The 72,089-nt window shown below is 39.0% G+C and overlaps 1 long non-coding RNA gene across 1 annotated transcript; it reads left to right on the forward strand.

Annotated features, from left to right (window-relative positions):
- Positions 1-20,779: 20,779 nt before the first annotated feature.
- LOC139040453 (uncharacterized) lies at positions 20,780-33,192 on the forward strand. The gene is made up of 3 exons (XR_011494978.1): positions 20,780-21,734; positions 25,050-25,165; positions 32,123-33,192. It is a non-coding gene; the product is annotated as an uncharacterized lncRNA (long non-coding RNA).
- Positions 33,193-72,089: the final 38,897 nt, after the last annotated feature.

Raw genomic sequence — 72,089 nt, forward strand, 5'->3', positions numbered from 1 at the left:
GCAGCTTCTACAACAGCCACATAGGGCATAGGCCCCACCTTCCAAAGCCTGAAAATATTGCGTGCTTCCATGCCTGGGGCCAGCCCCAAACAGCTGCAACCCTGAGAATTCTGACAACAGCCTTGCAGGCCTGAAGCCTGCAGCTAGCCCCTGCACCTGAGACTAGGAGCCAGCCACGATGGGCGCCAACTCACTCAGCAGAAAATCTGCAACAGGAATGAGCCAGTAGACCTGGCAGGCAACTGTGCTGGGGTGCCCCATGCCGATAAAGTGACTGAAAGGACCATCACAGCCACAGGCAGTTGAGTCCAACAACCAGTCGGCCCGGGGCACAGCGTTGCCTCCCTGGTCACCTGTGGCAACGGCAACCATGCCTCAACAGAGGGATCCTTGTGGCCCACACAGGCGATTCCCTTGGTATTATGCTAAGTGAAATAATTCAGAGGGAGAAAGTCCAATAGCCTTGTGACTACTCTCATAAATCAGGGATGACGGCAGCAAACAATCACAGGAGATAGGCATTGGATTGGGGGTTCCAGAGGGGAAGTGGGGAGGGAAGAGGGTGAAAAGGGGTGATTAGGCAAATGTGTGTGGTGATGGATTGTCATTAGTCGTTATGTGGTGAACACGACGTCATCTACACAGAAATCGCAATATAATGATGAACCCCTGAAACTACGTAATGCTATAAATGAAGGTGACTCCCATCAGAAAAAGAATTGAAGGAAACTTGGCCCAGTTAAGAGGTAACTTGGGAATCCCCTTTCCATGGTGCCAGCCCTGTCCTGGGATGTGAAGATGGCAGCAGCACCAGGTGATCAGCTGTACACCCAGCAGTTCCCGCCAAGTGAGGATCCCCCCCACGGAAGGGAGAGGGTGGGGGCCGTTCAGTGGGGGCTCACAGAGGTGGCCTGAGCTGGATAGCCCGATGTAGGCCCCCTCGTGTTACCTTTGATGACCTCCTGGCAAACGGCCATAGGAGTGGCGTATGAGAGGTGAGCCACCCTTTAAAACGAGTAAAAAGGTTTTGGCTCCGGGTCGTCTGGGGACCATAGACGCTGTGAGGCAGGATACAGCAGGAAAACATCTTTCCGAAGCAGCTGTCTCCAGCCAAGTGAGCTGAGTGTGAGGATCTGGGTGCCTCTTTACAGGAGGCCCCTGCACTGTGGGCATTGTTGTGAAAGAGGTTACATCATTGCCTGGAAACCACGGTGATCTGAGCCCCCTCCTCGGATACCAACCATGCAAGCAGTCCTCTGGGCGGGGCACTGCTCACCCCCTTTTCCATGCAGTATCATATGTGTCCCCAGGATCCCCAAACCACCTGTCTCCACAGGCCTCCGAAAAGGTCTGGGTGCAGCCAGGGTCCCAGCTTTGAGACAGACGCAGACACAAGTGCTCCTTCTTCCCTGTTCCTCATCCTGGAGAAGCCATGGTGCCTCGCGGGGCCTTTCTGCCTCCAGTCTGCATGGGGTGGGGGTGGGGGGGTCGATTATCCTAGCCCATAGTTCTTGGAGATGCCCTCAGGCCCGAGTGGGAAAATAGCTGTGAAATTGGAGGAGCAGTGTCCCATGTAGGGAATGCCTCTAATGGCTTTTTTCTTCCTCTCCTCACCTCCCCTGTGTCTGCCTCTCTTCTGCACCGACCCCGTGGCCCGCCCTTCTGTCTAAGGTCTCTGTGTGTATGTGTGTGTCACTGCTGACGTTGTGGATACCCAGGAGGAAACAGCTTCCACAGAGGAAGGGATGGGCAAGAGCTTCCCAAGAACTGACGGTTTCTGTTGTCCACCGCAAAGCCTTTGGGAAGGGTTCGAGTCTTGCCCTAGAAGTTCAGAATACTTCCTTCCGCTTGGACTCTTGCCTGCTGTGTGCCATGGGCCAGTGTCTACCTCGCTACAGGCCTCAGTTTCCCAATTCTCCAGTGAGGGATTGAGTTCAGAAGTGCATAAGCATGAGCTCAGCAAAGGTGGCCCCTGCTCCCTCCACCCTGGGCGTGACCTGGACAGGGGGAGACTCAAGTGTTCCCCTGTCCTGGGCTCCTCCTCAGGCAAGAACTTGCCAAATGCCCGTCAAGGCTGCAGACTTCTCAGTCTCAGCCCCCTGCCCTCTCCATGTGTGTCTGCAGTTACAGCAACACTGCCTTTTCAGAGCCCCCTGAGGAAGCCCGGGAGCAGCCAGGGCCCCATCCTTGAGGATGCGGAGCTGGGTTCACTCCTGGCTGCACCTTGAACTAGACTGTGATTCTGGGCAGAGCATTGAGCCTCTGAGGTCTTCTCCTTCTCCCTCAATGGCCTCCTGTGATCCCCTCCCCTCAGTCTACACATCCTGCTGGAATCCACTCCCCTTGACTGTGGTCTGAAGTTTGTCATTGCCTGTTACTCTGTGGAAGAGGGCACAGTGATGCGCAGGCAGTTCTGAGACTGGGTCCCAAACAGTCCGGGGCTCCCCTCCTTCTGGCTCTGACCTGTGTTCTCTCTCTCCCTCATATCCCTCACTCTGGGGAACAAGACTGTGTGTTCTAGGTTGCACCCTAGAGAGGCCGACGTGGCCTGGCCTTGAAGGAGACTCACCGACAGAGGGGCCTGCAGGCCTTCAGTCGCATGGCGCCCTCCAGGACCCCAGAGTGCGCTCAGAGCAGGAGGGATGCAGATCCTGCCTCAGTTCCGAGCACAGCCCGACCCCCTGAGAGCCTCTGGCAGAAGCTCCCAGCTGAGCGCTGCTGGATTCCTGGTCCAGTGCAACCATGACATAATCAAGGTTCGTTGGTTAAGAGAGTAAAGATGGGGAAAGGTTGTCACACAGCAATAATGATAGCTGCCTAACGCTGTTGCCCTGCCCCTGGCCCTGGTCTTGCCCTCCCCTCTCCTCCCTCCCTCCCTGACTCTCCTGCCAAGTTCCTTCTCACCTCACTGCCCTGCTCTCTAACCTCCTCTCTGGCCAACCTCACTTGTGCCTCCAAGATTCTGCACTGCTGGGCTTTCCTAAAGGCTACCGAGCCCTTTATTTATGCAGGGCTGGCTCCTTCTTGTCATACTGCTGCAAATATGAATGTCACCTCATGGCAGCCTTTCCAGTCCCCTCTCCCAGTGGACCCCATGCTCTATCACAGCACCTGCTTGCCTTCCATGTGGGGTATGCACCTTTCATTCACATGGTTTTAGTCTCCTTGTTTTGTCCATCTTCCCCTGAAGACTGTGAGCCCCTAGAGAAAGGACCTTGTTTTCTTTTTAGCCCTGACACTAATGAGTCTTTTCACGGTACAGATGTTGATTGAGGTTCCATCCCCCCACTTACCTGCTGAGTCATTAGAGCCAAATAGACTCCCATCATTTGGAATGTGCTACGTTGATATGTATTGAAGTTAGTCCTGTGACTTAGACTTTTTGTTGTATATGATGAGCTGCTGAATGACTGCCCAAATTTCAGGAGCATGTCACTCTATCTTTTCCCAGATACCGGTGCCGGGTGGGTGTTCAGCTTGGAGAGATCCAGTCTTTCATGTGGTCCTTCAGAAACCCCTAGTTCTTCCACCATGTGATTTTTCCAGCTCTAGGACATCATCCTCATCTGAATCCGTCAGCATCAGGGGAAGGACTTAAAGAAATGCATGCCATTTCTGTCGTTAACTTACGTTATATGCCATGGGGAAGGGATTTTTCAGATGCAAGAACAGTCTAATCATTTGACTTTGAGTTTATCAAAAGAGAGAATACTCTGGTTGGCATTGACTTAATCCAATGAACCTTTTGAAAGAGAGTCAAAACCTTCCCTGAATGGTGATATCAAGTGAGAGAGAGTCTTTTATTATCTTTAAGGAGCAAAGTACTGTGTTGTGGAAGGAGGGGCCAAGCATTGCAGACAATGGGCTAGTGGCCACTGGGACTGAGAAAAGTTCCAAGCTGACAGCCAGCAGGGAAGTGGGGACGTAAGTCCTACAGTGGCAAAGAGTTGAATTCTGTCAACAGTGAGATTTGAAGAACAACTGAAGTTCAGATAAGATTCTTGTGTCCCAACTGACATGTTGATTTTAGCCTGGTGATTCCTTGCGCGGAAGACCTAGCTAATCCATGCCCAGACTCTTGACCCAGGAAAACTTCGAGATAATATATTAGCATTGTTTTCAGTTGCTGAGTTTATGGCAATCTGTGACATATCAATAGAAAAGGAATATGGAAATTTCACATCACTGTATTTGCTCTTAGCATAGTTTTTATAACAAAAGTTTTACTTCTTCCTTGAAGATTTAGTCAAAATTGGTATAAAATTATCATTATCTTCTGTCTTATTAAAGTAAATATCTTTTGATTGTATTTTAAATTTCTACAATGGTTATTTTCCTTATGACTTTCTGTTGCGTTTTGAGTAAACGTTGTTAAATTTTTCTTGAAGGTATCCTTTTTAGCTAGATTTTCAAATTTATTGCTATAAAGTTTTACAGAGCGTTTACTTCTAATTAAAATATTTCTGTATGTATCTGTGCTCTCCTTTGTTCTTAATGTTAGTAATATTTCTTTTCTTTTTTGTTTTTGATCAAATTTTCAAAGACATTCTATTTTTTTTAGTCTTTAAACCATCTTTTGCTTTCATTAGTTAAACATACGCTTATTTTCATCCTTAGATCTAATTCCTCCCTTTTATGTGGCTGTATGTATGTAAACAGTTATAATTTTTAGTATATTCAATTCTTTTATCAAAATATTCTTTCAAGTAAAGACTAGTATATAATATGACAAAATTAGGTTGCTCTTGTTGAATTATGCTCATAGTGGGCGGAGGAAGAGAAGAGCTTTTGCCTTTATCATTGATACCTCCAGATAAAATATCCTGCAAGGTGAAAATGAGACATTTACCAGGACTCCAATTACTGAAGATTTTACAAAAGAAAAGATATATTATATTGTGCGTTTGTTTTGATCTTTCTGTATTGATTTGACAGATGAACCTACTCTAATTTCTTGTGGTGAAACCGTAACTCTAATGATTCACCTTGTTTTGGGTTCTGTCTATAAGACAGTGAACTGTGTTACATGTCCAGGAAAAATGGAGGTCTAATCGCTGGTCTCACTTCTCTGTTCATGTCTTTCAAATGTGCGCAGTTATTGGGATGCGTGGATGCTCTCGTTCTTTTCCTTCCTTTCCAATTCTTCTCTCAGAGTATAAGTTAATGCTTAGCGTGTGTGCCATATTCACATTTTCCAACACCATTTCTTAACTCTTCTTTCATGTATTCCTTGCAGGAATCTAAGTTGGTATAAAAACTGTTCTAAGACCTGAACCAGAAAACTAATAAAATCTTTGCCTTCCCTAATGTTGGATGTTCTAAAGTAGCGGTTTTCAATTGACGGACTGGGTCATCTTGTCATTCTAGGAACTGGTCCATCCTTTCTCCTTTAATGTTTTTATACTCACAAATTTCTTAAGTCTTTGGTGTCTTCTAAGAAGCCCTAGTCAATGACAAAACGCTTATTAAGAATCAAACAACAGCAAAAAAATGGAAATGTGAAATCAACATATGATCGTCATTTCTAAATCTTGATTTTGGCTATTTTTTTATACTGTGTGTTCATGGTTATAACTTTGGATTTCATCCTGGTAAAATTGTTCTTAGTTGTGTGATAGAATTAAATCTATTCATTAATATTTGTAATTTTCCCAAGCCTCTGTTTACATATGGATTATGTAGGGATAATAATCTAAAATCCACTGGCTTCAGCCCACAACTGCTTATGTGGCATCTCCTGATCAGGAGATGGGTTACATTGTCATATCAGTCTGACAGCTTTGGCCTCCAGTTGGCATAGGATACTTACTTCTACTCTTGCTGTGATCCCCAAATTTGATCCACTCTCTCTGGGAAGTCATTTGATCATGCCTAACGCTGCCTTTGCTCATGGTATATTTATGAAAATACCAACATCTTTACAAAGGATTCTGCGTCTTAGTGCTCCATCTGATACCAAATGTCATTATTTATTTCCTAGCTCTAAGTGGAGGAATATCTCCTTTATCTCTTCTTCCACCTTCAAACATAATAATTTGTCTCTGAAGTCACGTTGAATCCCCCAGCAAAAGGTTCCTGCAGTTTTTGCTATAGGCTCAGAAATGAGTCTGCTGAGTTGGGTGGCAACAGAAGAAATGCTTTCTTCTTTATTTTTGCCTCCATGATCACATCAGCATCTCTTTCACATGGTCCTTCCTCCCTTAAAATTGCTTTCCCCTGGATGAGAGAGGTGCTATTGCTAGTGGTTAAGGCTGTGGCTACTGGTGCCATGATTCTGGGTTCACATTTCTGCTTTATCGCTTACCAGCTTTGTGACTTTAGGAACTTGCTTCATCCGTCTATGCCTCAGTTTCCTCTCTAAAATGGGGATTAGAATCCCTGGGTTTGCTGAGAGGATCAAATGAGTTAGACATGCAAAGAACTTTCAATTATGTTTCGTATTATAAAGTTCTTGGTAGAAATTAGTTGTCATTATATGCCTAGACCTATCTGACATCTCTGATGGCTAAGATCAGGTCCCATCTATGAATTTATGGATCACCTATAGCCTTTATATGCATATAAGATAAATATTCTTTCCAAGCAAAAATTTATGAAGTTAAGAGAAATATTTTTAATACATTAGAAAAATTTGTCAGAGAAACAAAACGTAGGTGCCACACATTTCACCAGGATGTATTTTGATACTGATAACACGAGACTTTTATCTTTACAAGTTCCAGGCTATAGACCTGAATTTCACAATTCGTTTCAAACAATTCAGAGAAGTGGTTATTTCTCACTGCCACGTTGACCAATAGCTGGGCAAGATACCAGGAAGGAAAAGGGATTTAAAGCTTAACGGACAGGACATAAAACACACATCTAACGGATAAGAACAGAAACAAAAGGGTGTTTAAAGATAAAATGAAATGTTGAGTTCTGGGCTTCAGCGACATGAAGTCACAGAGCTTTGAATCTTGATGGGAAACCTGACCAGAGTAGATGAGGTTCCAGAAATCTGGGCTTTCTGCTGAAATGGATTCAGAACTGGAGAGCTCTGATTCAGTGCTGCTTTCTTGGGGAGGAGGAACCCTGGGGAATGTGTTTACTTCAAGGGGCTAAACAGGCTCCTCAGTCCCACTGGGAGCTGAAAGAGATGGGAACTCTGGAGGCCACGTAATGTGGAGCAAAGTGCTTTTGATCTTGGCCAGCTCTGGATTTAAGGCTTTCCTAAGGTGACGTTGGTAAAGAATGCTAAGCTCTCTAAGTCTCAGTTTCCTCATCAACAGAATAGAAATTTTATTTTGGTGATAGAAATGTGATGCGTAAAAGAGGGCCAAACTATCCCTTAGCTACTGTAGGTATAATGCCTGCAACCCATAAGATTTGTAAGGGCCTTTTTAGATGTTTGAGGCATAAAATATTTTTTATCCTCAAGTTATTAATTGAAAACCAGAAAGTTGAAGTTGATAGTGATTTTAATACCACAATTATAAAAATCCTCTCCATCTTTTCAATGTCAAAAATGGTATAATGTAGAATATGGATATATTTTAGTGTACACCCATGTGGAACATCCAAAATTAACAGGCTCAGGAAGAGCCCTGTGTAACAGCAGGGGGTTTGGAACATAGTAGGTACTGAATTAGTATTAATTGTTTTTCTCTTTCATTTCCTCCCCTGGAAATCTATGGAAATATTGGAGGAAGTCCAAGGTCACATAATTTAATCAGGTGTTATCCACCTGTGATATGGGGAAAGAGGGGATTAAATAATAATTTGCTTTTATTTTTCCTATTATTTTATTTTACTGTATGCATGCCACATGCCAGGTGCTCTTCTCTGTCACATATATTAACACACTCAATTCTCATAACAATCCGACGAAATAGATATGGCTATTACCCCAATTCTGTTGAGGTAAGATGAAAAAATAGCAATGCTAGGCAATTTGTCAAAGCCACATAGTGGTGGAGCCAGTATTTGAACACAGGATTTTGACTTTGGAGCCCAACTTATAATCACTAAATGTCACTTGGGGTATACAGGACATATACGCAGTAGTACAATACTTTAGAGCATGTGTTTTTCAGTTTTGAATCAAAAAGAAAGCAAATATTCTCATCAAAACGGTTTAAAAAATTTTCTTCCCCATTGCCACTACATGCAGGATGCTGATCACAGGTAGAATTGGGAATCTTGCAAACACAGAACACAGGGCTGGAGTTAGAGCAGTGGTTTCTTGTTTTCAACTATGAGGACACTCAAACTTCCCACACTTCACACACCCTCCTGGCATGGTGATCCTTTGGTAACTATCCTATGAGAAAATACATAGCAGAATAGCACCAAATAGCCCGCATGTGTTATTCAATCTGTCATGGACAGTGCCGGGAGCACATGGAAATTCTTGGAACTTTTTAATCACTTAGTGCCCTCTTAGAATGGAGTTACGGAGAAATAATGAACTACCATATCACACAGATATTCCTATTAACTAGGTAGGGTAGCATCTAGAATTTTTCTGAGTGTATTGGAAAGAAACAAAACCTATTTGCTGTTGTTGTTTTCTGAAACAATTCAAAAAGCAGTCAGAGGTAGAAATGAAACAAGTGCTTAAACAAAAACTATGTGCTTAAAACCCAGGATTCCTGAAGAAAGAAGAAAGTGTTCCTGTACAAATAGAAAATGGGCTATCTGGAAAATGAAGAAACCCCACTGAACATATTGGTGACTCTTACAGACATTACAACTCACTACCCATTTCTTAATGAGGCAGGAGCTAGAGGCTGATCTCAGAACTGACTATTTATCCCACATAGTTTCTAAAGTTTGATATATTAAGCCTAAAAAGATTCCCACTTCAAGTGTGGATTCAGCAATTCCCAACTAATTTCTTTGTTGACTCGTGCAGTGTGGAGTTAAAGAACTTCAATGTAATTTGTTACAAAGTTTCTATACCCTTAAAACTGTTTCTACCACTTTCCAAAAGTTCTGTGTCTATGAATTCATCCTAAGAAAATAACCAGAGACATGTGCAAATATATTTGGATAAGTATAGTTATAACAGAATTATTTGTAATAAGCAATATTTGAATGTTTATCAATGGGAGATTAATTAGTGAGTTATAATATCCTTACAATACAATACAATGCAGGTGCTTAGCCTGTGGTCCATAGAAAAGAGATCCTGAGAACAAGTTTAAGTGTTAATCCTTATTGGAAGTTGTACTTCCAGAGCAGCAAGCATGAGGAAAAAAATGAGGCAAAGAAGGGTGAGAAGTAAATGCAAATTGATGTCACGCACTAGCCATGGCTTGCCTTCTGACAGACCGTACTGGAAAACCGTGCCTTGGAATAGATCCTCTGAGGAAAGACTTGAAAAAGAATTTATATCTTGACCCTCATTCAATCTCCTGTTTACCCGTGACCAAAATTCATCCTTCAGGGATTTACTTCCTTCAAACATCTGGGTGGTGTCTCTTGCTTTTTCTTCAGCCAAGAAGGAAGCCAGATTCCATGTACTGGGTATGCCTCGTCCAAGTCTGGAAATGGTGAAAGGAGCCAGAGGCTCTGGGTGTGCGGCAAGTTGGTGCCCACAGAGTCACTTACCAAGGCAGCGGCTGAGGCTGAGCAGGGAAAGAAGTGTCAGGAGCCAGTGGGGTTGACAGAATGTGGAGGGGCACAGAAGATACGAACATTCAAACAAAAATAAAAAGCAAATGGAAAAAAAGTTGACACATTCACAACATAATGGTGAGAAAACCAGCAGCTAACATGTTTACACAATCTGATACTGTTTTTATAACTCTCCATGTATACAAATGGAGAGAGAAAGAAGACTAAAAAGACACACAACAAATCCTCATTATGCAATTGTCTTTAGACAGTAGATTCACAAGTGAACTTTGGAGATTTTTTTCCATTGGGATTTTCTGTGCTTTTCGTGGCTTCTCTGTTGAATGCGAGCTGCTTTTTGTTATGAAAATAAATCAGAGATTTATCTGTAGAGTAGTTCAATGTACAATGCTAGCTGTAATAAGAAGAAAACATAATGCTAGTTATAATAAAAAAAATGAAAACCTAGCAACTCAACAAAGTCTTTTATATTTTATATGTTCAGTGAGAACATATCCTGATAATTTAATACCGTGAAGCTGGAATAATTATTTAAAAATATTCAATGATGTGGAAAGTAGTCACATTATATTGCTTAATAAAAAAAGCAAGTTGCAAAACAATATGTTTCGTGTAATCATATATTTAAAAAATAATATTTGACTTTAAAAAGAAATCTCAGGGACGCATTCTCAAATAGGAAAACTAAATATCATAAAACCGTAAGCTATTCTCAAATTACACGTAGTTAATGCAATTTCATTCAGAATCTCATATTTTTCAAGTTGGAAAACACCATTTTAAATTCACAAGAAAGAATAAATGTGTAAAATATATGTTAATTCTTTGCATAATTTCCTAAATAGTGTGACGGGGGATAAGAATGGGAGAATGGATCATTGGCACAGAAAAGGGGGTCTGGGAACAGATCTAAGCACGATGAGGCCTTTATATGTGATGAGGATGCCTTTTAAATTCAGTGGTAAAATAATAGTTGACATAATAAGTGGTACTGGCATAATTAGCTACCTATCTGGAAGAACAATGTTGGATTTCTACCTCATAGCTTATGTTCCAGATTGATTAAAGAACAAAGTGTAAAAAGTAAAACAATAAAAACATTCGAACGCTTTAGGAAACTATTATGTAACCTTGGGGTGGGAGAGAGATTCTGAATGAGATGGGAAGCCCAAAACTACTCAGAAAAGGATTGGCAGATTTGATTACATATTAATAAAATTTGTCTTAATGGGAAATAACGTAATAAACAAGGAAGTGAGACAATTTGTAGGCTGGAGAAATTATTTGCAATATTTATAACAGACAGGAGTTAAGATTTCTAATGTCCAGATAATTTCTACACATAACTAAGAAAAAAATAATAAAGATACAATTCATAAAAAATAAAATGAAAAATGCCAAATAAGCATATGAAAAGATGCTTAGACCTTTGCAAACCAGAACCAAACCATGAGAAGCCACTTTTAAACTATCAAAATCACCAAATGAAAAGGATCAATAGGATTGAATGCTGGCAATGGTGTAGGGCACAGATGGTGTTATACAATGTTAGTGGTATTTCCCACTTTGCGAATGGAGCCTCAGGAAAAATCGTAAGGGTAAGAACATATCCCAAGGATTGTTACTGCAGCATTGTTTGAAGGGCACAAAGCCCAAACCAAACCACCCAAACCAACCAACCCTATAAATAACCTGAAATGTACTAGTAAGGAATTTAAAAGAGAGAGAAAATATGGCACATCCATACCATAGAATATTACGAGGCTTTTACAAAGAATGAGTTAGGTTTTGGTGCATAGCCCTTGGGAATCAAGGAAAAGTGTATATTTCAGAAGACTCAGAGTAAAATCTTGCCTTTGTACATTACCTAAGATCCAGAAGAATACTTAAAAACTGCTTCATGGCCAGATGACATGATCATCTAGAAAAAGTAAATGATATAAGATAAAAGGCAATAAGTTGAGCTGAGAAAAGAATATGGATTATATAAGCAAGGATTGTAAAAGAAATATTAATAAAATGGCAGAGAGAGAATCCACCCGAAGGTAGCAAAAAGTAGAGGCGATGCGACGGAAAACCTGATTATTGATTCAGACGATAAAATTAAGAAGCATTCCAACTATGTGGAAATCAATGAAGGAAACTAGAATAGCTGTGGTAGAGAACGGAAATGCTATAAACAGCTAACTGGTGTTTCATATATAGGGGAAAGAACAAATGAATAGAAAAATATTTAAAAATATATCAAAAGAAAATATTTATAATTTGAAAGAAAAAAAATCTGTACATGTGAAGGTAAAATGTCTCACCATCTTCCACTCAAATTTGTGAAAAGAAATCGACCTTTAATTGCATATTACTAAAAATTTAAATTTATAATGATAAAGAATATTGATATAAGCAGCCATCTAGAAAAAAAAATGTTACCTAGAAAGGAACAAAAACCAGTTTGGGCACTGGGATATAGAGTTGAGAAACTAGATACAGTACCAACTCATAGCGAAGACATAATTAATCAAAAAATTACAACTAAAAATGATATTTTAACTGATTTGTGATATTAGCATGCAAAACAGCAGGAATTTAACTAATTAGTGAGGAAGGGATTACTGAGCTAAACTCTGAAGGAGGTGAAAGAATTCACTAGCTAACGAAGAAAGCTGGAGCAGCAAGTGCAAAAGCCCTGGGCTGAAATCTTATCACTGTGGCCAGAATGGAAAGGAGATACGGTGAAGGAAAAAATAAGAATGGTCACCACGAAGCATCATCCTGGGCGAGAGCTGTAAGCAGCCAGGAAATTAAAAAATTGTAAGACTGATTTTATTTATATACATACTCACTATTTGTTAATAAGTTCGAAAGTCTCCACACATTTGATGAATTTCTAGGACAGTAAAATTTCTCAAACTTGGCTCAAGGAAGGGTGAAAAATCTTGAATAGACCAATAACGCTAAAAGAAAGAGGAGGAAATTTTTAAAACTCCCAAAAGATGACAATCTCAAACAATTTCATAGACAAATTAATTGTTATTAAAGGAAAAATATTTAAACCATTCCAGAGCATAGACAAATGAGGAAGACTTCAAGATTGTATTTTATGAAAGAAGCCCCACAGTTAACCTAAAACCTACCCAAAATAGCAAAGCAAAGAATAATGTCACTGAGGATGCTGCAGCAAAAATTCCAAAGAAAAGAATTGGCACAAATTCATCCAGTTATATTTTAAAAGAATACATTTACTAAAAGAACAACCCATTACAATGAAGTAAGCCACATCTGGGAACACGAGGAAATTAAATATCATGGAATTTATTACTATAACTAATTTCACTGCAAGTGTGAAAAATATTTCCTGAATCTCTAAGTCATTCTCCATTTCACCTTCTTCTCATTCTCTTGGCCTTCTGGGAATAACTCCTCGCTCCTTAATTCCAAAGATGGAGAACTTGTTCTTTTCGCCTCAGACTTACTAAAGGATACTCTTAGGTCTATTTCTCTTCACTTATTCACTTCATGACATAATACTTTCTTCTCTTCTGAGTTCCACAAGTTATACTTCTGCAGAAAAAAAGGAGGAAAAAAGAAGAAATGGATATTGGGAGACAATAGTTTCTGTCACAGTGCTTATGATGTGGCATGTGATGCCAAAATAGAGACACTACCCCAAGCACCCTTGTTGACACCCTTGGGGGTTGGACCTGGATCTGCTGATCCAGAAGGTGAGTGTGGGGCAGGAAGTGAAGAGCTCACAGGGGAGGGGATACTTCAACTCCAGCTTTAAAAATGTGTGGATGTTACTGGGAAAGTCAATCGAGGAGCAGGAAACACATGCAAGGGCACTGAGGCACAAAATGGCGCAACCATTTGGATGTAGAGGTGAATCACTGAAGTGTCGCAGTGAAGGGGAGGGAGGAGGAGAAGGGTAAAGGGTTTTAGCTAAGGGGCACGGGAAATGCAAATAGCTTATAGAGTTGAGTTGTAGGAATGAGCCTAGAAGGAGCTGTTGATGGTGCAACAATGGGGACCCAGGATAACATGGGAGCGTTTGGAGACACGCACCTATGCCTTGGCATTAAGGACGCCTCTTCTGCTGCAAGAGACTTGCACTAGATTGAGGTCAGCTATAGACAGGCTGAGAAAACGCCCATCAGACATACTTTATTTTCTTTTTAAACCTTATAAAGTGCTGACTGGCCACCTTCTAAACTTTAAAATGTAGTGGAATCTTGCAGTGACTCAGGATTGTGAGCTATGAGTATTGCTTGTCACGTCCACAGATGTGGACGTGCCAGAGAGCGCCAGAGATCAGGGCCTTTGTGTTTGTTCCAATAGACCATGTTTTGCTTTTCTTGTGATGGCACCTGAGCGAGAAAATTAGCTCTCGTGTATATTATCTGCCTGAGGGATCATTATGTGAATGTGCCTGTTACTTAAAATACCCAATACATCAGATTCATAAAAAATGATAAGCAGCAGATATTCATTTTGAAGGTCATTAAGAAGTGCAATCCATAATCCCTTTTAGAGGTAGAAAACACCTTGAAAAATGCCAATTCTGTGTTTTCCTCTTCCAAGTGCTTTTTGAACATTTCTACCCTGAGGAGGAGGATAAGGTTTATTTATTACTATTATTTTTTTTCATGAGGACAGCAGTCCTAGGGCTAACCAAGTGGAGGTAACCCAGGCATTTGAAGCTGGCAATTGAATTATCCCTGAATAAGTCTGCGAACACTAATCAGCCCTAAATACACAGGCAATCAAACCATTTAGTGCTTGAGGGGTAAACATGAGGATTGGGATCCCACTACAGTACTTTAGTTCTGTTCGTACTTTATCCACAATGAGTTCTTAGCAACACCATCTCCTCCTTCCGCCCCTTATCTCCCGGCTCTAGCTATATTTAAAAGACATCAGCAAGAGGTGAATTATGAATAAAGGCCTAAAACCATTTATTACAAGGCTGGACCAACTTGTGCCCCATGAATTGAAGATTAATGTCAGCAAGAACACACTGCATACATAATCATAATTTTTGTAAAAAGGAGCTGATAATTCGCTACTAATTCATTTTTAGGAACCATGTGTCATTCATGCGGCTTTTGCATATTGTTCACTGAATTACCAAGTAAAGAATACCTGTACATCAGCTACACACTGAAACCAAAGAGAGGGTAAAAAATGAATTTTTCACTTTTGTGCCAATACCAGAAGTTTTATTTGACTTATAAAAAGCAGGTAAAATTAATTTGCAAAAAAGGATGAAAATAAATATGGTTAGAATCATAAAACCAGCAGAGATCTCAATGTGTAGACAAACTGGGCAGGGATGTCAAGCAGATGGAGGACAAATCACCTGCTATTTCTTAGAGATGGTAATATTTTCCAGTGAGCAGAGAGCTATGGTATTCAGTGTCGACGGAGGGAATTGCTCTTTTATGGCGGTAATGAATCATTTAGGCGAAGGATTCAGGCACCTGAGTCACATTTGCTGCCTCGTGGACTTCATCAGCCTGGCTCAGATGCTTCCTGCTTTCCTGGGGGCTTTCAGGAAAAGGCTTTTGACTGAGGATACTCTGCTTCTTTTCACTTGTCACTGGGTGGACGTGGTCTGTCCCACAGCAAGTAGTGGAACAAGGTATCCACCTACAAATGTGATTCCTGGAAAGAAAGCTTAGGAATTCCCCTCATCCATTGCAAAATAAAGAAATGGATTTCTGGCCCATCTGATTGCTGAAGCTGAAGTTCCATCACCGGACTACACACCGTGTCTTGGGCTTTGCTTCAGAGTTAACAGGTGACATTCAAGGAGATGGTATCAGTCTTTTAAACATTGTTGTGCAAACATTTATTTAATTATATTCCAAAATTAGATGTTAATAGGAGGAAAGAACAGAAAGATTATGGAGGAACTGAGCTGGCTAGGGCAAAGGAGACTTTGTAGAAAAGGGAAGACTCCCAATAATAACTTCTACTTCTTATTTACCAAGCATTGTTCTAGTTGCTTGGTATATATGATCTAGTTTAATCCTCTCCAAATCCTGGCTATAAGCAATTCTTATATTATAGATGAGGCAACAAGGGCCCGTATAAATTAAGTAACGTGTCCAAATTTAGTCAACAAATGAGTGGTGGAATTGACATCTGGACTGGGGTTGACCACTCAGACATGGACAACGAAGCTCCACGCTGTCTAGCAACTTGCCACTTTGATAAGGTCCATCTCATTTGGGATCCGCCATGCTTCCCTCGACCATCCTTTGTCTAATGTCACCAGAATCTCTGCTCAGATCATCAAGGACCAGGAACCAGGACATCTTTAGTTCTACTCACAATTCTATCACTAGGAAGTGTGTGACTTTGAGCAAGTCACTCCAATTCTTTTGTAGTATTCCTTCGACTGTAAAATCAGAGTGGGACAGGATCAGTGGTTCTTAACTGTTTTGAGAGGCATAGACCTTCCAATAATGACCCTTTTTCCCCACCTAAGTGAACTTTCATACAAAATTTTGCCCATAATTTCACATTCTTATGGACTTCCTGAAATTTGGGTCAGGCTGAGCGTCTCCGGATTGGATAGTCTTTCCATTGTTCATTGGCGAGGGCTGCTGCTTTAGACTTTTCACCTTCTTCGATTTTTGGAGGGATAAGAGGTGGTAGTGGTCGTGGGTTAGGTAAAGTGTCAAAGAATAAGGAAAATGTAAATCTAATGTAATTAAATGGAAGCTAAATGTCTACATTTCTGTAACATAGTATTTTATGAACTATTTTTTATCAAGAAGAGTATTAATTCTTTACCATTGAGGGGTGCTTGTGAGTAAATTTCAATAACGTTTAATGCTCAGTTTTCTACAATTCTACTCTTTTTTAATAATGATGATTAATAATAATAATAGTATATCTATCATATATTGAACACTTACATCTAAGTACTGTGCTAAATGCTTCGCATGCATTATCTTATCTAATCTTTGCAAATATCCTATAAAGGAGGTACTATTGTCACTATTTTAAAGATGAGATTAGAGGCCCAGAGAAGTTGGAAATGTGTAGATGTATTTTTTAAAAATATATATACTCAGTTTCGATCTCAGTTTGGCTTCTCTAATTACTTAAGATTCTAAATAAGTACATCATTGAACTAAAATTCATTGTTGTCAAGCAAAAATGGTATTTTATATATATATATATATCTCAATGTATTTGCTGTCTTGAAGGGGAAAATGGTATGAAACCTCGAATCAAGTGTTTCCTCTACACTCAAGATTTTGCATTTGGAAGCTTATCAGTTGCGGCTAAATTCTTTCAAACATCCTTTTGTGAGATAGCAATTCTTCATTTTGAGATTATCTTTACTACTTTGTTGGTGTTAGAATGGTCTTTCTTTCGTGAGATGATGATGATGATGATGATGAATGGGAGTAAGCTTATTTTGTTAGATATACATATATGTCCTCACTGGAAAAAATGGCTGAGTGACACTCTTTTGGTCCCTTCTCTCTTTGTCACATTCAAAATTCTGAGAACTTCTATTTTAGAAGATTTGAAACGTAACACTGAGTTGAGTTCTAATGGTAATATCCATGCTAAGAGGCTACACACTTTTCCTCCAATTCTAATGCAAGTGATTCAATTGAATATTATATCGTATGGCAACATTAACTGATTGATTTTCTAAGAAGAAAAGGGAGCTTTTTCATTATGTCATTATATTTGTTTCATTATGAGAGAATAAACTTGGAAAAAAAGTTAAATTTCCTTGCGTTTTGGCAAGTTATCAACTTTGGACCCAATTTAACCCGTTAGCTGGATGGCAGCCAGGTTATACCAGTGAATTAGGATTTCATAAATGTTTCCACTGGTGATGAAATTGACCACTTCATCTCTACCCATGTGATCATCAACAAGAAATATGTCTATGTCTATGACGCCGAGAGATGAAAAGAAAAAGCAATTATCTGGGTAGTTTATCAGCTCCTTCTTTCTCAAATTTATTGTTGAATTTATCTGAAAAATACACTGTATTTAAATATAGGTATAAACCATCCATGCTAATGAAAATCAAACAAATGGGACTCAAAAGGAGGATGATTAATAACCCTTAGAAATTTATCAATCTTTAAAAACTGAGCATTTGGCTGAGTAATATTATACCAGCTATCCCAATTGTTACATAAAATAACTTACTCAGCCATGTATCCCCAAATATCCAAGTATTAATAATGAATGGGTCCTAGTAAGTGCTAATTGGTTGTATCCATCAATAAATTAAAATATTCTAGTTTTCTGAAAATATATTGGGATTATAAATCATGGAAAAGGTCACCACTAAATATATTCTTTGTCTTTTCACCTCATTTTTTATTTTTAAACAGAAATCACAAAAAATAGCTGGAAACTTTTAAACTCTAAAATCATTCCTTGTGGAATGCTGGATCTTTGAGGGTATTGAGCATGTATTATAGATAATGGCTTTTTTAAAAATGAGCCTGTGTGTGAGGATGCTCCTTTTGATGTGACAAAGGGAGTAGAAAGCAGAAAAGTAAAATCTCGGCCTGTGAACATTGCGAGCTAGAATTTTTGGGAAATGAATGTCCCTGAGAGCAGCCCTCGATCAATAATGGGAGAAAGTTGGTAAATAAATACCTCAATTTCTTCATCCCTGTGAAGTAAATCTCTCAGAGATGTATTCTCCATCATCTCCCGGGGATCCCCAGTAAGACTGAATCCCAATTGTGCAGTGTTAACTTGTACCTTTTCACACCTGCCCTGGTTTTCTTTCCCTCACCCTCTTACCTTGGTCCTTTTTAGGAATCACTTTCCGGGTCATCTTCTGAGAGAACTCACCTAAGACACATTATTTAGGCTCTGAGTTCCTTGTTTTTTCAAATGCACTCGTGATCATCTCAGTACAGAACACACGTGAAAGCAGAGCTCCTGTGGTTGAAAGAGGATGCAGCTGGGTAGGGAGAACAAGCCATCCACTCAGCCTCCCTTCCCCTCTTCCTCCGTCCCCAGATATCTCCGTGGCACACACGGCTTTGTGGAAACAGTTTGAAAATCTTTGGATTAGATGTTTTCTTCCACTTTAAAATATGACCTCGTTCTCTCACTGATCTCTTCTACCAAATATTGCATGCTCTTTTACCAGACATTTAGCACATATGCTTACTACTGCCAGATTTATATAACACTACTTTTATTTACTCTTTCTGTGATTACAGTATTCCCAAGAATCCGTCTCTGAGGTGACCAACACACTTTCCCTAATGAGGGTATAACTTGTTCCTATTCTCTATGCTACCCATTCCATAGCTAGTTCGATTGCACATTAATGAGAATCGGCTCAGTTAACCTTGATTCTTTGAATTAAACGACTGCATGAATCCTGGAAGTCGATGCTGACTGAACTTTTTTTTCTTAGAGTGTGACTTTTCATATAATAAACTTATTTAATGGACACACATAACAGTAACTTATCTTGGAGGGTGACAGGCAAATTTTCTGGGGAAAAAAATCAATTTCCCTCTTTCAATATTTCTTTTAACAAGGTTGAAAATCATATATCTTAACACAGAATGTTCCCGAGCTCTGTGATTAACATGCAAAGCTGCTTCTTAACAGCTCTCTTTCACTTTTAAAATGACATTGAGAGCTTAGAGGTGTTTGTTCTTAATGTTTAAACCTATTGATTTTACTGTGCCTGACACAAAGCAGAGCATCTTTGCCATAATTACTGTATAACAGTTGTTTTTCACAAAGTTGTGATTTTCCTAAAATTAGCTGGACGGCCTCAATTATGTAAATTGAATCCTGAGACTTTAATAAATGTATTTGTAGTAGCACACTAGACTTTTATAGGGAAATATCAAGGAGAAAAGCAATCTCCCAATCATTGTGGTCTCACCAAATGAGAGTGGGAAACTGTGATTCACTGTTGGTGGTCACGGTCTCTTGTGGGCTGTCGGTGGATGGGTCCTCTCTCTGCACTACGCAATAAAGAAAATCTACTCAAAGCATCTGAGACTAGAATCCTCTAGTTAGAAGAAAGCTCCAAAGTTAAGGGCTCCAGATGAACTTGATGCTACATTTTGGCAAGCATAACCTGCATCTTCCTTTTTTGTTTCTTCTCAACACAAGGTCCTTTCTTTCCCCACCATATGCTTTGTTCTGCTTATCTATTACTGTGTAACAAAGTACCCTAAATTTTAGATGCTTCAACAATAATTTGTTATTGTCTCTCAGGGTGCTATGGATTGAGTAGTCTAAGCTGGGTGGTTCTTGCTTATCATCCCTCATGGGATTACAGTCAGAGAACAGCCAGGCCTGGAATCATCTGCAGGCTTAACTGGCCTGGACATCCAAGAAGGCTTCTTGACTCACGTATGGGGAGCCTCAGTGCTCCTCTAAGTGGCCTCTGTCTCCAGCAGACAAGCCTGAACTTCTTTCATGGCACCTTGGAGGCTTTGGGAAGAAGAAGAAAAAATAAGAGGAAGATTGGCAACAGATGTTAGCTCAGGGCCAATCTTTAAAGAAACAAAAAAACAAAAAGAAACTTGCATTCATAATAAATGTAGGAAAAGGGAGACGGCTTTGGATCTCCCAGACAGATCTGTGGCCTCCCTGGAAGAATCCTTCCCTTCTGCTATGAAAAAGCTGGCATTGAACAGAATCTTCCTCTAGTGTCCACGTGACCTCCACATGGCAAATTTTTGTGTTCCTGGACTTGATAAAATTAAAGAGTAAGAACCCATAAGTTTTTCTTTCCCACTTCAGAAGAGACCTTTGAGATAATAATCTCACTTTGAATCTCTCAGAAATCTATTAAAATCTTAATAGATTTTAAGCTGGTATATAAAACCTGTAGATATTAAACTGCTCATAATCTTTATAAACCATACACACGCACCTTGAACTTTTATGGCCAATGGTAGTGAAGGTGTTTCATGACAAAATAGACAGATATTAGTAGCACCCACCTATCTCACATTGGAAGGGCATGACATATTCCTTCTAATTCTGTTTGTGTCTGCTGAAATTTTTTTTCTTCTTCTTCTCCCCAAAGCCCCCTAGTACATAGTTGTGTCTTCTAGTTGTAGGCCCTTCTGGTTGTGCTATGTCGCACGCCCCCTCAGTGTGACCTGATGAGCGGTGCCATGTCCGTGCCCAGGATCCGAACCAGCAAAACCCTGGGCCGCTGAAGCCGAGTGAGCGTACTTAACCACTCAGCCGCGGGGCTGGTCTTGGTGAAAATTTTCGGTAATCATGCTAGAGTTAATTGAAATTGTAAGAAAATAGGAGTTCAGAGAATCTTTTGATTACCTGGTTCAGCCTCTTTGGTTTAGGTAATTGTAATGGCATCTTCAGGCTTACAGTGTCATTTTTTTCTTCTCCCTAATGGATTTTAGAAAGAACGGTAAGGGAATAGAAAAATCCTAGTAGATGAAAAACAACTTTTAAAAAATCATTCTGGTTAAAGTTCTGCTCAGGAACAATTTAGAAATTGGAAATCAGGAAATAAATGCTTTAATGATAGAAAATCTGTTTTATATTGATGTCTGATGAGATCTGGAACATTTAATTATTCTTAGTTGCTGAATTCTTCCGTGAATTAGTCATTATCCAAAAAGCTGAGGACTATAAAGATTTGTGAATAGACTTTTTATATTTTTGGTACTGTTCTTAAACTTTCCAGAAAAACTAGCAAGCTGGGATATGATTTGTTTTCTTATATGCTTCATATTTTACTCTGTATATAGTTTTATCTTTCAGCACAGTGAGTTTCTAGAGGAAATTCAATCAATAGCATCTATGACAGATTAACAATGGGTACAGTATTTTGTGTTTCTCCTTCCATTGAAAGATGGCAAGTCTCCTCTTGAATCTGAGTTTGCCTTAGAGATTTGCTTGATCGTAGAATGTTGCAGAGGAATATTCTGGGACTTCTAAGACTGGTTCATAAGAACACTTGCAGCTTCCATCTGGGCCTCCTGGAACACTTGCCCTTGAAACTGAGCCATGATGCTGTGAGGAAGCCCAACAAGCCCCAGGGAGTGGGCTAGCCAACAGCCCCAGATGAACTCCCAGCTGACAGCTCCCACCAGCTCGACAGTCACGTAAGTGAGCCATCTTGGAAACTATCCTTCACACCAGTTGGGCTGCTGATGCTTCATGGGATCATGATGAGCCCGCCCTGCCAAACTCTGCCCAAATTGTAAATTTGTGAGCCAAAAACATGACTGTTTTTATTTTAAGCCATCAAATTCTGGAATGATTTGTTATAGAGCAATAGATTACAAAACAGCCTGCGTCTCCTGGACTGATTTCTGAATCAATAGAAAAATAAGACAAAAGAATCAAGAGAATGGAAAACTAAAATAGTTTCTGATTTTCGGTAGTGGTTAGGTTAGAGGATTTGTCTTCGTTTTAGCACTAAAGTTAGTTTGCTGAGAAGAATCTTGAGTTTCTGAATTTTCCCACCTGAAGCAAAGTTGAATTCTGTGGATGCAGGTTACTGCCTCCCACTGTTTCAGGGAAAGAAAGGAGGAGAAAGATACTAAATCCTCCATGCTCCAGCCATTTGATAGATCAGATTCACTCACTGGAGAAACTTAGATCAATGACTATCACCACCAATCAGATAATTCACTCCACAGTTGTACAGAGAAATAAGAGTGTTCCGAGAGTTCAGTAGTATTTGGGGATAAATCCTCCTCATGAAAACCAGAGAACTGTGTTAAAGGCATCCTCCTCTTCCACTGAGTAAGAATTAAGAGAAGCTGTTCAGGGAGAATTTGTTTCAAATCCCAACTTGGCAACTTAATGGGCATGCGTCTTGGGTCAAGTGACTTAACCACTTTGAGCCTTAGTTTCCTCATCTATAAAATGGGGACATTAGCGCCTAACTTTTTGGTTCGAATGCATAGTGAGGACACAGAAGAGTGCTACCGTTGTTTGCAGTTGTAAGAAGTTAGTAGGATCTTTGTGCTTAAAATTTTAGGCATCCTAAAAGGAATCCCAAAAGAAAAATACCATAGACCTAGCCAAGTGGTTATTATTTATTTGCATTCCTGATAGCTAATTTTCCATATGAAAGAATGTGATCACAATGTAGTTAAGGCTGTCTTCCAGGGGTGATGACTGTGCTGGGGAAACGGGAGGTTTGTATAGCTATACATCTCCATACCGAAAGATAGCTGAACAAAGATATGCTTACTTAAATATCGCCAGACCACGCGATCTATCAGGAACACTGAGGCAGCTTAATAGATTATCAAAGCACAGAAATGCAATTAAGGAAACATGTTGTCTTCAGAAGGTTTGTTAAGATACCTGTGTGTGTGTGTGTGGTGTGTGTGTGTGTGTGTGTGCGTGCATCTTGTGACTGAGGATTTCAAATTCTTGATTTCTCCAGACTTTATGCAGATTCAAATTTGATGATTCATGTAAAGATCCAACCCAAGTTCATCTCCATGATGCTCACTCATCCACATCCAGACAAACACATGTATCTTTCTTTGCTTTGTGCCAGTACCAACAAACTTACTCTTAACTAAGAAGATCTGAGTGTTTCAAGAGTGTTAGTTTTATCACTCAAAGGAAGGCCCTCAAAGATGTCAGGTACATTCATGATAGCCTCGATCTTATCCAGCACGGAGCTGGTTCTCAATAAATGTTTTCTTGAATTAATTTTAGAATATTTCATAATATCCCATTTATAGTCAAAATGTTATCAAAATTCAAACTTGCATTTTTCTGTCTTCTTTAGCTAGAAAGATGTTGGTTCTCTGCTGGCATTGAGAACATCAAACATAGTGTTCAAATTCTGTTATTTATTAGAAATCAGAATTGTGTATTTCAGAGCTTAAAAGAAGGTATGGCAGAATCCTGAGAGGAAATGGGGAAGGAAGGTGTTCTGATTCTGAGTTTGTGAGTGGTTAGATACTGGGGCCTGTTAGAATCTACATATGGGGATCTTTAGCAGCATGTAGGATACTGGAACCAATAGAAAATGGAAAGGGTAGACATGGGCAAACCTAGAGCCACGGAGCAGACTAGAGGATCATTCCAGACTGCACAGTGCAGGAGATAACACTCCCAGGGATGTTGCAACTTTGCTTTGACCGCGTAAGTGTTTTCAAAACAAAAGCCACTAGTCTTCCAGTCAATCAGGCATCCCAGCGGCCAAGGAGATTAAGCATCCCATTTACAACCCTGGACATTTGTAAACACTAGGGTCTCCCTGGATATCTAGTCAAGAAGTGAGTAGCAATTGGTTTAGACTTGCTACTGTCACTTTGCGTGGACAGGGAACTGAAGTTACCATACGAATTGGTGGGAGGAAGGAGGGTGAGTACGTGTCCCTGTCACATGTAATAAGTAGGCCATTATTTCCAGAGAAACTGAACCATAAAATATTGTCACCAAAGTAATGTGACAGTGCCAGGTTAGAATAAAAAGCCAGAAATGATAACCTGGCCCAGATCACTACACCATAGATAACATCTGTAGCAGGGAAAAAAGATTAGCAAATTAATAACTGACACTGTTATTTACACCTCAGGCAAATGCATATATTTTCAACATATTTTTAGAACGTATATTATACTAGGTCATCAATTGCATTAAAAATGAAATATAATATAGACTTCACAGGCATTGTGAATTCTGTGAGACTTACCATTCAAGCAGAGAGTCCTCTCACGGACTCATTCTGCAACTAATGGCATTTATTGCATTCTTACAATGGAGCAGACACGGTACTTGGCGCTTGCTTGTAGGCGTGAGGAACTGGGATTAATATACGACTTAGACCTGCAACTAAGATATACAGCTATGTACGAGGGGTGGGTTTGGGAAATAAAGCAGAAAAAAAAAAAAGTTGGCAAAAGTTGTTAAAAAAAATACACGACTTAGGATACTAAAATTTAGTCTTAAAATTGAAGGTAATTCGGGTACTTACTAAATATTCTTATTGCACACATAATTGCCATTGCTCTTGATCTTAAAGGGTTACAAAAATAACAGGATCATTTTGAAGGACTAATGGCCATGTCTCATGCCTCACCTTTCCAATCATACCTTCAAATCTGATATCTTGAGGCCTCATCAAGTTGACTAACAGAGAGTCAAGTGATTTCCAGGAAATACATCCCTCAAAATTTTCTGAGGATTCCAAGGGGTCTTGCACGGGTAACTTGAATATGCTGTTAAAGCCAACGGCAGTTTTTACATTCAGGAAGAGTTCCACAATGGGCCAGAGAGCATAGCTGTCCTATGCATGTATTCAGAGAGAGTGATACCACTAATACCTAACATTTACTGAGTGCTTACAATGTACCAGGCCCTATTAGATACACTCGCCTAATATTTATTCATTTTCTTCCCACAAAACCCTATGAAGTAGATCCAACTATTATTATATTTTACAGACAGGGAAATTGAGGTACAGGAAGCTGAAGTAACTTGCCTGGATCACTTATCTTGGAAGAGGCTGAATCAATTCAAATCTAGACATTCTGGGACCTGGACCTGACTTCTTAACTAGGTACTCTGCAATGTGTGACGTGGGGCCTGCTGTGAGGTTTGATGCTGCTGCTTTCCTTCTGCTGAATTGTTACTTGATGTTCCACTGAATTGTGGTCCACACTGTCCTCACCCCTGTTTGGCTTGCCCATCTCTGAGTTGTTCAAGGCTGCAGCTCACCCTGCTGCCGGCATGCTGTTTACCATAGGTAAACCCTTTTTTCCTCTTGGACCAGCCTTGTCCCAGAGATTCAGTAATTTCGCCGATGCGTTGCATCACAGGGTAGGGGAGAAGGGACAGGGTAGTAGGAAAGGCTGCACAGGAGGAGTTGACAAGCGCGACCCTAATTTGAACCTGGAAGCACAGACCCCATGTGTTAGCACACCCTAACATTCAAGCCTTGTTGCCGAATCTGGTTAATTCAAGCCAATTGCTTAATTACTTGTACTGATTTTATCTTGGGAGATCACACATTTGTTTATTCCCCAAGTGTGGACACATTTTAAGGTGTTCTCCCCTGCCATGGGACTATGGAGCCAATTTGAAATCAGAGATGTAGCTAGACCCAGAAGTGTATCTTGGGATTCACAAGACTTTCGGGGGAGGATTGTACAACTTCATATGATTGCCTGCCATAAAATAAGTTATATCCAGTTACTAAGGAAACCAATGACCAAATATTAAAAAGCACATTCATGAAACGACAATGTATGTGCCTTTTTATGAAAACATTAAATATTAATATCTAGGAGCAAATCTGATAAGTATCATAATTTCAAACTCATTACGAACATAAATGATGTTCCAAAATGTACAAAAACCGCAGAAGGATATGAAAACATCTGATTTCTATGGTGATCAAGTCAGAGAAACTATTACTTTTACTGTGGTTTGTTGCCTACATTTGTGATTGAAGAAGATGCTCAGTCTCACTTACAGACGCCTGAAGATAAGAAGAAAATATTTTTCCACTGAAGTTCAACACACCCTGAATTCTATCATGGACTTCCTTAGGTGACATCTATGTACCAAAACTTGACATGTCATCTTCTACTAGAGGATGGACTGTGTCCCCTATATGGTAGCTTGGAAGAAGAGAATATAAGTTCATTGATAAATAGGGGCAGACTTTGGAAAAAGATACTGTGAGTCCTGCAAAACTGATTAGAAAGGACAGTGAATAGGGAGTTTTAGGTTTTGGTTCTAGTTTCAATTCTGCCATTAACCATCAGGGAGACTTTGGGCAAAGAAATTCTCTTCTCAGATCTTATCAGGAAAATAAAGATATTGGAGCCACTGATCTCTCAGGAACTTCTCTGATTTCACATTCTATTATTCCGAAAGTCTTTTCTTTTATTTGATTCCATGTTACCCATATTTATTCCTTTATGATATTAAATTAGAACAGAAAAATGTCATTTCATTTGCCAAACTGTTTCCCCAGGATATTCTTCACTTCAGAATTTACCTCTTCTTTTCCTCCAGGAATAAGGACATTATCTGAAATAAATGTTCCTTGCCTTGAATGAAAGTATTTATCAGCTAAAGGAGATTTTGCATCAACTTAGGACAAAAGCAAACTTAGACGTGAAATAAGCTATTTTCTCAGCTATGTGATTTTTACATTCCTTTCACTTTTTTATTTTTATTTTTTTTTAAAGATTTTATTATTTCCTTTTTCTCCCCAAAGCCCCCCAGTACATAGTTGTATATTCTTCGTTGTGGGTCCTTCTAGTTGTGGCATGTGGGACGCCGCCTCAGCGTGGTCTGATGAGCAGTGCCATGTCCGCGCCCAGGATTCGAACCAACGAAACACTGGGCCGCCTGCAGCAGAGTGCGCGAACTTAACCACTCAGCCACGGGGCCAGCCCCCACTTTTTTAATTTTTGAGTTTTAAGAGATTGTTTTCTCGTAGCCTGAATTCTCTTTTGAAGAATTCTGCAGTGAAACCATAACTAATAATAATAATAATAGTAAAATGGAAATGAACCAAACAAAATTAGCTTGCTGCTTTACTTTTCATTTTTATGAGAAGGTCAAGGAAATAATTCTTGATGATACTCAAGCAATGGATGGTCCAAGGCGAGGCTTCTCAACCACAGGGAGATAAGAGGATCTACCGTATGGAAACACAAATATCAGTCAGTCATTTGGGTTCTTGGGTTGTCTCCTGTCTGAGTGTGGCTCTTTATGAAATGAAATATAGCTTAAAACGAAGAGTACAGATGCGAAACGCCTAGTGCAATGCTTTGCACACATGAAGGCTGAGAGAGGGGCAGGGAACTGGAAACCCTATGGGAATTTTACTGCTTCTTGGTGTTGGCCTCAAAGAATTTGGGCTTTCTTGGGTGCCATTTACATACATCCTGTCACATAAGTAAAGTCCCCATTAGTAAAAGTTGCCCTTAGTCTCATTACTCACTCTCTCTCTAGAGCCAGATGTTGACTCCAGAAAGTATGCAAAGTTTATAGGAATTTCAGATTCATTGCTGCAAACTTGAAATCTTTCCTCTTTGAAGCTGCCATCATCTTCATACCCCTTACTTTCTCTTTTCCTTTGGGTCCTCTAACAAGTCGATTGAAAGATAAATCCAGCTCACTAGGTACTTGTACATATAGAAACATGATAAATATTTATTGAAAAGATACCTTTGGGTTTCTGATCTGGAACTTCTGATTTGTGACCCTACATGTAAAGAGCTTGGAAGTTTTCTTTCTGGTCTAACAACAAGTAAGAAGATGAATAAACTGAAGAAAATCAACAACTCTTCTTAGCTCTTCCAGAGAAGTGAGGTCACAGGACAAGGCATTGCCCCCCTCCAAAATTGGAGAGATAGAGAGGCAATTCAGAAAATTGTTAACTTACCAGAGAAGAAACTCTCGAGCAGAAAGCTCTTTGGGAACAAGTACAGGGCAGGAAAACCTAAACTATAATTGAAAAATTGCTGGAAGCTCAGTGTGGAAAAGTCTGAGAATTAAGAACTCCATGAGGGACAAGGAAGGTCCCTACGCTTATGTGAGTTTTACCTCTAGGAGCTCTGGCAGGATTTCACAGTGAATATTGGAGGAAAATTCTCTCATGTTTCTGGTAAGGAGACAGGAAAAGGAACCATTTTGAAATATGTTAGGGCATTTTGTTCGTCTTAAAAAAGCTTGTGCTTAAGAGAAACTACTTTACCAGAATCCTAACCTATTGAGGTTCTATCAGAGTCTAACTACCTGGGGAAGGGATTTCCCAGCCCTCTTTTGCCATCTTGTCCCCCCTAAGGGGGAGGTAGAATTAAGAAGCACTTGTGAAGTTCACAGCCCAACAGCACAGGCTCACTAAAAGACTAAGACCTGCTTACAGGACTAAGAAACGCTTCCCTTCCCCTCGTACCTTGCCACCACGTCACTAAAGCCCTATTTACTGGGGTTCTTCTTATCCATTCTGTCACGTCCTGCTTTCAACAAGAAGTTAGAAGGCATAATAAACGGCAAAAAACAAACACACTTTGTAGAGACAGAGAGAGCATCCGAACCAGACTCAGAAATCAGAGGGATGTTGGGATTATCAGACCAAGAATTTAAAACAACTTTGGTTAGTATGCTAAGGTCTTTAATGTGAAAGGTAGATAGAATACAAGAACAGATAGATAATTTAAAAAAGAGATGGAAATCTTAAGAAAGACTCAAAAAGAAATGCTAGAGATAAAAAACACCATAATAGAAATGAAAATGTCTTTTACAGGCTCAGTAATAGACCAAACATGGCTGAGGAAAGAATCTCTGAAGTTCAAGATATGTCAATAGAAACTTCTAAAACTGAAAAACAAACAGAAAAATGATTGGAAAAAATATAGAACAGAATATCCAAGAAGTGCGGGGCAATTACAAAAGGTGTAACATATGTGTAACGGGAATACCAAAAGGAGAAGAGAGACAGAAAGGAAGAGAAGAAATAGTTGAAGCAAAAATGACTGAGAATTTCCCAAAATTAATCTCAGACATCAAGCCACAGATCCAGGAAATTCAGAGAACACTAAGCAGGATGAATACCAAGAAAACGACACACAGGCATATCGTATTCAAGCTGCAGAAGATCAAAGATGGAGAAAACATTTTGAAAGAATCCAGAGAGGGAAAAAAACATGCCTTACTTATAGAGAAGCAAAGATAAGAAACACATGTGACTTCTCTTTAGAAATCATGGAAGCAAGAAGAAGTAGGAATGAAATACTTAAAATGCTGAGAGAAAAGAGCTATAATTGTACTTCCTGAATGTTCTATTTAGGAGTATGCAAACTTGAATTTGCAATAAGGACCATGGAGTTAGTCAGAACTGGGTTTGAATTCCGCCTTTGCAGTAGATGATTACAAAAATGACCACAGTTGTTCTTGCTTTTGTAGACCTGTGCCCTTTGCAGCCCTTCCTATCTATTTTCCAACCCTTGAAGCTGAGCTGGCATACTGACTTGCTTTTACTAACAGAGAGTGGTAGAAAGCATGGAGTCAGTTCCAAGCAGAGCCCTCAAGAGGTCTTGCACATATCTGTGGGCTCTCTACAGACTGCCTACAGAGACTCTGTCTCATGTAAACGGAGCTGAGTCAGCTCAGTTGTTCCAGCTGAGTCCCAGAGATGAGACAGACCAGCCGAGATCAGCAAGGCTGCCTACTTGACCCACAGCTGACTTGAGATGCATGAGGAATCCCTAAAAGAACAGAGGAACTGCCCAGTCAAAGCAAACCAGAGTCAATCTGAAGAATGGGAGCTAAGTAAATGATGATTGTTTTAAGCTAGTAAGTTTCGATGTGGTTTGTTATGCATTGTTACTATGTTAGTAACTATCTGATACAGTCTTTGTCACTTACCAACTGCGTCCTTGCACAACACACTGCTCTCAAAATCTAGGTTTCTTCCTCTTTTAATTGAAGTTAATATTAAGACATATCTCATAGGATTATTGTGAGATGACGTGACGGGATGTATGTAAGTGCACAGAGGAGGAGCTCATTATGAGCTAGTTGTTACTATTATTTTCTTCCCCACTGTGAATGAACCACTGTCAACAAGGCTTCTGTCAGAGGCCTTTTGCTCTTCCTGACTGATGCTTTGGGTCTGAGCTCCCTTTTGTGCAACAAATAAATCCAAAAATATTGCCTTACCAGAACATGGTGCAGTTAAGTCAGGAACTCTGAAATTGGATAGTCAGTTCAAATCCCTGATATACTATTTTCCAGCTTTGTGAACTTGGATAACTTAATTTTTCCAGGCCTCAGTTTCTTCACTTATAAAATGGGGCTAATAATAATACTTGCCTCCCTCAGTTGTTACTAACATTATCAAATGACACACATCTAAAGGGCTCGGAGCTATGCTTGATACGCAGTAAGCATTCAGAAGTACTTGGTAAATATTATATATTACTGTCATTATCATTATCATCATTATTATTATTATTATTATTGAGATTTTAGAATTTTCTGGAGGTCAGTCAAATCCCAGGCTTGCCCCATGTGAAATTCTGCAAGAGTTTCTGCATTAAGCAGAGAAGTATTCAGTCACTGCTCAGCCGTCCATAGGTTGGTGGCCATTCACTAGAGTTCAGCCATCTGGCAGGAAGCTGGTGGATGCTCTGAGTCTTTACATGCTGTCATAGTGAACAACTGGTCCAGAAAAAACAGACTATAAAGATTCCGAAGGGAGCCAAGAATGAGAAATGAGAACAACCCATGGCACTGAGCAAATGGCACTAGCTAATATGGATATGAACTTGAGTTCAGCCTCTGAATAAAGAACTAAAAGCCAAAAAATACAACTGCTAATGGGACTAGGCTGGTTTGGAGGGAGCTGGACCCAGAATCCAGCTAAGCCGAAGGGTTTGAACCTTTATGATGGACTATAACATTGTCGGAAAAATTCACTGATGTAGCTTTAAAAGGAGGCACTTTATACTTAGTGGTATGAAATATAAGGGAGGGGTTATTTTTGGTGTTAAGAATAATAGGCTTTTAAGTCTGACAGAACTGGGTTTGATTTCTGTCTTTCTCATTTCACTGCTGTGTGACCTTGGACAAGTTTCTCCATCCCTCTGAGTTTCAGTTTCTTCATTTATAAAATTAGGATAATAATTCCTCTCTGATAGAGCTAATGAAAGGACTAAGTCACGTAAATGTGAAAGAGCTTAACAGGGTCTGGCACCTGATAAGCACTTAAAAAATGCTATGTGTTACTGTTATTATTGTTTTTAATGAAACACCATCTGCCAACATTTTTGTATTGCCAGAATCTCCTTCTTGGGTTACCATTTTCTCTTGCCTCGTATGCCCTGGTTTGATCTTTCACTTCTTTTATGCACTCCACAGAGCTTTTGACATCTGCCCTTCTGATATCCAACTAATGACTGGGACATCACACAACTCATTGATCACCTCCTGGGCTGACTTTGACATTGGGCATCTGCATCATTTTTACTCGCTTGTTCAAGGTTTTCATTTCATTATGCCCTATCCCTGAGAGTGGACAAGAGGTCAGAGAAATCAATGAGTCCTAAGGGGTCGTCTAAGGTTGAGAGATGCTGTCAGGAAGACAAGGAGTGGGTCAACAAGGGCAGGGGGGCAGAGAGTGAGATATTAACTGGCAATGTGGAATGAGTGCTTTTCTAAAAGGACTAAGAAACATTTTCTCTAAGTGTTTTATACTGTGAACTAGGTTAAGTCAGACATGGGCTCTTAAATTAGGGACAGAAGTTTGGTTTACTTCGTGTTCAGGGATTTTTCTCTGCTTTTTTCAAGTTGATTATGATAATTAAAAAAAAAGGCAAGTTAGGATACGGGGCTTCTCAGGCCATGATAATACAAAGAAATAGGCTTTTCTATACAGTTGATTTGATTTCCTTCCCTCCTTCTCTTCCACTCTGCCACATTATCTCTTTTGAAACTGGATTATCAGAGCTTGTTTTCAGGTTCAATCCCATTAACTCCAATTTTCTTCTTTTAGTTGTAGGTGCCAGGCAGTCTCTGAGGAGTTGTTGATAGATGAAGAAAGAGTCCTGTTCACAACCAAGAAAGCAAGGTACCAGTGAGATTCATTGTGGGCCAACAGTGTCACCTTTCTACAAAAAGATACGATTCGTATAACCGGGTCAACCCATCATCATTCTCAGAGCAACAACAAACTTCCCTCAGGATCAAAGATGATCACTTCAAGGTTTTGGAACTGTGCATTACTGTGCTGAAATAACGATGAAGCTCATACATGTAAAAATAGATGGATTAGGTAGAAAACATAGTTTTATTTCCACTTCAACTATAACATTCCTTCCCTGATTTTCTAAGAGTTGTGCCTCTGCAGCACGGTCTGGGGATTTATTCATTTTTTACACTGTGTTTCTCTCTGGTGTATTTCTCTTGCAGGACTTCTGGGAATTTGGGAAATAATGAAATTTGGTTCCGTATGATGTTCATAGACAAATGCAATGGTAACTAAGGATGTGTCACTGCTTTATATTAAAATGCATCATTTCTTTGCTTTTAACCGAGGGGTGTTTCTTGTAGGATATGCTAATTCCAAGACAGATAATCATAATAAAATTTTGTCAAATGCCACAGCTGAGAGAGTTCCTATAAAACAAATGAAGGTTCTCACTAGCCCATTGTCATTCAGGCATGTTCTCTAAGTCCTGCTCCTCAACCTCAGTTTTGGTGGATGACTTGGGCTGAACACATCCACGTGCCTGTTGAATAGTGACATAGCTTCTTCGGGGTTTCAGTTTCTTTATCTACAAAATAAGGATATTAGTAGTGCTCTTTCAGAGGGTAGTTTTGAAGAGAAAATGAGATAATCTATGTCAAGTAATGACATACAGGTAATACTCCCCTGATAAATGATAGGTATTATTACTACTATTGTCAGTGAACATAAGTGAGGCCATCTTGTTACACTAAATGACCCCAGCCCCTCCTCTGTGTGACTACTCGCTGCTCTGCACATATAAAAAATTCACATGCTCTCCTGATTTATGGTCTCCGCTTACATATGTACTCCCTTATAGCTTGATAATTTAAAACTTTCTTCTATGAATTTCTCTCTAGGAACAGACTGACCACAGGTGGGAGACACACCTACAAGATATTCATCATCACTGACAGAAGAAAAGAACAATGAAAGACCCTGGAATCCGTCATGCCTGAAGGCTGACATTTCTAAACCCTCTCCTTACTGTCCACTTTCCCTATATAATTGCTTCAAGATTCTGTAATCCTTGAAGATGGTTTTTTTGAGACATTAGTCTACCATCTTCCTGATTATGCTGGCTCATAAAATTAAAACTTCCTTTCTCCATTCCTAACTTGTTGTAATTAATTGACTCAGATTATGGGGAGAAAAGTGAACCCATTGCTCAGTTTCACTGTCAATTCAACTTATGGTTGATTGATACATAATTGAAAGGTCATTGGCTTTAGTTAGAGATGCAGTGTGTAGCCTTACAGCAGATTGGAATTACACAGTTTAGCTGGAGATTGAGTTGATCCTTACTGGTGGGACTAGTAAGAGAAATTGCACCCCCCAAAAAAATCATTTTAGAAGGAAATGCTAGCTTGTCCAGATATTTCTGAGTAATTCATATGGGCTATTCCATTGTAAACATATTTTAAAGCTCTACTTTGTAAAAACTGTAGCTTTTATCTTCTTGAAAGCACAGTTTTAACTCTCAGAGCTTAACTTGGTAAACTTGACAGTAATGACCAAGTTGGTAACATTTTCACACTAATCTAATCTGGAAAGTGCCTCTTTCCTCAGATAATTTTAGCTATTTGGCTTGAAAAGTAAACTAGGGAATAAGCTATTCTATTCACAACATTGCTGTGTGGTGGTTCAGAGCACCCACTTAGGTAATAATAATCGTATTACTATACAGATATTCTATCCTCAAAAGCGGGCTAGGTCTTAGGGAAATAAAATCGTTTCTCTGCCCTCAAGGAATTTACAGTCTTGTGGACAGAGGTACTAATAAAGATTGTCATGTAGCAGGAGACAGACTACAATCAAGTCTTGTACAGATACAAATAGGAAGAAGGAAAAACAAGGTTTGACTTAGACACAACTAAAAGTTATGTTATAGGAGCATAAAATTATATATTTTGACCCAGAAAGGATTTTGGAAAATATCAAATCTAATTAAAGTAGGCGTCATTTAAAACCATGGCTAAAACCTCAGAAACAGCAGGAAAACTCTTTGAGACTAGAAATGTCCTTATTGTGTCTCTTCGTTTTTCTTTATTTCAGTGTAATAAAGGGCTTCTGCTTTCAAGAGAAGGAGAAAACTATGTGCTACCACCAGGGTCATGGTGAGCTTTCAGGGGCCAGAGTGGTCAGAATTCATTGAGAGCATCTTAGGCGAGAGATGGAACACCATCGGCTCCAGAAGGCAACTGGGTTCCTTTACAATGAGCTGCCCAGTGAATGGTGAATAAAATGAACTGCCCTTCCTTTTCTTTCTGTGTATTGTTGTTGGTTATTACTTTTTACTCATTGATTTATGGTCTTTGGCTCACATTTCTGGTTCATCTCTTAGACTTCAGATTTATATCTCCTTTCCGTAGTGGCTCTTGATGGTTCCTTGTGGAATCATCATCATCCCAATGAACTCTTGAAGGCCTGCCCTCACATCTCTAATCCTCACACACTCCATCCAGAGTAGGTTTTATCACCAGTTTATAAAAGAAAAAAAATTAAGTGACTTGCTCAAAGTCTTACAGTAAGGGGCTGAGCAGATATTTGAACCTGGGTACATGTAAAATTTATGGATCTTTTTCTTCCTCCTCACAGTACTACTTCTACATAAGTGACTCTCAGTGCCACCTCTGCCTGCCCCAGGCTGCTGTGTCTGACACCTAATTAGCTGCACATTCTTGTTGATGACTGAGTATATCCCGGAGTCTGCTTGTGGCAGGAACTCAGGCAGGGATGCACCATATGCTCCAACAAGAACCGCAGAGGGAGTCAGATATACAAGCCCCTGCATCAATATGAAGGCAACTTGGACAAAATCAGAATTCCCTTATTTTTGGCCTAACTTGTGATATTATGGCTGTGTCAGCCTATTATTTGGAAGTAAGACAAGCTACTTCACACAAGCCTCACCGGGCAGAGACTCACTTTCTCCTGAACGTTCTCCAGGTCAGGGGCCCGGCAAGGGCATTGCTGTTTCATTTGCTGAATGTGAAAGGCAGCCTCAGGAAGGGCATTTCCTGCTCCAGCCTCCGCTCATGCAGCCATAGTATTTACTGTCACCATTGATCACCACATATGCATGGAGAACAAACAGGTCATATGATTAGCACGGTGTGCTGGAGGCCATAATTCACGAGTGTGGGGCTAGAGTCAGCTTGGTTTATGTCTAGCCTGAACATGTAAACTGTCTCCCTCTGTCAGATATGGTGATTTCATTATGAGTGTAATGTTGAATTGTGTTTGCTGTGCATCAAGCTAATGAATAAATAAATCCAAACAGTAATTGAATTTTTTGCATTAATGATAAGCATTCCTTGTAAAGAAAAAGAAAGAACATTCAGCAGGACAATAAAAGTAGTCCAGGGTAAGGTAGCATTCTGGCATGATTTATCTTACCAGAGGGCTGCTTTGTGGTAATGAAGACGAGAGCAACTGAAGATGAAAATGCCCTTAGCATGTCTATTCCATGGAGAAGCAAAGATGGAGGAATGCAGATGTTTTCTGAGTAAGATTCCTGTCCTGTCTTCTCCGTATAAATTTTCACTTGCCTGGAATCCTCTTTGCCTGGGAGACAATGGAGTTTAGTTAGTGTGAAGACAGCTTCTGGAGACGTGGGGACCTCGTGTACTCAGTTTGTCAATTTCTAGTTCTATAGCCTTGGGAAGGTTAGTTCTTCATCATTAAAATTGGGGTAATAATCTCATTCTGGCTGTCATAAGGACTAAATTGGTTTGTTATTGTTTACTCCTGGCCAACACTCTCCAGTGGGAGTCATAGATGGGGTTACATTTTAGGGGGTGTACTGCTGAGCCAACCCCCCAGAACCTGAGACTCCAATTCCTTCAGGTCTTCCAGCATTCCTTACTACATTATGCATGGAGAATGTAATAAAAGAGCTTTCCAACTTAGCCTTTTCCCAAGACGTTTGTAACTAAGGACTGATACTCGTATGCCTCCGTAGCGACTCACATCATTTTGTGTGAACATACATGTGTCTGCACGTGCATTTTCTTTTATTAGAAGGCACGTATCGTTTATTAGATTCTCAAGCTGTTGTTTGCCCTCCAAAACGCTGAGTCCTCCTTAGTGGTTAGTGTTCGACAGCAATCATAGAGGCAGAGGTCCTAGATGAGCTAGGGCTCTTGACTCTCTTCTAACATGGGTCTATGAAGCACATTTTTGTAAAATTTCAGCTCACCTGCCTTCTTTCCTTTCCTTGTCAACTCTCTCCCCGTCCCTCAGAGTAAGTTTCGTCTCCGGACTGAAATCCTGCCATGGGGATGCTGCGATACCTAGCTAGCGCCGTCATCCTTCTCACACCCTCTACTAAACTGTGTCCCTCCTCATCCTCAAAACACTGTTTAAAAATCACCTTCTTTATATTCCTCCGGTGTAAAGCCCATGCCACTGTCTTCTGTTGTGTTTCCAGCATCTAGTGCAGGGCCTACCACATAGTGGGTGGTCACAAATGTTTTTATTGCCTATGATTAACTTCCCTCAGCCTAGAACTTCTGGATCAGTGGCTCCATGTCTTCTCCTTCCTTCTTATTTTCATAGACTCTGTGCAAAGAAGAGGGTTTGTTTTACTTTCCCTTCTGCTCTAGTGGATGACCACATAGCTTTTGAATCTCAGAGATGTTTTTGGAGGACGGAGTAAAATGATGTCTAGAGTACTTAGCTTCGTGTTTAGCATGTCGCAGGAATAAATAAATGATGATTAATATTAACAGCGGTATTCCATAGTTCAGGTCTCAGTGAAGGTTAGTGTTCGTAAGTCTATGTGTTGAGTAGGAGCACTATTCCTGTCTTCGCTATGCTCCGCTGTTGTGGAGAGAACTTTCCACCCCATATTCAGCAGCGAGTGGCCAGATAGACTCCTGGCTCAGGCAGTGGAATGAACAGGCACACACACTGAAATGAAGCATATCCCTGTCAGAGGATGGGACCCTCAGGCTGTCTGCTGTCCAGCATGAGCCACAGGGAGGAGGCAACAGCTGCTTCAAATGCTTCCGGTAATTATGATGGAGGATGATTCAATTCCATGTAGGATCCAGGACCTGAAGAGAGCAATCTGGGCTAAGTCAGCATGTGCCTAATGAAATTGTTTAGCTTGGGCTGTGGCCTTACCTCCCACAAGCTGTGATCCACTGTGTTCTAACAAAGCAATCCTGGGAGGCAATGCTGCTTGGGAAGGGGAAATGATCAGTAAAATTCACTCCTTGCATCCTGCCTTCCAAATCTGTACTATGACCCAAGTGACTCGTAAGTTAGATTGGAAAATATCTTGCTCTCTGTGGCCAGAAGAGTTTCTCTCTTTAAATGGAGGAGCATGACTTCTCTAAGGTACCATCCCCACAGGAGTGGGCACTTTCTCCAAGGCTGCTGAACCAATCCCTTTAATGCTTTCTCACCACTCTATATTGCTTTTAACAGCTACCCGCGGAAAAAGAATCAGGTATATTCTCACATGGATTTCAATTAGATGCTCAGTTTATAAATGCTGCAGTGTGCCTGTCAGTGATGGGAATCTCACTCAGTATCTAAGCAACTGGATACTGAGTCTCAAAGTCTGTTTATGTGTCTCCCATTACATGACGTCTTGCCCCTTCCCTCCAAGCAGGAATTGGGTTGAGGCAAGTGATCCCTGGACACCAAATGATGGTACAGATGATTATTATAAGGTCACCTTGATTTAATCTCTTCCTATGCTTAACCAGTAGAGGAATGCTGGACACTTGTGGGAATGTGACATGGAGACATTTTGGATTTTGTGAGCTTACCCATGACAGAAAGAGAGGTGACTGCAGCCACCATGACTTGGAAAGACTAGCCTAGCAACCTCCATCAAAGACTCCTTCTTAGAGTGTGTGTCGGTTCCAGTGCATTTTGTGTGTCCATTAGCTTAGGCGTTCTGACCTATGCTATGTAGCATTCCGATGCAGATGTCTCATCAGCACGGAATATCAGCTTAGATGCTTGATGAAGACAAGTACTAGAACCGACATTGACTGACTAATAGCCTGACTTCCTATCTGGATTTGTGTGTTTGCTATGTGAATTTGATTGGCTGGAGTGGAGAGGATGAGGGGTGGTGGTGGGGGATGATTGATTTCTCTGTTGATTTAATAGAATTGATAGTTAAAAAGTAAACCAAGCAAACAAACAAACTAATTTCTCTTTCAAAGCAAATCGTCTGCTTGTTGGACTGAATTTGATTAAATCGTCTGGTTGTTCTGGCATCATGTAGACAGAACACCATAATCTTATGTGTCAAGCTAATGAACATTGAAATGAATTGACGAAACAGCTGTTTCTAAAGAAGTAAACACTGAAGTGTCATGTAAATGGCAATTCCTACACAACGCCGGGTGATTTTTTTCCTTGTCCTCCGCAGGGACTGAGGAGTGAGGTTATAGGAAGTTGTCCCTACCTGTGATTTAATGACACTCTGGAAAGCTTCATCAGTGGAGCCACTGGGTGAGTTTGTTAGCCACTATCAATCGAACGCTACAGTGAGCTCCTAGCAGCACATTTGCCTCTGGTGGGAGGGGAAAGGAGAAGAGACGAGCTGGCCTGGGGCCTGTCCTTGGCATTTTGGGACTCAAGGCAGGAGTGCGAATGGAGATCTAAAGGACGTGGGCCTTTAAAAGTTATAAATCAAACTTACAATTGTTTACATGAAATATGCGCCATCCTCCTCCCTTGACAAATATAACTTCACATTATCCTGGAAGGCCAGTTCAAATTTAAAAATTCTTAAATTTATCGCAAATCTGTGCTGAAAACTGATGGTGTGGAGGGGCCCCCAGCCCCTAGCCCATAGCTTGCCATACTTCTCTTTCCATCATCAGCTCCTTTCCACACAAAGGCAGATAGCCCAGTTTGCATATCTAAGCTCTATTTATATCCCTTAAACTACTGCTAAGGGCCAGTCTTTGGGTGTGCACATCATTGGTGTGGCCTGTCCTGAGGAGGTTGGATCTAGGGCTCAGGACCATTTTAGGCAGAGAATTCTGAAGTCCTGGATAACCAAAACAAGCTCTAGAAGAGAGGACGTGGGTATTTAGTGGTCAGGTCCTCTAAGCATGTGGAGTGAGACATGGCTGGAAAAGGGTCTTACTTATGTCTAAGAGCAGTTCTGAAATTTGTCTCAACTATAACGTTGCTTAATTTATAAATCTGCTTCAGCCTTTCTTTCCTCTGTATTGGTTTTTGCTATGTCTGTCCATATTTGGTTGGTTGATTATTTCTCAGCCACTTGGAACTTTATCCAGCATCCCTCGATTTTCTCTCAATTACAGAATATGACACTGCTCGTATCCTCATAAAACAGGGCAGACAGCGCTCTAAAAGCAGAGGCTTTGACTCATGCTCTCTCATGTACAAGCTGTGTGATGTCAGGCTGTTTAGTTAACCTCTTAGAATCCGTGTAATGGGAGGACTAACACTTAGCTTATAAGGAGAAAGTGAGAATTGAATGAGAAAGGACATGTCATAGTGCATGTCATGTAATAGACATTCAATAATGGTTAATAGCAGTATTAATTATCTTTTTGAAAGATTGGCACCTGAGGTAGCAACTATTGCCAATCTTCTTTTTTTCTGCTTTTTCTCGCCAAGTCCCCTCAGTATGTAGTTGTATATTTTAAATTTTTATTGCTGTTTTGTTATTATTGTTACTGGTCAAGAATTAGGATTATGGAGTAAGACAGCCTGAACTTGACTCCTTGCTTTTTTTTGTTTGAGGAAGATTAGCCCTGAGCTAAGATCTGCTGGCAATCCTCCTCTTTTTGCTGAGGAAGTTTGGCCGTGAGCTAACGTCTGTGTCCATCTTCCTCTATTTTATATGTGGGACGCCTGCCACAGCATGGCTTGATAAACAATGCGTAGGACTGCACCCAGATCCGAACCCGTGAAACTCGGGCGGCTGAAGCAGAGTGCATGCACTTAACTGCCGCACCACTCGGCTGGCCCTGACTCCTTGTTTTTTGTGATACATTCTGTGTGACCAAAGGCACATTATTGAACCTATACGTGCCTGTGTTTCTTCATCTATAAATTGGAGTTAATAATTGATTTTACTTCATAAGGCTGTTGTATTAGAGTTCTCCAGAGAAACAGAACCAATAAGATAGGTAGGTAGATAGATAGACGACAGATAGATAGCTGGATAGATAGATAAGAGGAGACTTATTATAGGAATTGGCTTACATGGTTACAGAAGCCAAGAATTCCCACAATCTATGATCTGCCATCTGCAAGCTGAAGAACCAGGAAAGCCAGTGGTATAATTCAGCCCAGGTCCAAAGGCCTGAAAACTGGGGGGCTGATGGTATAAGCTCTGATCTGAGTCCAAAGGCGCAAAAACCAGGAGTGCCAGTGTCCAAGAGCAGGAGAACATAAACATCTCAGCTCAAACAGAGAGAGGAATTTTCCCTTCCTCCATCTTTTTTGTCTATTCAGATTGGATGATGCCTACATTGGTGACGGTGGTCTTCTTTCCTCAGTCTACTGATTCAAAAGCTAATCTCTTCTGGAGACACTCTCACAGACACACCCAGAAATGATGTTTCACCAGCTACCTGGGCATCCCTTAGCCCAGTGAAGTTGGTACATGAAATTAAGCATCACAGTTGTTGTTAAGATTAAATGAGACAATACATGAAAAGTGCCTAGGCAGATGCACACAATACATACTCAATATTAATTATCATGAAATGCCCTCTCAAGCTTTGAAACTGACCTTAAGCTTTGGGTTTGGTGGGAGGAATGTGGCTCTCTTATAGGGTGAGTCAGAACATTTGAAACATCTTTCCTACTCAACCCCTTTTTTTTAATCAAATCTTGCTAAGTCAGAATGTCTTCCCCTATGCTTAGGAAGAAGCATAGCTGAGTTTAGGGACAAGACACAAACCAGCAAGCATTTTGTGGAGCCGGAGCAGTTTTCTAGCAGCTACAATATCTATTTTGATGAACTTGCTGCCACTTCATTTTATTCAAACTTCTATCTGAGGATGGATTTATTTTTACCTTAGGTATTCAGCAACATTTTTACAAGGATAGAAAAGCAGGATTGAAGAAGAAGGGGTGTGTGTGAATTCTCCTTGTTTATACCTATATCTGGATTCTAAACTATGCTAAGTTCACTGTGTCCTTTATAAGAAAATTTGTTTTTGCTGTAACAGTGAGTGCAGATACAAATTAACTTGTACAACCCACCACCGCTGCCCTGGAAGCCTTTGGGAATGGCGCAGGTGGTTTTGCTCAGCCTTAGGAGACTAGTCTGAATCCACAGAAGAGAGCCAGCTACACAGCGCAGGCAGAGTGGGAATCATCCATGAAGCACAGGCTTCTTTATCTAAGACTGTAATCCAACAAAGTTAGCCAAATAACAATGAACTAATTTGAAATACAGTGGCAGACTTTTCTCTTGACTTTTTTTGAAAGTTCCATGTGTTTTTTCTATATCTTGAGTCAATGAAAGAACCTGTGAGTTAAGTGAATGAGTTGACCATAGCAAGTTTTTTTCTGAACAAAGATATAATTGTGGTACTTATTTTTAAAAGCACAGTTTGTTCTATATCCTAGTTTGCCCATAGAATATGGAATCCTATAACTTTATTTAAAGATAAAAACTATCTGGTAATATTAAGGTGGAGAAGCTGAATCCTAAGAAGAGGACATGACTTGTTTAAAATCATACAACTCATTGATGGTGGAAGGGGAAGGAAGAGTGAGGTGCTGTAACTTTAATTTCAGTTCAGTGTATTTTGTATTCAAAATCCATTTTGCAAGACATTAAGTTTAATTTTCATATTCCCGGTGGATTAAGTATCTTGGAAATGAGTAAGGCCTTATGAAATAAACCGAAGGAGTTACCAATCTTGATAGTGCCTTCCGCAGGCATCTTGTGGTTTAGGGATGGAAATCAGGAGTCAGGCTTCAAAGGAGTCACATAGACTTCATCTGTACTTTCTAAGGAATTGCACTTTTTGACATGAGGAAAGCCAAGCTAAATGAGTAAGCTTTGAGGCTTAGAAACAATTTAAGGAACTAATACAGTTCCAATCAGGGGAGCTCTCCACTGTCTTTTTAATTTAAAAAATTATCTAATAACAGAAGCCTTAAACAACTAGTAATGGGGCTGCTCAACCATTCAAAAGCCCTTTGGGCCTTAAAATTAATTAAAAAAAAAATACCGAATGCAGACAATCTGCTAATTACCAGTTTAAAATGGCTTCTTTTTAGGCTACTGTGAAAATCTCTTTAAACTGTGCTGGTGATTCAAAGCAACACCTGGCCTGAGGAACGTAGACTGTGTTTCCTTCTGGCTCCTCTGAGCTGAGGAAATGCTGGGAAATGTTGAGCAACTTCTCACCCTTGGGAATACCTTTTGGATTAGGGTAGTTTCTAAAATAACAGTTCATTCTCTGGGTAAAAGTCAGGAGTGATGCGAAATGCACACAGCTATTTCTCCATTGGAAGGTGTGTGAACACATCTAGCTTCACGTTCTGAAATCATATTACAATTAGCAGCACAATAAGATATTAAAATACACTTTAACATGGGCACATGGACAACCCCAAGCAACCAGTACTGAGAGGTCGGTGAGCACAGTTTTGTTCTTTCTGTAATTCCAGAATATATTCTGAGACAGAAAACAAAACAAAATCAAAAGAAAAAGAAAAAAGTGTAAAATAGTCTTCACTATTTTGGATAACATGAAAAGAAGGCAGATGGGTTTTAATCATAGATTCTAAAAAGGATTAGGCATTTTGGATGATCAGCGCAAAAAATAAATGGTACAATTTAAGTTATGGCCATAAGTTTCTTCAAGTTCTTAAAGGAAACAGCTGATCAAATTTGTAGCTAATTAATGAGTGGTATTCTGGGTGACCACAATTTCTGTGTTTGGGTTACAAAACCATATATAATCATGGCAAGAAATCACAGTTATGGAGAGCTCTGAACGCCTCCTTGTTGCGTGAGTCCTTTGACGGATTCTTCTGCTGGTGTTACCATGCTTCTGTTGAACTCCCCCAGGCAAGGAGAGCTTGGTGCAACATGAACCTCACTTGGGTTCAAACATTGGTTTTTGAACATTTTTTTTTCTTAATCGACCTGAGTAATGTGTCTCTATAGCATCTCCAATTCCATATGAAAATACGTAAGAATGGAGCCACTTTGGTAATAGCATTTCTAGAGTCCTGCTAATTTAATACCCACTTTGTAAATCCCTTCAGAAACCACCAGTCTAGATTCCAGAGCAGTAGTTTTCAGTCGGGATGATGTTGGCCCCCTGGGGACATTTGGCAAAGTCTGAAGACATCTTTGAATTTTTCAACTAGATGCCACTGGTAGCTAATGAGTAGAGGCCAGGGATGCTGCTAACCATCCTATAATGCCCAGGACAACCCTCTATGACAAAAAATTATCCAGCCCATAATACCAACAGCGCCAAGGCTGAGAAGTCACGCTGGAGCACAACAAGAGATAAGTCTATGCCCTCTTCTGATGTGTGAAGACGGTTAGGTTGTAATCTCTCAGCCTTTGCTTGTTCAGGCTGAACATTTGTAATTAGTTTAAATGTGGTAATTAGTTTGTAATTACATTTGTAATTAGTTCAACTGTTGTTCTCAAGTTGTAGTCCCCAGAGTCCTTCTTTGGGACTTCCTTTAATTTCTCAAAGTCTTGTTCATGATTACACGTTCAAATTGCAAAATTTTCCTTTTATGCTCTTACCGAGCCTGGTACATGGTGGTGCTCAGAAAACACTTAGTTAAAGGATAAATAGATCAATGATACAATAAATCAGAGAAGAAGAGAAGAAGGGAAAAATTCACAGCCTTGAAATCACATAACGAGGTCCTTTTGTTTATGAAGATTATAAAGAAAAAAACCAAACACTTTATTTAGAAGCTTTGGTCTAAATCGCGGCAGCCATCAAGGATGGCTTGCAATACTGCCATGATCCAGTTGGGGGAGCCCTGTCACTAATTCCAAGACTGGGAGGAACTGTATTTTAAGACGTAACTACACATTTCTTTAAAACTTCTTGAGGGAAAAGAAAATATTTTCTCTTTTTGATTTGTTTATATGCATGATACACTGAGGATGTATAATACCACCACTTTGATCTTATGGTCTGAGAAAAACATGAGGTCCAAAATGAGAATTGTGACAGTCGCGCAGCCTAAAAAAATATAGTCTCTTCCAGGACTGTTCTGACGGGAAATTCAAACCCATCCCCCTTCATGGTGGCAGACACCATTCAATGAAAATGCACCTATTTAAAAGCAGTTTGTAACTTTCTGGTTGTGTTTCCTTTGAGTAACAGGACGAAGCTGGTTAGATTTCAGAAAGGAGCCGAGAGAGACAGTGAGGTTGTAGGAGGGAAGAGCGCCCTCTTGTTCTTGCTGAAGGGCTTTCTAAAGTCTGTCCTGTGTGAGCCAGTCACGTGGTGGGCAAGTCTACAAGCTGTCAGCTGTCAGGGAGGACGTGTGGTCTGGATGGTCCCTCCCTGCCCACTCCACACTGTGCCTCCTCCAGCACAGGAATGCCTCCTAAATTCCCTGACGTCACTGGTTAGGCCAGAAAATACAGTTCTTTCAGGTCTAAGGGTCTTTACTGTCGTAAAGAGCAGGGTCCATTTATATTCAGATCCATTCTGAGCCAAGTGAGGAGGCAATTAGGAGACTGCAGCGCATGGGGGCCCTGTCTTCAAAGGGCCGTCCCCAGAGAGGCAGTGTCCTGCTCCCCTTCTCTGCAAACATGCATCGCAGCCAGTGACCTGCCTTATGCTTTCTCTGCGATCCTCACCTCCTCCTGTATGGTGCCTGTCCATCCCTTTCCTACCTGAGCTCAGTGAGTGCCTGAGCCACTTGCCTGTTGCTCTCTGTCTCTGTTAGTGACAGAGATTGTTTAGCTGTGACCACCAGGCATGACCGCCTGTCCTATTTCTAATCAGAAGCAGCAGGCTGGCACTATGATGGCTGTTCACTCCCCCAAACCAGAAGTTTACAAATGAATTTACTCAGCTTGTGTGGATTCTCATTCTCCAGAGACAGAACGACCAAACGTAGCATGACCTGGTAGGAAGAACGTGGAACCTTGGATCGGAGAGACCTGGATTCCAGCCCTTGCTCTCCAACTTAATATTGAACAGGTAGTAATTTTCTGAGCTCTAGGTGCTATATTTAAAAAATAAAGGAATAAATATACCTACGTATTTATGACGAAAAAATAATGCAAAGTCACTTTATAAACTGTAAAATGGCATAGGCATATTTATATTTTATGCTGCAAGTTGATATTCTGATATATCAATTGAATCCTAGTATGCCACTATTGGAAATTAAAGTTGTTAAATCACTCTGAATAATTTTCTGTGGACCAGCCTAGAGGTGAATTAGAGACAGGTAGGGTAATGGAGAGACGTCATATGGAACCATTAGAAAAAGCAGACGGGAATCGGAGTTAAAGGGAGGTTGCTTATGGGAAACTAAAGGAAATGTCACCCCAGAAGGAAGGACACAGATAAAGAGAGACTATTTTGCCAAAGAAAAGTCTCACCAAATCAGTTCAAAAGAACTTGGTATTAGGTTTTATCTTTATGTAGCAAGTTAGGTTAACATGGCATACGAAGACTGCGATTAGACTCTTTACATAGCCGAGAATAAGGCAAGATGCAAGGAAACAAAGCAGAGTTTTGAAATGCAGTTAGTAAGTGGCAGAGAGGAGTGGATTCTTGGATTGTCTTGCCTTTTCCACTAGACCTTGGGCAAATTGATTTTCCTCTCCAAACTTCAGTTTCCTAATTTGTAAAGTGAGCTGATTGGTGCATGATGTGATCTCTGATAATCTGACCAGTTCTGATGTGAATTCTCCTAACGTAGGAGTTAGGTCCTACTGGCTTGTCCATGGTATTGTTTGAATATTTTTCCTTACGTTAAAAAGGAAAAAAAGGTATTTTTACTGCTGTTATACTACTATTTTATATAAAAGGTGAGAGAGTGGTAGATGTTCAGGAATTATGAGCTTTGGACTTGGAGATGTCCATATCCAAGTAACACTGTGGTGTGGGTGGGTTTCACCCTGTCCCGGTTGGAGTGAGGAAGAATCTCAAACTGGTTCTGATCAGTCCCTACCGAGTATAGGTGCCGATTCTTTCTCTTTCATGCCGCTCCTTTTGAGAATTCAGAGTTCCTATGTCTGTTTTAGGGTCTTAGGAGCTGGGTCCATGAGAGAGGACATTATAAACATAGGGTACTTTGTAGGCTGAGCAGTCTCGCATCGTAGTCGACTACCACTTCTGCCGGGTAGTTGATGTGCAACGTTTAGGCAATTTTGATGGGAACCTCTTACCTTTTGGCAAAGAGAAGGAAAACTGATATTCTGCCTCCACCCTGGCAGCAAGGGCACTCACTGCAGTGACAGAGGGTGGCCCGTGGGTGTTGCCTTGGTTTTCTCGAGGCTCAGGCCAAGGATGGGTAGAAGACCCCATGCTTTGCCTCTCTGCATAATCCGTCCTCTCATTCTCCTGGCTGACCTCCTCAACTACCCTTTCTCTCTGCCTTCTTGGACAGAGTAGCCTTCATTTTCCCATTTGGGGGGAGTCATTCGGTTTTTCATCTGTTTCTTCTGATCTTTTCCTTGTGACTAAATTTTATGCTCTGCTTCTTTAGGGTTTTCCTTTTTGACATAAAATCCTTTTTCAACTTTTTTTTTTAACTTCTTTCGCATTTCAGTTCTCACTTAAACGCTTTGGCTTTCAAGAGTAGTGCCTTTGAAACAGGCATCCAGTGACTATTTTGGAAGTCAAATACTGAATAGCAACACTTTCTTCCTCTATGCTTTCACCTCCAACAGTCTAATTCTCCCTTAGGCAGTGGATGTCTCTGCTGAGTAGCAGGTAGGGAAAAGAAGAAGAGCACGCTGACAGATTTTAAAGCATCTTCTCACAACATAGCTACAAGGCGACTCATGCAGACATACGATTCGCTGATCCTGACAGATGATTTTGAAGGTCCTACTGTATGTCCAGCAAGTGAAAACCTCTTAAGTGAATGAGACACAGGATCTGCCATCAAAGGGTTGTATAATGATAATAAACTTCAAGAATCTTAGGGAAATTGCTATTTTTCACCTTCTCAGAACAGTAATCCTATCCATGATAGCAGTTCCGTTCTGTTTGCACACCTCTGTTGATGGAGGAGTGCCTCTGGAAAGTTGACTTTGAAGCAAATGAGTGACATTTAACTGACCTTGGATTACTTACTTAAATGAACCCTATGGTAAATCTTAGAAGCATAAACAGTCAATGACTAACTTGTTTTATAAGTTAATATTTGTTTCTTACATTAGCTTTGCTCAAGGCAAATATATTTGTACATTGGCATTCCCTCTCTCTTGCCATATATATTTGTAAAATATGCATATTTATGTATTAAATCATATTTTATCATAGTTTTTCCTTAGAAAGAGTTGTGTTGTCATTTTTCTTTCTGGGAACAAAATTAAGCTCATATACTTATTTCAAAAATAATTCAGTCACTCTCTGTATTACTTCTTCTCACAATGATGGCAAAACATTTCATTGAAGGTATATATTAGCCATATAATCTTTGAAATCTTATAAAAAACAAGTTTAAACAAATTTATTGTCAGCTTTGTTCGGAAGTCTCACTACCTCCATGAATACTGTATTTTTGTATGATTGGATTAATAAATCGACAACTCCGAGCATGGGTGTAGTCCTAGAATATAGTCTCAGTTTGTGCCCAGATAATTTAGTTAATTAACAGATTCAGAATTTTTTTAAATGCCATTAGGTAAACAATATAGATACACATATAAAAGTGTAGATACACAAAGCAATACATTTAATTACTTAACAAATATTTGTTGAATCCTAATGCTGTACCGTAGGCTGTGACAGTGGAGATACTATGATGAATGAAAGGATGCACATTATTTTCATCCTTAGTAAAAGTTTATTGAACATATATTGAGATATGTAATCAACTAAAAAACATTTTTGCGACATTATCTATTTTAAGTCTTGGCTTCTTCTTTCCCGTTCAGTTTCTTCCAGCCTCCACACTATCAGGTGAGTACTTCTGATGCATATTGCTTTGCTTGCTGAAACTTAAAACGTGAGTGAGCTAAACTGGAGTCTGAGTCAATAAGCGTTTATTGAGCCAATGTTAGTGTCCATTCTATATTATGCACATTGGGAAAAGATAACATTTTGTCTATATCTAGTTAGGTTTTTTTAAATTTCAGTTTTATTAAGATAGAATTGAGAAATAAAATTGTCAGATGTTTAAAGTGTGCAGAGTGGTGATTTGACATGTGTGTACTGTGAAAGAATTCCCCCATCATATAGTTAACTCATCCATCACCTAACATATTTATCTTTTTTCGGGTGTGAAGGAGAACATTTAAGTTCTACTCTCTTAGCCAATTTCAGTTATATTGTAAACTAGTATTATCAAGTGCAGTCACCATGTTGTACATTAGATCCTTGGAACTTATTCATCTTATAGCTGATTGTTTGACCCTTTTACCAACCTCTACCTATTTTCCCCACTCCCCAGCCCCTGGCAAACAATTTTTCTACTCTCTGTTTCTATAAAGATGACTGATTTTTTTTACATTCTATCTGGCTTATCTCACCAGCGTAATGCCCTCCAGCTCCACCCATGTTATTGTAAATGGCAAGATTTCCTTCTTTCTCATGACTAAATAGAATTTTGCTGTGTATATATATAGATATATATAGAGATATATATATAGATATATATAGAGATATATATATATCTATATATATCTCACATCTTCTTTATCCATTCATTGATTAACGGACACATAGTTTGTTTTTATATATTGGGTATTGTGAATAATGCTGCAATGAACATGGGAATGCAGATAAATCTCTTCAATATCCTGTTTTCATTTCCTTTGGATATATACCTGGAAGTGGGATTGCTGAAATCTAGTAGTCCTATTTTGAATTTTTTCAGGAACCTCCATGCTGTTTTCCACAGTGGCTGCATCAGCTGACATTTGTACCAAAAGTGCATAAGTTTTCTCCACATCCTCAACATCACATATTATCTCTTGTTTTTTTGATGAAAGCCATTCTAACAGGTGTGAGATAATATCTCATTGTGGTTTTTTTTTTTTTAAGATTTTATTTTTTTTCCTTTTTCTCCCCAAAGCCCCCCGGTACATAGTTGTATATTCTTCGTTGTGGGTCCTTGTACTTGTGGCATGTGAGACGCTGCCTCAGCGTGGTCTGATGAGCAGTGCCATGTCCGCGCTCAGGATTCGAACCAACGAAACACTGGGCCGCCTGCAGCAGAGCGTGCGAACTTAACCACTCGGCCACGGGGCCAGCCCCGTTTTTTTTTTTGTTTTTGTTTTTTTTTTTTAAGATTTTATTTTTTTTTTTAAAGATTTTATTTTTTCCTTTTTCTCCCCAAAGCCCCCCGGTACATAGTTGTGTATTCTTCGTTGTGGGTTCTCCTAGTTGTGGCATGTGGGACGCTGCCTCAGCGTGGTCTGATGAGCAGTGCCATGTCCGCGCCCAGGATTCGAACTAACGAAACACTGGGCCGCCTGCTGCGGAGTGCACGAACTTAACCACTCGGCCACGGGGCCAGCCCCCTCATTGTGGTTTTGAGTTGCATTCTCTGATGATTAGTAATACTGAGCACATTTTCATGTACCAGGGCCTTTTGTATGCCTTCTTTGGAAAAATGTAAATTCATTGCCTATTTTTAAATTGGTCTCTTTTTTTTCCTATTGAGATGTATGAATTATTTATATATTTTGGAATATTAGTCCTTTATCAGATATGTGATTTGCAAATATTATCTCCTGTTTTTTAGGTTGCCTCTTCATTTTGTTGATGGTTTCCTTGGCTTTGTAGAAGATTTTGTGTTTGATGTAGTCCCACTTGTTGATTTTTGCTTTTGTTGCCTTTGCTTTTGGTGTCAAATCCAAAAAATTATTTCTAAGACAGAAGTCAAGAATCTGGCCCCCTATGTTTTCTTCTAGTAGTTTTTCACTTTTAGGTCTTATGTTCATGTTTTTTAATTCATTTTGGGTATGGTGTATGGTGAGGATCCAGTTTCATTCTTTTGTGGATGGCTGTTTAGCTTATCCAGCACCATTTATTGAAGAAACCGTCCCTTCCCCATTCTGTATTCTTGGCTCCTTTGTCATAAATTGACCACATATGGATGGATGTACCTCTGGGCTCCTTATTCTGTTCCTTGATTTACGTGTCTGTTTTTATCCCAGTACCACACTATTTTGTTTTGATTACTATAGCCTTAAAAGATAGTTTGAAATCAGGAAGTGTGGTACTTCCAGCCTCATTCTTCTTTGTCAAGATTGCTTTGGCTGTTTGGGGTGTTTTGTGCTTCTCTACAAACTTTACAATTGTTTGTACTATTTCTGTGAAAAATGCCATTGGAATTTTGATAGGGATTGCATTGAATCTGGCGATTTCTTTGGGTCATAGGGACATTTTAACAAATTAGTTCTTCCAATTCATGAGCATGGAGTATCTTTGCATTTATTTGTATCTTCTTCAATTTTTTCATCAATGCCTTATAGATTTCAGTGTACATATCTTTTACTTATATGGTCAAATTTATTTCTAGGCACTTTATTCTTTTTGATTCAATTGTAAATAGGATTATTTCCTAATTTCACTTTCTGATAGTGTCATTATTAGTGTATAGAGAAACAATTGATTTTTGTATGTTGATTTTGTATCCTGCAACTTTACTGAATTTGTTTATTAGTTCTAACAGGTTTTTGGTCAGTCTCTAGTGTAGGGTTTTTTATATATAAGATCATGTCATCCCCTGATAGAGACAGCAGAATTTTTTTAACAGGAATATATTTCCCCCCGCCTTCTTGTAGCTGGTAATAAAAAAATATAGTACACAATGCCTGCCTCTGAGAACTTAAGCGCTAGTGGGGAAGAAATGCGCTGCTTATGCACAGTAATAATTTAAACATTCTTTTGTATTTTTGAAAGTAAATTTTCTATTGAAGTATAATTACATAAAGAGAAGTAGACAAACTGTAAGTATATTTTAGTAAGATTGTTTATCATATATTCTTATTTTCTTTTAAGTGTGAGTAGATCTGAAGTAATGACCTCTTTTTGATTCCTGACATTGATAATTTATGCTTTTTTCTTTGAGGAAGATTAACCCTGAACTATCATCTGCTGCCAATCCTCCTCTTTTTGCTGAGGAAGACTGGCCCTGAGCTAACATCCATGCCCATCTTCCTCTACTTTATGTGTGGGATGCCTACCACAGCATGGCTTGCCAAGTGGTGCGTTAGATCTACACCCGGGATCTGAACCGGTGAACCCCAGGCTGCCGAAGCAGAATGTGTGAACTTAACCGCTGTACCACTGGGCCAGCCTCTGATTTATGCTTTTTTAATTAGCCTTGTTAACAATTCTTTTTGTTAGTTTTCACATAGAACCACAATTTATTTTATTTTCTTTATCAAATGTTTACTTTTATTATTATTTTATGCTATGTCATTGTTTTGTACTTGGTGGGGTTAATTTGCTGTTATTTTATCACTTTTTGTAATATACATCTAAATTATTGATTTTTAAACTTTCTCCCTTTCTTATTTACATATTTTAAGGCTATAAATTTTCCTCTATGTACAACTTTAGCTGAATCCTTCAAGATTTGTTTTGTTATATTTTCATTGTCAGTAAATTACAAATATTTATAGATTTCTTTTGATTTCTTCTTTGCTACATGAATTATTTAAAAAGTTTTCATAATTCCCAAATAATTGTGAATTTTCTAGTAGAGATCTCTAGCTTAAATTCCAATTGGTCAGAGAACCTACTTTGAATGACATAAATCTTTTGAAATTTGTTCAATCTCATTTTAAGGTCTTACTCTTTTGGTAAGTGTTCCATATGCCCATCAAAAGAATGTGTAATTATCATTGTTTGGTGTGACGTTTATACATTTTAATTATGTTTGATTTGTTAAGCATATTGTTAAAATTTTATATTGTTACTATTTTGGTCTACTTTTTCTAGCAGTTATTGAAAGAAGTATATTAAAGTCTCCTACTTTGAGTACAAATTTATCTAATTACTTCTTTTACTTATCTCGATTTTTATTTGTATATTTTGAATCTGTTATTTTGCTATTTGCTGCATACACTTTTTACTCTTATGTATTTATAGTGGATTGGTTCTTTTACCATTGTGAGTATCTCTTCCCATCCTCCACTGCCTTCATCTCTAGAAATGTTTCTTGCACTAAAATCCATTTTGTTTGCTATGAGTTCTCCTGTATGAGCTATCTTTTGGGTAGAGATGTCTGGTAGATCTTCCTCTATCTTAATTCTTACTTTTCTGTATTTTTGTATGTAAAGTGTGATTTTGCAAACCGTTTTTTTCTTATACATTTTGCCAATATTTTCCTTTTAATTGGAGGATTTTGCTTTATTATATGTAAAAGTCATTCACATATTTGGGTTTTTGTGTTAACATTTGTTTTCTGTTTGTCTTACCCGCTTTAAGGTTTTCTTCTTGCCATTCTTGCCTTCTTGTGGACTAATCAGATGTTTTAATTCTATATTTTTCCTGTATTAACTTGTTAGTTATAAATTTTTTATTTATATTTAGTGGCTCCATTACAACATTCATCTTGACTTCTTGTTGTCAATTATAAATTAATACTCTTTCCTTTTCCCAGGCAGTGCTGGAACCTCAAGTCAGTTTAATTGTGGTTACTCCCGCATGCTTTTTGTGTTATTAACTATAACTGAATTTTAAGTAATTGGTGTGCTAAGTTACATCTCTCCCACAACGTACTTATACGTACAGGTGATCAATTAATCCCAAACCAAAAATGTGACATTTATTCCTGATAAACTTCATCTTGTTGGAGCCTTCATCGTGCTGATTCTACTTGGGTTCTTTACTGCTCCCATAGATTTTGACAGTGCCACAGTGGTGCAATACTTTTTAGAATGTCTTTATTTAAATTTGTTAGAAGAGTTGTTCTAAACATCTCTCCGTTTCATGTACTTGGTCAACCCTAACTTCAAATCAATAACCAGAATTCGCTTTTAATTTTAAAGAAAAGCAACTTGGTTGGCAGAACAGCAAGTGTTACAAGTAACTTTATCGGTTTGACAGAAGTAAACTCTTTTTCTCTTCCTGCACATTCATCATGGAAGCTTGGAAATGGTCAAAATACTATGAATAGTGATCATTAGAAAAGTTTTACCACAGATTAATTGTAATCCGTGACTGAGCTATTTCTTTGTAGAAGATTTAATTACAAAGAAAGAAAGAAAATTCATATTTATTTATTTATTGCCTTTCCCAGTATACTCTGACTTCTTTTGGGAAGTGAAAATAAAGCTACTAGTAAAGATATTTGTTACTTTAGGGAATAGTTGCTCTGTCAATCATCTATTGCCTCAATAATGCTGTGTTTTGCATAATCACTCCAAAGCTCTGTGGTTTAAAGTTAACCATTTATTTTGCTCACAAGTCTGGAGGTTGGCATTTGAGTCTGGGATTAGTTTATCAGTTCTTTGAGTCTGGGCTGGCTCACTTGTCCACCTTGGCATCATCTGGCTATTGGCTGATCTAGGATAGTCTTGGCTGGAATAACTTGAGCTATTCTCAACTAGAGCAAGCTGGCTCAAGCATGTGTTTGTGGTAATCATAGAGAAGCAACAGAATAAAATAAAACATGCAAACTCTTTTCCAAGCTTGTGTTTCATTCACATTTGCTTGTTGACATGACTGAGCCAGAGTAAGGGGTGGGGCAGACTTCTCACCCAGAGTAGGAGAGCACTGCAAAGTTACATGGCAAAGTGTGTGACTACAGGGATGGGTGACAATGGGAGCCATTTATCTGCTATAGTGGCCAGACTGAGAAGTGGTATAGTCAATAAGGAAAGAAAGTTTTGAGTCGCACACTGTGTCTTTTTCACACTTAGGTAGAACGGAACATAGAAAATCTTTAAGAGCTTTCTTATTTTGGTTCCAAAAGTGTTCAGTTTTGGGGGGATTACGAGTTGACTGAGAATGGTTTGATTGGCCTGACTTAAATTTCTTTTTAAGTTATAGACTATTCATGCTCATTAATTTTCCTTTGCTGTAAAGATTGTGACATTTGTTTTGAATTACAAACTAGCCTTGATTAAGTGGGGGAATAAGCACGTGATAATCAGCTTAGGTACGGCATCCCATAAATATATTTGGTTCATGTATTTTACTAGGGGCATTAGCAACTTATATTTAATTATTTATAGTAAGACTTCAAAATATTCTAATAAGTGTCTGGCCACATATTTGAAAGTAGGAACAGCATCTTTCCTTGGTTCGAAATCAAAGACTTCCTGTGACACTACTGGCTTTGTGGAAACGTGGTGAAAACTACTGATTTTACTTTCTCAATTTTAGAGGAAAGTTTAATATTTAAAAACAGATTCTAAAATTTCTTTATTTGTGTTCCTACAAAAATGGGAGTTGGTTATAAGTCTTCATCCTGCTATTCTTTTAGAGGTACCCGTGAGAACACAAGAATTGTTATACTCAGCTTTTTTTTTTATAAAACGCATGTGTATACACAAATAAAAAATATAGTTGAGGTACGTGAACCAGCCTTAAGATACTTACCTTTTTTTGGTACAAAGTCTTTAAAATCTAGTCATTACTGTACACTTACAACACATTTCAATTCAGAGTAACCACATCTGAAGTGCTCAACAGCCACATGTGGCTAGTGGCTCCCTGTTGGATAGTACAGATATGGACAGAGAAAATAGCAGGGGCAAGTGGCCTAAATGAGGGACAAATCTGGAAAGCTGAGAACAAGAAAACAGTGCAGAGTGGCTGGAAAAGGGAAGAGTGGTAGAGGATGAGCTGGAGAGAGAGACAGGGGAAGTTTCCATACCTTCCTTGTAGCACATATCACAACATCTTGATTTCTTTGTGTGTATAATGCACTCCCCAACAGCTTGTCTGATTTTTCTTGAAGACAGGAATTCTTTCTTTTTACCCCAGCAGCTCAGGATACAGTAGATGACACATAAGTATGTGAAGAATAAATGAAGAGATGAATAAATACAGGGGAAATGGCTAGTTTAGCAAAAACAATTTCTTTTCATTTGTGCTTACCCTTCTTAAAGCCTTTCAACCTTAGACGCTAGTACATGCATAGCCCTCCTTTAGCATATCTGTTTATGCCAGGTTTTGCAAACTCCTTCTGAATGTATCATCATTGTTAAAGAAATAATTGCCAGTTTTGAATAAACATTCATTGAACAGCTTTGAAAAATTATCCTGTGAGGTGTGTTTCTGAATTATCGTTTATGTTGTGTACAATGTTTTACGAAATAATTGGTCACTGGTACAATGCCTCATTGAAATCACTGCCTATTTAGTGCAATATTTTCACCCAGCAATTGTTTATGCTTTGCAGAGTTTTCAGTTGCCTTGAATCTTCTTTTGTATAATATTTCATTAAAGATTTTCTGTTCTGCATAATGGGAAGATGAACTGCTGGAGCTTTTAATTACTTTGCACAGCTGTACAGTTTATTGAGGAACGGGGAAAAAAAAGAATTGCATTCTTAAGCACACAAGTTGCTTTTAGTTTTATAGCATGGCTCCATTGAAGATGGCAAATATAGGCTTGAAGTTATTAATACTGCTTTGTGTGTTCATAAATGTCCATTCCTAGTGTTAGCATTATCAAACCAAAAAAACATAGAAGCGTAGGCTGTATTTTTTTACTGTGTTGTACATCAAATTCTCTGCAAGCAGAGAGCTTGGAATGCAAGATGTTTATTTGAGATCAATATCTGTGAAAGAAAGGAGGAGAGGACGGGACTGGGTAGAATAAGGAGGTGAACTCCGAAGCAGACCGGTAATAGTGCAGTCAACCCGGCAGGGAGCTCTGGGGTGAGCATTGGCTGTCAGAGCTGTCCCACATCAAGCTGAAATGGAGGGCCTTTATAACCGAACCTGGGACAGTTTCCAGCTGCAGGATGCTTCCGGAAAGGCATGACCATGGGCCAGGAGGCTGCAGCTGAGGTAGACCTTGAATAAGGTGACAGCTGGAGCCTGCAGTCCTCACAACTGGTCAGCACATCCTTCCTTGAAGGGCAGTCTGGGTGGTGCAGCTTAAATGTCGCCACATGCCAGTAAACCCAACATTAATGTTCCGGTATCAATATTTCACTGTAATTAAAACAAAATTTTGCCTTATTTTTAGTTTCACACAATTTATTTAGCCTAATGAGTTAGTGACTAGCTTTATTTCATGTCTGTATACGTTTACATAAGATTGAATTAATGTAACATAGGTCAAGACTGGAGAGACAGTCAATGAGAATTTCTGATAAGAGCTGTCTACATTATTCAAGTATGAGCAACACTGACTTTTTTTTAATGGCCAAGTAATACTTTACTTTGTAAAAAATTACAGAAATAGGTAAATTGAAATACGAAGATTTCCCATAGCATTCCTGCAATCAGTTTCACTCCCTTGATGGAAGTAGTATTAATAGTTTCGGATTGTTATTGCAGATCCCTCTCTAGATGTATATAAATATCCATATGTGGGTACACATGCCTATAGCTTTTTTCTTATTTTGAAATGATAGAAAATCATTGCACAGAACATTCTTCAACTTCTTCTTTTGAAACCTAAAATGACTTTTCACAAAAGTACATATAAATCTAATATTTAACTTTCTAGTACATGATGGTGTTTGTATTTTTACAAGATTTTACCATTATTAGAAAAGCTGCCAAAAACTTTCTTTATAAACATCTTTGCACATATGCACACGTACTACTGTAGGATAAATTCCCAGAAGTGTATTTGTGAAGTTGAAGGGTACACACTTTGTAAAAGATCCGGTTGCATTGTCCTTCAAAAAGGTTGCACTGATTTGCATGTCCATCAACAATTCATGAGACACTCATATCCCAACATTATTGTCTTCTTTAGATATTCATGTGACTTTAGTTTTTTTATTAATCTGAAATATGAAAAATTGTATTCATTTTGTTTTGCACCTATTTTTTTTACTTAAGGTAACATTAGTCTTGCATCATACACAAAAGTTAACTCAAAATGGATTAAACACTTGAGTAGAAGACCAAAATCCATAAAACTCCTGGAAGAAAATATAGGCAATACACTCTTTGACATTGGTCTTAGCAGTATCTTTTTGAATATGTGTCCTCAGGCAAGGGACACAAAAGAAAAAATAGACAAATGAGACTACATCAAACTAAAAAGCTTCTGCATGGCAAAGGAAATAATCGACAAGATGAAAAGACAACCTACAAATTGAGAGAAGATATGTGAAAATCATATATTTGATTAGGGGTTAATATGCAAAATATATCAAGAACTCACACAACTCAACAACAAAGAAACTAGTTGATCAAAACATGGGCAAATGATCTGAATAGACATTTTTCCAAAGAAGATATACACATGGCCAACAGGCTCATGAAAAGATGTTCAACATCACTAATTATTAGGGAAACACAAATCAAAACTACAATGAGATATCACCTCACACCCATCAGAATAACTATAATTAACAAGACAAGAAATAACAAGTGTTGGGGAGGATGTGGAGAAAAGGGACACCTCAAGTGCTGCTGGAGAGAATGTAAACTGGTGCAGCCGCTATGGAAATGGAGATTTCCTCTAGCATGGAGGTTCCTCAAAAAATTAAGAATAGAACCACTGTATGTATAAATATTCCATTTCTGGATATTTATCCAAAGAACATGAAAACACCAATTCAAAAAGATATATGCATCCTTATGTGCCTACTTTTTATTTCCTATTTTGTTACAATTAGTAATGTATTTCTTCAGGTTGTCTCAATAATTTTAAGCTATATGATATTGTCTTTTTCACTCATAATGGGAGTTCATTCTAGGTAACATAAAGTATTAATGTTTATTTTGAATAATAAACTACCAGAAACCAATTTTACTGGCACTGAATTGATCTGCGATGTGACTTGTGGTAGTTAGGATTTGCTGGTAAAAAGCAACAGAAATAGACTTTGGATAACTTAAGGAGGAAAGAAATTTATTGGAATAAATGCAGGCAACTCACAGAATAAGTAGGGAGGGTCACAGACCTGGATTTGGAAAAAGCCAGTATAATGGGTTGAATTGCATCCTCTCAAAATTCATATGTTGAAGTCCTAACACAAGTATCTCAGAACATGACCTTATTTGAAAATAAGTTCATTGCAGATTAATAGTTAAATTAAGATGAGGTCATACTGGAGTAGGGAGGTCTGCTAATCCGATATGACTGGTGTCCTTAAGAAAGACAGGCATGTGAAGAACCACACATTCCCATAGGAAGAACACCGCGTGAACTTCAAGGCAAAGGTTGGGGTATTGTTTCTACAAACCAAGGATTATTGGCAATTACCAGAAGCAAGATCTCACCCTTCTAGCCTCCGGAACTATGAGACGATAAATTTCTGTTGTTTAAACCACCCAGTTTGTAGTTTGTAGTATTTGTTAACGGCACCCTGGCAAACTAATATAGCAACAAGATACCAAGATGGCTTTCAAAATTTAGGTGGCAAAGATTATTTATTTCAGTCTCATCATGTAGTTGTCACTGTAGCAAATAGATTCACGGTTTTGCTTGTTTGTTTTTGGTCTTTACATCTTTCTTTTCAGGATTCAGTCCCCAGAGAGAGAGGCCATGGTCAAACGTGGATCCAACGCCCACTCATGGTTAAAGGAGAACAGAGAACCTTCATATACAGTTCCCAGCAAAACTGTACTCTGTACCGGTGAGGAAACCCCTCTCAAAAAGCTTGGTTTGTTACCAAAGAAATTGAGTTGAACAGAAGGCTGAGGAGCCAAGAAATGTAAATGTTTTCTATATTAGTCCAAGAAGTTATATAAGTTTGTATATAGACACTTGATATATATGAGACACATATAGCATATTGATGTGGCTTATTTATCTCTAGGAAAACTTCTTTACATGGAAAAGCATACAGAAATGATGATAGACAGATAGACAGATAGATAATAGATAGATAAATATTATTGGGCAGTTGCTCCATTTCAGGCACTGTTCTAAGTGTCTCACCTGTATGAGCATGTTTTACCCTCTCAACAATCCTATGAAGTGGTTGTAATTATAATCTTCACTTCACAATTGAGGAAACTGAGGCAAATAAGTTTGTAGAATTGAGTTTAAAATCCAACAACTTTGTTTTGGAAATCTACCTTCTGTATAGTCTATATCCTAAATGTAAGGGAATTTGTCTGATTTAGGATTTAACAGAGAAGAGTTTATTTTCGCTATTACCTTGGATAGGTCCCGGGTGCCTTTGATCTACCAGTAAGGGAATTGCTAAGTGACACGTTATCCCATAATTGTACTGTATTATTAGGCCAACTCTTCTAAGGGTCAGTGACTCTCTTTTTCTTAATGGTGCTTGGTTGCTTTTGTTAACTGAAGTTGGGTGTTTATTGGGTTCTGATTGCCCAAGGCTAAAATTTCTCTTCTTTGGCAGTATATCCCACGGCACAGATAATTGGTTATTTCTAAGTGCTTAAAATTTTGTTACAAATTGTAAAAGCTTTGGAAGAAACCTCCATTGCCAGATCATTTCTTATCATTTACATTTGTAAGCCTCAACTCCTCTGAGAATTAGCGCCTTCTTTGTAAAAATGGGATTAGTAATTTACGCTCTATTGCCTAGCTGAGTTGTTGGGTCATGTGTAATCACGGTTTTAAAGTGTTGTGTATACATTTTAACTAGACAATCTGAAAAAATATTTTTTTAACAATGAGTATGCTGTGGTCTTGTTTTTGCTTCTTTTATTTGTATATAATGAGTATTTTCATTTACTCATTCAGTCAGCCAGTCATTTCGTTTTCACCATCTACCTAATGAACATGGAACATGCAGTGGAAATCAAGGCATGCTCTCATCCACTTGCATGAGCCTTGCGAATACAATACAGTATGATGAGCACTATGAAGAGTTAAATTGGAGTTTCTCAACAGTGGCCCTACTGACATCTCGAACAGATAATTCTTTGTTGTGGGAGCTGTCCAGTGCATCCCTGGCTTCTACCCAATAGATGCTGGTAGCACCCTTCACCCAGATTGTGACAGCCAAAAATGTCTCCAGACATTGCCTAAATGTCTTCCGGGGGGAAGAGCAAAATGGCACCCAGTTAAGAACCATTGGGTTAAATGACGGGTGCGTTGGCTTTCTGCCAGAAGGGAGTCTAAGCTGAGATCTGCTTGATGAGCGAGAGTTAATCAACTGAAGAGAGTCGGTAAAGGAGAGAGTGTGTACATGAACCTGAGAGTCAAAACGTTAGGAACTATCTTGGTCTTATTTTGTATCTGACAGTTAGTGAATCTGAATTGTCATTAAAATGTTTTACTGCAATAGAATTCTTATCTAGTCTTTTTGTGCTAAGTAGAAACAACATTTTCTCTCAAAGAATAGGTCCATCTGAACCCTGTGTGGAGCAGAATACTGTCAAGTATGGTCTTTTCTACTCAGCATATTTAAAAAGAAGAGTTTAAAGAATTGAGGAGGACAAAGTAAGTAGAGGGAATTACCATGATTCCTGACAACTAAAACAGTTGGAATTTCCTCACAAGCTAGAATAAGTGATTTTACAATCATGAATAAAACAAGTGCTTCTTATGATGATAGAATGATGAAAAATTTTAAAGTTTAAGAATTCTTATAAAATAAATTATAAATATTGGAAGCATTGCTTCTCTTCCCATGCCAAAATTAGGGAAGAATTCTCCAGTATGAGGTAGCCTAAAAACTTAGGACTTTCCATTTTATGATTATTTATGTTCTTTTCATGAACTGAGAGCTTAAATATAGATATCTGGAACTAGATTATATCCAAGGATTGCTGTGAAGCTGTACAAAGAAGGCCAGAACATTAAAGCTTGCACAGAAGCTAGAGATCGTATTGTTCAAATCCTTGAGGTCAGATGTTTCTGCAAGTTCAAATAACTACCCAGTGGCAGGGTCTAGATTTTGTTTCCTGACTTCCAGTCCATTTCCATCATACACTTCATGGTCTTTTCCGCTTTCCATGATCCCTTGTTTCACTCTATCCAGTGAGAAGTGTTTGTTTTGCACAGGGCCCATCAACCCCTGGAAAGGGGGTTTAGGGGATGCATCTGGTTTATTACAAAATCCAGTGTGACAGCTACTTTTTAAGGTAGATGTTTGATGGTTTTTTAATGTTTTTAAAAATTTATTTATCTTATATTTTATAAATCTTCTTTATTTCTTTATCTTATATAGTATCTTATTAGACTTATTGATCCTGAGTTGACAAGGATACTAGCTTGGTAACAGAAGGATATCTGAGTCAGAAATTTAACAAGCTTAAATCTCTTTTTCTTTAACTCCCTTTTCTGATCAATTCCTATTTTTCTAATTGTTTTTTGGGAAACCCAGTCCTCAGATATAAATGTCCCATTCATTTTACTTCCATCTACCAGCTTTTCCTGACTTTGCTCATGAAGTTGAATTAAGTAGTAATTGTTAAAATCTTGGATTCATGAGTTAGAAGTGTTTTAAGGAGGTTTGCTCCCAAATGTCTCTCCTGAGACACATTAGCATAAGGAGATGAGGAACTCATATCTTCTTGTGTCAATTTATTTCAGGTTTATAAAACTTTTATTTTTATAAAGAACTTGATATTTAGTGTGCTGGAATCTACTCCCTGTATCTTTGACTTTGTAATTTCAGTTCTGCCTTTTGGGCAGTAAGCCGAACACTGGTAATCTTCTTCCATATAACAAAGTATAGTAAAGAAGCTTAATAATAAAAGTTGTAGAGGGAAACAGGAACACTGCTGAATTTTTCCCCAACTTCATTTCATTGCTAGAAATTTAATAGTGTAGTGAGAATAATATTTTGAAGATATTGAACTGTTTTATTTTTTTATTCCTCATTCCTCCTGCCCAGTTTTAACCTGAATGGGCTATTACTACAACCACATACTGATAAATGCATAATAATCAGGGGCTCTGACCCCTCAGGGGTAAATGTCTGCGTTATTCCACTAGTCAAGCACAAGTGTAAGACAAGGATGAAAAGACTCTCAAATGGATGGTAGAGGTGGGAGATAACAGACATCAATTAAGGCCTCAGAATGAAGTGCAGCAGTGGAGACAGAAGCTCATCTCACTAACTCTCCTATTTTAAGTTTTTTTCTAGAAATTACGGCCCACTACCATCTCGAAGAAACCTTGAGAGGATGACAAGATGTGAGTCCAATTGTGTGGTGCAAGAGGTGGATTGTAGTGGTTGCTGTTGATTCTCAGCCAAGATCCCTCAGATTTCTTTTTCCATTTCTGTGTACCCCTCCCTCAGCAGTGGGTGAGCTTTCATCTCCAATGACTCGTATCTGCAATACTTCTTTGAAGTATTACCATTGAGCAACAGAAATTGCTTCTCACCTGGAGCAGAATTATTATTCAATAAATGCTAGCTACTATTATTATTCATCTCCTTACCAAGTAGCTTTTGAAGGCTTGTCACAAAGAAAATAACTTGAACAGACTGCATGCTTCCATATTTTTTTCGTGGAAAAACAAAGATATCTTTATAGATTAGTGCTCTCTTCTCTAGAAGAGGCTGGACCAGCAGAGAACATGCAACTAGGAGTCAAGAGATCTGAGTCGTATCCTTGCCTCCTCATGATTTGGGTCACTTATTCCATACCTATAAAACAAGGGCTAACCTAAACAGATTCAAGGTCTCGGCTGAAATATCACCTCCTCAAAGATCTCTAGGTATCCTGCCTTTCATGAAGTTATTCTCTAAACTTCAGACTGCTTATTTCCTTAATTATACTTATCTACCGTGTCATTATCTTGTTTGCATCTGTCTCCCTCTAGTCAGCATGTAATCTTGATGAGAGCGTGGATCACATCTGTCTTTTTGATCTTCTTCATCTCCAGTGCCTAGTACAGTACGAGGTCCATGATGGTTATTCGCTACCTGTATAGAGAAGGGGTAAATGAAAGAGTGAGATTCAGATTTTAAATTTCTAGTTGTCTATCGCTGAATAAAAAACCCCTCTAAATTTAGTGGGTAAATTAGCTATTTTGTTATGCTCACAGCCTCTATGGGTCAGGAATTCTACGGTACAGCAATGACAGGCTGTCTTTCTTCCATGAAGTCTGGGGATTCACGTGGGATGACCCAAAGACTAGAAGTGACCCAGAGGCTGGGATCTGAAACCATCTGGAGACATCTTTATTCATGTGTGGCAGGTGGTGTGGGTTGTTGGCTGAGACCTAAGAGGCAGTTGCAAAAGTTTGTTTAGGTTCAAGGGGAGGGGCTATAGACCCTGACACTATTTAGGAGCATCAAGGTCATGTTGTAAGAAGAGATTGTGGGGTGGGAGATGTTATTGGAGCCATTTTGGGTGAATAGAATCTTCCACAGATACATACATATCTTGATACAATTGTTCCAGATTTTAATCTCCTTTGAGAGTTCAAGAAGTAAATGTCTGAGTTAGAGAGAGTCTTTATTTCTGACGCAGCTTCCTAGGAGCCTCAGACCCATACATAAAGTTTAGAAAAGTCTCATTTGAAGGAGAAAATTGACTTTCCAATATAAACATCCCAGAGTGGATGACTCTGTGTTACTGCAGGTGCGTACATTCCTAAGTTGTTTAAGACTATATTAAAAGAATATCACATTTCTGTTTAAATACTAGTGAGTATTACCATCTGAGGGGAATGGTTGTGTTTCCTTTTGAAAGAAGGCTCTGGAAAGCTCCCACTCACTTTTAGTTGTGCTTTTTGTAGGAGCCACCCTGGGTGGACAGTCATGTTTACTTTGTGAGTTGTGAGACCCTTCATGTTTCCTTCCTTCCTTTCTCTTAATGCAGTTCAATCTCAAGTACCTGAAAATAATCTAACCCAATCCAAACCCTCAATGGATGTGCTTGGCTCCAAATGATACCATGGTTTTAGGGGTTATTTGTAGTTTTAAGCACACAGTTTTGTTTTTCCCCCTTTCAAATCAGAAGGACTCTACAAAGTTCCATCTCTTTACTTTCTGAATATATATAATCATGGACAATGGTATTTATTATTCAGAACATCATCCCCCAATATACTAATAAAATTCTGACTCATCCAAAATGAAAAGATTAACCTATTTTCTTCAGAAATTAGAATAATTGTACTCATTCAACAAATGAGTTTTTGAGTGTTTTCAATACTGATAAGGTTTACAACACTTTGTTTTGAAGGGATTGAAAAGAAAAGAGACTATGATTACCTTGAGTGAAATAATAATCAGAAGATGTTATTACTCAAAATTCTCGATTCTCTCAGTCTTTGAATTAATGTTTTAATAAAATACATCATTCATTAATAGGAAGTTGTCAAGTGATATATGGGTCATGTTTCCAAGACTTTGCAAACTATAAAATGGACTTGCAGTTAGTTGAGAAAATACTTGCTTTTCCATCAGTGGTGATGGATTTGTTCTGCTCTGATCCATCCACGATCTTCTGTGATTGGTTTCTTTTTGTGGGCAAATATTTAACTTTCCTTTTCTCTTACTTGTCTTTGAGAGTTTCACTAACCCTAGGGGAAAGGAAAAACCATTGCCAACCAATTATGTTACCAAACTTTGAAAGGTCAGAGATGTACATGCTATCTGAGGGAGAGCATAAAAGCATTAGCGGCCTGATATCTCATTTGGTGGCTAACAATCCGAGAGGAGTACAAAATGGCCTCCCCCCACATTAACCCCCTAGAAGTAAAGGGTCTTAATGAGAATGGAATAATGTTATCTATTTCTTCTGTTCTCATTAAACTTCAAAAGCTGTAATCTAGAGGTATCCTTGGTTTTTATGCCAGCTGATATGAAAGAGATACAGCATATAATAAAAAGGAAGAAAGTAGCAAAATTAAACCAAGTAGAGCATGAGGTGGCTTACTCATACAAATACATGTATTATTTTCAATTTATAAAACCTCAGTATACAAAACTTCACTCTAACTTATCTTCCCATTATATGTCACTAGTGTCCCATAAGAAGCCCTCAGACAGAATGCCAGTATTTCTACCCTCAGAATACTGTCTACATTTCCACTTATCCACCTTTGTTCTTACTCTTTCTTTTCTACCTGAATGTTCTTCCCTCATATCTCTATATATATGAATGCCTACTTACTTTTCTAGACCTAGCTTAAATCTTATATCCTTTATGATGGTAACCCAGAGCCACCTTCCTTTCATCCAAAACCTTCCCTATCTTACAGGCCATATTGCTTATTTGGCGTTTGGTATATAAGACAAGTACAACAAATTTAAGACAATATCCTTGTATGTCTCATTACCACAATACATATTCATTTATTCACTCATTTATCCATGTGTTAACTGAAGAAACGTTCCTAGAGTACATATCAGGTACTGTGCCCGATGATGGAGACACAAGAATGAATGGAATCCTATTTATAATAGACTAGGGCATGGGAATAACCACAGTCAGATGTAAATGCCGTGATAGAAATGTAGACAGGACACATCGGGTAGAGAGAGGAGAGAGTGATCAATACTACCTGGAAAGAAGAGAGACCTAACAGTTGGCATCCAGTGAGGCACAAGGAGGTGTCTGTTAGATAGTAGAGAACTGAGAGGAATAAGGAGAAAGGTGAGTGATAGCAGGGAAAGGAATTTTAGGAAGAGGGGTCAACATAAGTAAAGGCTATCGTGCAGATGCGTTCATGGAAGGACAAGTAGTTTTGAGTAGAGAGATCATTGTGAAATGAGACAGGAGGCAGGTGAACTGAGAATAGGGTTGGACAGGGGGGCAAATCATGGAAGACTTCGCACAACATGGAGAGAAGCTTGGACTTAATCTGTGGGCAATGGGAGGCCATTGCAGTATTCTACGTTCTGGAAAAACATGGTCATATTTGTATTGTTTAAGATCAATCTGGCATCAGTGTGGAGGTTGGATGGTAGAGAGACATAGTTGGAGGCAGAAAGAAGAGGTAAGGGAATCTTGTAATTGTCCAGTGAAAGATGGAGAGAAAACGAACTAGTGGAGATGGAGATAGAAGAATAGCTACGATCAATTATGAAAACAAAAAGTCTATAGGACTTTTGACTTCTTGGGGTGGATATTGCATCTTCTTCTACACAATCTTAAGCACTTATGATGGTATATTGTTATTACTTGCTAAATAAAGTTGAACTTTATATGATTGTGAGAAAAGACTTCAAGAGGATTGAAAAATTTATGATGTTCCCTAGTAAATTAAGACAGATTTTAGTGTAAAACTAAGATTATACGTGTTATGAAATTTTGCTTGAGAAACTGAGAAATTAGAGAATTTTCATGTGGACATCCTATTCCAGGACTCAAACTGCTTCACTATTAAAAGTTCTTAACTGAAATTCATTTAAAGTTCTGAATTGATATATTATAGGGTTATATTATGCTGAATGTGTTGGTATGAAGTTGAGGTTTGATCCAAAATAATCCTAAACCAATAAATTTATATTAATTGTTCCTAGAAATCATAGGCCAATGGCATTCTGATTCCTCCTTGACCAGGTGACTAAGTAATTGAATGAGAATGAAACTCCCAGATTAATAGAAAGATTGATCTTCACACTTCAGGGAAAAATTCCTTGAAACCCATTGAACTAAAAAATGCCAGGAGCCATTATTACTTCCTCCCATTCCCCCCATGTTAAAGGTGATCCTTACAGCGATTTTGGCAGTAATTAGTTTTTCTAGGGCTAAGTAGGTGTCAAAATGTACTTTGATATTTCTTTTGGAAGAGCAAATAGCCTTAAGGCAAGAGTATAAAAAAATCCGTCATATATATGATTTTGAAGTTTGTGACTGCAAATATTTTCAGTACCTACTACCAATCCATAATGGATCCATTGTCCTTCTTTTTCATTTTGGAAAAAGCTATGGCTGCTGAACCTGTAACCTCAAGCAAGTATTGATGAAGCAGTCTACTTAGATTTCATAAATGGCACCATCACTGTAATGTCTCTTGCAGTGTGGCTTAACAGATCCTCTCTACAAAAAGTAGAGTCTATTTGTCCACTCTTAAAAATTTGTCTGGGCTTGTGACTTATTTGGTCAATTGAATGTGTGTGAAATAATAAGGTGCCAATTCTGAGCCTATATTTCAAAAGGCCTATTGAACTTCCGTTCTCTTTTGGATGCTTGGCTCTGCGTGAGGTGAAGCCCAGGCTAGCCTGTCGATGAGTCCATCTGGAGGAGAGACAAATCATCCCAGGTAAAGCCATCCTGGATTGCCCAGGCCCAGTTGACATGTTAGTCATGCTAGCCAACCACAGACTTATGAGCGATCCAGACAAATTTGGTACAGAACAGCAGAACCACCCAGCCTACCTCTGTTTATGGTAATATGCCACTGAGCTTTTATGGTTATGCTGCCCAGCATTATTATGGTGAGAGATAACTGATACAGTTAGGAGGTACATGTGGGGCAGAGATGAAATCAAATCATTTATGGGTCAGAGGCCAAGGCTTGTATCAAAGTGCTATAGGTAAGTAGAAAGAGTAAGTCAGTCCCAAAGATAGATGTGTCTGGTCCACTGACTGAGTCAAAGACATTCAGATAGAACCAATGAAGCAAGTAGCATATTCCCCTGCAGAGAAGTTATTCTGACAGAGTCTGAAGCCATAGTGAAGGAGACTAATGGCCAAGACAACTGATTTGGGCATCAGAGTTTCAAATTTGCCATTTACTGGCATTACAATTGCAGCTAAGGTTTATCAAGAGTTTTCTATGTGCTAAGATAATCTTATTTATTCAATGCTCACAAAATTCCTTTTCTGTAGATATTGTTATTGTCCTCTATTGGTGAAGAACTAAGGTTTAGAGAGGTTAAGAAAATTCCTTGTATGATGTAGCTAGTAACTGAGAGAGTCAGGACGCAAACCTAGTTCTCTGCCTCTAAACCATTCTTTTATTAAGGTCTCTCCAAGCTTTATCTTATTCATCTATAAAATGGGATGGTAATGCTCATTCTCAAATTTTGGGGCAAAGATTAAATAAGATAATGCATGGAGGTATTCAAACATTAGTGCTATTATAAATTTAATTATGATTTTATCCTCAGAGTTCCAGATGTATTTGGCAGGCTGTATTCTCTCTCTTGGAAATTCTGCTGCTGGCTTAAGCCTCACAGAGTCTGGAAATTTTATTCTTTCAATTACAAAGAGTCTTTTGTTTTTTTATTTGCAGGAAGAGCCCCCTTCCATACTGACCTATAATCTGGCAGACTGGTCACGGGTGATTCTTTCTCTTTCCCAGGCATCTTGTGGGAAGGATTGGCATTGAGACACAAATCCCTGGTTAAAAGGAAGATTAGCGATCTCCTCTGGTTATGGGAATTGCCAAGATTTAAAGAGAAGTGTTAAGGAAAAATTAACACATAGTAAAAGTGTGAAGCCCGTCACACTGAGTACAAGTTTTCTCCTGTGTATAAAGGAACACATTCCTACAGGCTTCTTTACTCACGATGACCTCTACTTCAGTAGATTAAGTCTCATGGAAAAGTAATCTGGACATTCAATTCAACAAGACTGGGAGTCAGAAATATTCACAGTTGAACCCAGCAGCGTGGACATATATTCATAGAAGATTGATCTGGGAAGGGCACTGCCAGTCATTGGATGCGCACTTGTGGGGTTATCTCCACTAAGCGATCTTTCTTGCTCGAATGCTGCAGTGACTGAAAACTCACCACCTCGTAAGGAAGGGTATTCTATTTCTGGAGAACTCTGAGGAATCAAAATGTCCCTTCCTGTAACTCTCACTCACTGAACTCTAGTTTTCTGGTTTGTGAAATGCACCAGACTGGTCTGTCCATTCTATTTTTTTGACTCTTTATAATGGATGGATAATTTAAGCCCTCACCTATATTTCTGAAAACAGCTTGCCCATCTGGTCCCCTGGAGAGATGGGAGCCATTTATTATGAAACATTATACTTTGGCCATAATCAATAAGACCAGGGCTGGACACCTGATGCTGGTGGGCTATCAGATTCACTTTGGAATTGGGACTTTGTTAAGCGTTATGTTACAGCATAAATCCCATAAGATGTTTTAAAAATTCTTTGTCAGCATTTAAGTGTTGGGATTTTTTACATACACAAACATCCAGAATTTTAGCTGCTCTTGAGAAATGAGAAGATCTGACAACACCGGGCAAGCATTTCCATCCTAACAATTGGCTGTAGCTGAGTAAGTGCAGACCCCTCTGCATGGGTCTTACACTCCCCAGTTTTTTGTAGAGTCTTCAAACCATATCTGCTTTCCTCATTAATGTTGTCCGCTTGAGCACTTTGGGAATCCAAGTTTGCATCACTTTCCTGCTTTGCCTTTTTCTACTGGCAACCAAGACAGCCTTAGCAAACTTTAAACAGTTGAGTGGTTACAATCCTGGCTGGATATTAGAATCATCTGGTCAACTTTCAAAGTAGATCTTGGACCAGTCTCCATAATTATCAAAGGAAAACCTCTGGATTCTCATTCTCATCTGGTATCTCTGGATTCTGTTAAGATTAGAGCATTGTTTTCTTAAAATAAAGGAAAGAACACCCAAACCTCTCCAGATAATAGCCATGGTTAATAACTACTGACATAATTGAAGATAGAAAACATAGGATGTTTCACCCATTTCCTTCTGATGTGCAAAATTCATGGAAGGAGGCCAGCTTTCTCCAAGCTAAGCATCTCTGGCTGCCACCTGGAAGTGAGTGTTTTAAGATGCTTTCAGGTAAGAGTGCCAAAGGCTGGATGCTGCTCATTTGGGCCTGATTTTGCTCACTTGGTCTGTAAGCTAAGCACATGGAAGGCAGAAAGATGGGGATGACAAGTGAGGAGATGCAAGTAGCCAGCAATCCTAGCGTGCACTCTCCTTGGATTCACCCGAGGAGAAGGGATGATGAGAAATCGTAGAAAATATTCAAGCACAGCCAGGATTATAATGGCTTAAGTCAACTGAATTGAGAATCAGGCCTAGCCTTACAGCCACATTCTTCCTGAGCTGCCTCTTACAGACTTGCCAGTTGTAGTTTCAAAGACAGTAATTAAACTCTTCTCACAAAGCCAGCTTTAAGTACTCTCCTAATTCTATTAATTAAAAAGTACCTATGATGCCAGTTTCAGTGGTAAATCATTTGTGGTCCTATGTCTCGCTCTCATCTATCTGTTGTCTGACAGACTTCTGCTCGTCCTACAACATCTTATGTTTCTTTAAATAAGGCTTATTTTCTTGGCATTGGCATGCTGTCTTATGCCTCTGCTTTCCCAGAAACACTGAGTAGCTTGACTCTATAATTTACTCAGCATTTTATTTAATCTGAACCCCAGCCTCAGCTCTACCTGAGATTTTAAAACAATCCAAATGTAAACATTATCATCATGATAACATATACCACTTATTAAATGCTTACAATATGCCAGGCATTGCTCCTTTGTAACTCTTACAAAGCGTCTGTGATGTAGGTATAATTACGGATGAAGTAGCTGGGTCACAGAGAGGTTGGCAGGCCTAAATCCTTCCTGTGGTTTTCTAGTGCTTTTAGGTTATCGTTCCATGTTCTTAACACGGCCTCTCAGACTTTTCATATGACCTATTCATTCTCCTCTAGTCTCTCATGTATCATTCAAGCTTCTTATTAGGGAATGTATATGTGTATATATATATATATATGTGTATGTATGTAAAAATTTATAAATGTAAAAATGTATAAAATGTCTCCCCGCAAAAATATGTATGTATATATTTTCCCCTCTCTTTCTTTTCGGTCTTCATGTACTTTTCCTTTGCCAGAAACTCCTAGTGCACCCCTCCTCTCCAGCTTGGCTAAATCATACTGACTATTCAAATCCCAAATTAAAATTACTTTCCTCAGAGAGAAAATCCTGGACCTCATGTTAGTATTTTTTCGAGTGTGTTTTTCAGATCGTCTGTATTAGTATCATTTGAGGGTGTGTATTAAAACTTAGCTTTTAGAGCTTTTCTCCAGAATTAGAAGGGAGGGCCCAGGCATCTACATTTTGAGGAAACACCCCTGGTGATTCTTATGAGCTACTGAGTTGGAGAATCACTTCCATAGACTAAGTTAATTTCCTCGGTTACTTGTTGCCACAGTACGCTGTCTCTCTCTTTCAAAATAATCAGCACATTCAGTGTATGTTTATCATTTACATTTCATATTAGATGATAAACTCCACGAGGCTAAGGAACATGCATCTGCATTGTTCATTCCTGTATTCCCAGCTCTAGTCCATTACTTGGCCTGTAATTTTGTTTATTAAATAGAAATGTTTTGTTTCTTTCTCCTTTCAATAAATTTTATGTAGTACCTACCTACTATTTTTCAGACATATAATAAGTCCTTAGAATTCAAGACTGGATAATAAAGAAGTCACAGTCTCATAGGGAAAATAGGCAAGAAAATGTCTGATTCTATTGCAGCTTTATGAGAGTAAAGAGTTCTCTCTCTCTCTCCCTTTCTCTCTCTCATTATATGGAGTGAATATAATGATGGAGGTAAGGACTCTATATGTACAGGAAAGAGGAAACTTA

The sequence above is a fragment of the Equus asinus genome, chromosome 17, assembly GCF_041296235.1.
Source record: "Equus asinus isolate D_3611 breed Donkey chromosome 17, EquAss-T2T_v2, whole genome shotgun sequence".
NCBI classification, from domain to species: domain Eukaryota; kingdom Metazoa; phylum Chordata; class Mammalia; order Perissodactyla; family Equidae; genus Equus; species Equus asinus.